Genomic DNA, 72,089 nt, shown 5'->3' on the forward strand with positions numbered 1-72,089 from the left:
TGTGGATAAGGACAGTTCAGAGAGATTTGTACCAACCAGATAAAACAGGGAAATAGCTAATGCAGACACAGACGCCGTGGACGTGCTAACGCAAAAGGATCGATTCCGTGCTCGGTAACTTGGAGTACTTGTGAGTGTTTTGAGTTGTAAAATAAGATAAATTTATGTTGAATTAAATAAAATTTCCGTAGCTTTGTCATTATATCGCTTGATTTCATGTAAAGAGATATTATAGGAATTTGGCATCAGGTTCGAGAATGACGTCTTTCTGTGTACTGGGCAAATGCAATAACCTGATAGCTACCACATTACAGACACGCTGAAACGCACGTCCGGCTGTGCTGATCCAAACATCCTAACGCTTTCCCGACACAAATGCATGGCTACTCGGTTCTGGCATAACAAACCAACGGCTGAAATACCTAAAAAGAAATCGAGTTCACTCGATCAACAATGTATTGATTGTGGTGGATTATTGTCACTGATTCCAATCCCAGAATATAACGCCGCTGCAAAAGACAGTGACTTGTGCCTTTGACAATTCCTTTCTATGTGACAGAAACAGAATATTCAACAGCCCAAAGCAGGAATGCATGGAGAGATATTGACACAGCAAATGGTCGACTGTTCACCTAGGGATGAAATCACTGCAGGCGAGTACTTTTAGCCCTGTCAGGAAATGATTTTACAGGTGGAAACGCCTTGCAGCAGACAGCGTGCTCCCCATTTTCCCCCTTGGCCTTTTTCACAGAATACGGCCGTGTGGCCTAATGGATAAGGTGTCTGACTTCGGTGCTTGAATGGTGGAAGTCATCAAAAGATTGCAAGTTCGAGTCCTGCCAGGGTCGTTTTGACAAACGGGCGGATTCTGTTCACTACCTACAGCATGGTTGTCCGCGTGGGGATGAATCGGAGTACTCCAGCCCCGGGGAAAACGTAATGCCTCGTCTTCTTTGTACGTAACATATAATATTATGTGTCTGGTCTGTGTAGTATTTCTGCAGACACTTTCATAAACAATTTGCTGGAGCTTCTCAGACCTTCAGGAGGAGCTGCTGCTGGGATGGTGGTTTATTTCACATTCAGCTCCGTCTCCGGGCAGATCTTATCGGCAAGAATTCACCACACAGCACTGAGTGTGATTTCTTCCGGTTCCAACCCTCCTCCTCTCGGACACAGCACGCTGGTTATCTGCCTGCTGTGGGATGTCTTCATCACTAATTCCCGAGCAGACATCAACCGCCTCAACATCAGGAATCTTCACCGCTTCTCGAACCTTACCCCCACTGAATTTACTGCCCTCCAATCTCTCAGCACCGGTCCCAAAGTTACCATCCAACCTGCTGACAAAGTGCTGCTGTTGTAGAGTGACGGACCGATCTCCACCTGGCTGAGACTAGGCGGTAACTTTCACACACATCATGATGCCTACACCTCGAGGAATCCCGACTCCGGATCATCAGAGAACTGCTTCTGGCATTATCACTGACATCATCAACTCCAGAGAACCTCCATTCACAGTGGATAACTAGTGTTTCCATTGCCCTGAACTGTCCGCTTCGACCTCCTACTCATTCATAAGCCTAAATGTCTGGTTAGGCCCGTTGTCTCTGCCAGTTCCTGCCCCACTATCCTGTGTTCTTACAGCTCCAGTCCAAACTATGCTCCATAATTCAACCCCTTCCCACCTACATTCACGAAGCTTCCTATGTTCTCGATCAACTCACAAACTTACGAATCCCTGGCCCCGACCGTCGCATTTTCTCCATGGATTTCCAGTCCCTCATCAAGAGGGCCTTAAAACTCTCCACATTTCTAAAGGAAACAACCAACCAGCTTCCCTCTATCATCACCACCCTCCGTCTGGCAGAACCGGTCCTCACCTCAACAGTTTCTCCTCCGGCTCCTCCCGCTTACTCCAAATTTAATGGGTAGCCATGGACACCCGCATGTGTCCGAGATATGTCTCACTTTTCGTTGCCTATGTAAATCAGTCTACCAAACCAATGTACCACACCTTCCCCGGTAACTCACCCCAGCGCTCCCTGCGCTACGTCGACCAATGTATTGCTGCCGCTTCCTGCATTCACACTGAGCTCGATAATGTCACCCACTTCGCCTCCAGCTTCCACCCCGCCCTTGAACGTCCCACTCAATGCAAGCAAAGCAAAGGGAGAAGAAACCAGAGGTCCACGAGCCAGTCCTCATCGGAGGATCAGTGAGGGTGAGCAACTTTAAATCCCCGGGAGTTCCTATTTCACAGGGTTCGCCCTGGACTCATCACAAGTGCAAATGCGAAGTAAGCTCGGCGGCGCCTCTGGTTTCGTCGGAGTTTGCGGAGATCGGCAGGACATCTGGAACGTTGACACATTTCTGTAAATGTGATACCGAGTGTATCGACTGGCTGCCTCATGGCTCGGTATGGGAACATCAATGTCAATGAACGTAAGTTCCTACAGAATGTGGTGGGTTCGGCCCAGTACATGTCCGGTAAAGCTCTCCCACCATTGAGCACATCTATCTTTAGGGACTTTGCCATTGCTTACATGGTGGGTGGTGGGCGCTGATGATTTTTGCTGAAACGTTGTGGGGGGGAGGGGCTATTGATACCTTTGTTGTTGCTTGTGCTGCTTTATTATTCCCCTCAACCCCCATTTTCCCGCCTTCTGCCTGTAACCTTTGACGCCCTGACTGATCAGAAACTTTTGCTATATAAAAAACCCAATTGTTCCGCCTTTACAGCCGTCCATAGCAATGAGTTCCCGAGATGGCAGAATTTTATCCTCATCTTTCTTCTAAAGGGGCGCCCTTGTATTCTGAGGCAGTGCCGTCTGGTCCTAAACTCCCTCCACTATGTGAATTATTCCCACCACATCCATACTCTCGCAGTCTTTCAATATTCTATAGTTGTCAATAATATGCACCCACATTTAATCAAACGCTTCTCACACGTAATCCCTTTAATTTCGGGATCACACCGTCCCCATTGCATCATCAATGGGGACAGGAGAGGTTCCGGAGGATTGGAGGGTTGCCAGATGTTCTTCCCTTATTCGGGAAAGGGAGTAGAAATAGCCCAGGAAATTGTAGACCAGTGAGGCTTACTTCAGTCGTTGGTAAGCTGATGGAAAAGATCCTGAGAGGCAGTATTTATTAACATTTGGAAAGGCATAATATGACTAGGAATAGTCAGCATGGCTTTGTGAAAGGCAGGTCGTGCCTTACAAGCCTGAATGATTTTTTTGAGGATGTGACTAAACACATTGATGAAGGTAGAGCAGTAGATGTAGAGTATATGGATTTCAGCAAGGCATTTGATAAGGTACACCGTGCACGGCTTATTGAGAAAGTAAGGAGGCATGGGATCCAAGGGGACATTATTTGTGGATCCAGAACTGGCTTGCCCACTGAAGACAAAGAGTGGTTGTAGATGGGTCATATTCTGCATGGAGGCCGGTGACCAGTGGAGTGCCTCAGGGATCTGTTCTGGGACCCCAAGTCTTTGTGATTTTTTTAAATGACCTGGATGAGGAAGTGGAGGGATGGGTTAGTAAATTTGATGATGACACAAAGGTTGGGTGTGCTGTGGATAGTGTGGGGGGCTGTCAGAGGGTACAATGGGACATTGATAGGATGCAAAACTGGGCTGAGAAGTGGCAAATGGAGTTCAACCCAGATAAGCGTGAGGGGATGTTGCCGGAAGGGCGCTCTGTGACGTTCAGCCGGTAAGGAGCTCCATTCCGGATCTGCTGTCCGTGCTACTCCCACAGCGTTCGTCTCTCCCGAGGCTGCCCATAGGGATCTGTACACGAGCACCAGGGCGCGTCCACGCACCGGTGGTCCTGCGAGCTACGTGTGCAGGAGCCAGACGTCCTCCCTGCCCTTTGTAGTTCAGCCTGCGTCCAAAAGTAATTCAGTTTGCCTGTGTCGCCAGCGAGTAGACACTACATGAGGCTTTCTGTCGGAGAGGCTGGGCGCTGGCAGGGAGAGAATTACACGTTCAGCTCTCCTTTTCTCCTCGCCGAAAGTGAGAGCCCCAAACACTACCCACTATACTATCACACTGGACGCATTACAACAACCATATTGACGCCTATCTGTGACCGTCGTGAATGTCACCGCTCGGCGTCCTATGCAGCAAGGAGAAATCTCTCAGCTTACACAAACTATCCTAATATAATAAACGAGTGTTCAAAGAAATATTCTCATGAAACTTTCCCGGTATGTTTCCAGTCTCATGGCATTCTTCCTGTGCCTTTTCTACGTGTATAACCGGTTTCTGCGAATATGCATCCTTCGGCTTAGATGATCCAATTCTGCAAAATTCCCAGTGTCCTGCCATTTACTATGCAAGAACTGCCCTGCCTTAACTTTACAAAGTGCTACATTTTGTCAAATTAAATTCCACCTGCCAATCCTTGGCCACTTTCTGATTGGTCTATCCACTTCATTGTCCAAGACACCACCGACACTGATGTCATTTACAAATTTAGGAACCACCTGATTACCTCAAATTAGCCTCTGCCTGTTTAAATGCTGACAGATCCCAACACCCGCTTCCCCTCCTGTCACTCTTCCACCAACGCTGTTAGACTCAATGGCCTGCATTTTATACACCGTTGTTCCATTTGCTGTACAGATCAAAGACAGATCGTATTTAACCATGATGTGCGAGGTGATACATTTTGTAGGCAAAAGTAAGAGAGGGATGTCTACATTATTGATAAGGTTTTAGCGATTTTGAGATTTAGCGATTTTGAGATTTGTTTATAAATCCAGAGATCCACGATGGCACTTGCGATACACGCGACGTATTGCCGACAGCTCGCAAAATGTCTGAATGTATTTCTTTTGAAACACTGTCGCTGCAATGTGAAGCCCCTAATTTCCCTTTAAGAAACGTACTGTTGAGCTGTCTAAATTAATCGGCAGTTTAACGAGCTGCTGAAGGACCAGGTGGACTTGACTCTCGGGAATGCAGGTGCAGCACCTTTTAGCGATCAGCGAAGTTCAGCCATTACCGTTGCCGGAACAGAGGTTGGTTCGGCAGACTCCAAGCCAGACTAAATCGCCGGGCTATGAAGCATCCTCTACCCGGCATCTTCTTAGCCAAAGGCCAATGACTTGAAAACAAGGTGCATTATGTAAGCACAACATTGCAGTCTCGGAGGGAAATGAGGGGCTGCTGTCTTCTCTGTTTCATGGAGACATGGCTCAGTTCTGTGTAACAGCCGGAAGGCTTCTCGATCCACCGTTCGGAGAAGATAAGACGGTATTGTGGTGCAGGGGGTGGGGGGGATGGTGGATGTTGAACAGCGGTGTTGTTTCATGATAAATTCTTCATGCTGTCCGTATATAGTGGTCTTGCCGCACCCTTGTTCTCCCAATCACAACATCCAATGATTGAGTTCTGTCGGTGCTGCTTACCGAGAGGTTCTCCTCATTGATCCGGACGGCACTTCACATACCGCCAGAGCAGATGTTAAGCAAGCATACCATGTACTGAGTGCCGCGACCAGCAAGCAAGGAACTGCCTAACCTGATGACTTTCAAATCATTGCGGGGGTTTCTATCAGGCTTATTTAAGGAATTGTCGGCTTATTTGTCATCAGCACGTCATCCACAGTACCAGGGGCTCCCGCACTCTCGACCACTGTTGGAGCACGATCAGGAAAGCCTACCATTCCACCCCCTGACCATATTTCGGGCATTCTGAACGTCTGATTTTCTTTCTCCTACCTCCATCCAGGCGGAGGGTGAGGAACAAGACACCAGATGTATCGGCAACAAAGTCGCGGGAATCAGAGGGCCGACTTCTGAATTGCTTCGAGGCGATAGACAGAAACAAAAATGACCCAGGACTCAGAAGAGAATCTGAATGTCACAATCTTTATAAAGACACTGGAGAACGAGTGTTTCCCACTGATTCATTCAGAGTCCAGAGTGTTCCTTAACCTGAAGCACTGGGTGAACAAGAGATCTGCAAAGTGCTGTGCAGTAGATTCGTGGCAATATTTATCACATTTATTCATTATGTAGTGTTCTCGCACAGGTGTAAAAGAACTCTGAACTAAACACCAAGCATAAACCAGTCAACGAGGCGGAGAGAGACTGGGATGAGGTAGGGAAGTGTGAGTCAGAGAATACGGTCCATAAATACACTGAGAGATTAGAGGACTTTCCTACCTGCGAGGCATTCTGGGATTAGAGAGCTTACATTCTATAGTCCCTCTGAAACAAGCAACCCGTGCCATCTCTCTGACCTCTCCCACTCCGCCTGTTTGACCCGAGTCCTTCCCACACCGAATCCGCGATCTCACTTTCTTCAACCGGTCTTCGCGATATTCATCCTCCGTCCCCGTCTCTGTGACCACAAAACACTGCTGTTGTAACGAAAGCGCAGTGTGGTATCATGAAACTCTCATACAGAGTCATGTTAGTAACGGAACACTCTGGGCAATTTCTAGCGTTGGAGGCAGGAACCGAACCCACCCGGGAAGAAAAATACGGAGACTCGAAAGCCGGCGCGGAGACAGCGCCTAGTACGTGCAAGAGGTCCAATCGACAATGGCGGTTCAACTCTGTTTTGCTTCAGGATTTAAATTTTGTTAATTTCATTAAAGAACCGATTGTATTTTTCTTTTCAACTAACTCAACGGAAGAAATTTCCGGTGGAACATTATGGGATACCTTTAAACTATATAGCCGTGGGCAAATTCTTTTCATACTCTGCAGGAAGAAAGCAGAGGGTGGTAGTGGAAGGAAAGTATTCTGCCTGGAGGTCGGTGACTAGTGGAGTGCCGCAAGGATCTGTCCTAGGATGACTGCTGTTTGTGATTATTATAAATGGCCTGGATGAAGAGGTGGAAGGAAGTTTGCAAATAACACGAAGATTGGAGGAGTTGTGGGTGGAGCTGTAGGTTATCGAAGGTTACAGGATGCAGAATTGGTTGAAAAGTGGCAGATGGAGATCAATCCGGGGAAGTGTGAGGTGATGTATTTTGGAAGGACAAACCAGAAGGCTGAGTGCAGGGTTATTGGTCGGTTACTTAAAAGTGTGGATGAACAGAGGGACTTTGGGGTTGAAATCCATATATTCCTCAATGTCGCTGCACAGGTTGATAGGATAGATAAGAAGGCCTATGGGATAATAGGGGGATTGAGTTCAAGGGTAGTGAGGACATGTTGCAAATCTACAAACCTCTGGCGAGAGCACACTTACAGTATTGTGTTCAGCTCTGGTCACCTCATTATAGGAATGACGTGGAAGCTATGGAGACAGTACAGAGAAGATTTACCAGGATGTTGTCTGGATTTGAAATCAAGTCTTATGAGACAAGGTTAGCAGAGCTGGGACTTTTCACTTTGGTGCGTAGAAGAATGAGAGGGGACTTGCTAGAGGTCTACAAGACTATGAGAGGTATAGATCAGATGGATAGTCAGTTCCTGTTCCCCAGGGCACGAATAGCAAACACCAGAGGTCATAGGTACAAGGTTAAGGGAGGGAAGCTTAGGGGAGACATCAGGGGTAAGTTTATTACACAGAGGTTTGTGAGTGCCTGGAATGATTTGCCAGGGATGTTGGCGGAGGCTAAAACATTAGGGGTATTTAAGAGCCCCTTGGACAGGCACATGAATGAAAGAAATATAGAAGGTTACGGGGTAGTGTGTGTTTAGTACATTTTTAAAGGAATATATGGGTCGGCACAACATCGAGGGCTGAAGGGCTTGTACTGTGCTGCAGTATTCGAGTGTCTAGTGTCTAGAAGTCCCACTCATAGCAGATAATTCAAAGGTTAATTTATTATCAAAGCATGTATCCATATACAACTCTGATTTTTTTCTCCACCAGACAGCCATGAAAAAAAGAAAGAACATGAACGCCGTTCAGAGAGAAACATAAAATCCCCCCCACACACACACACACACATGAATAGAATGGCAAGCCGTTCGTCAACCTCAAAAAACTCCTCTCCCCACACAAAACGCAACAAGAACATCAACACCCCCTCTCCCCCAAAATAAAACCTAACGCCGCACAAATGTGGAGTTGGTGTCACCAGTGTAGAGGAGGCTGCATCGAATTAGGAGACCACAGGGGGATTCGCAACTGAATTGTTGCCTCATCTGGAAGGATGTTTGGACAATGGAGAGATTTCAGCCGTCCGGCTCTTTCACTGTGACATCCCGAACTCAAAACTAAATCCATCCAACCAAGTCTGGGCGAGGTTTTATGACCAATAAACTTAATTCCTTTCTGCGCTCAGCTGTTCAAAAGATTCACTGACTCTGAGAGGAAGGGGTATCTATGGTCCACACTGTCAGGGTGTTGAGTTTACCAGGAGACAAAGACTGCAGGGACGAGAGGTTTTCTGTTGACTAATACACTGTGTGTGGACCCCGCTGCCAATTCTGGTGTTGTGACCCGAATCGAGACAAACACCACGCTGCCCACTCCACCAATAACACGGCACAACCGGACACATAACATGGGACTTTACATCCCACAACACTGGAATCAGTGATGATATCCGTGATTAATGTCGTTGTCCCACTGAAATCATAAGAATCGTCCATTCAGGTGTTTTTAAATACGAGCTCTCTCCCACAAGTGGCGTCACCCACACACTGCCGTCAACAGAGAATTCTAGAGCTGAGCTATCCCATTGGTGCGAAGTGATGTCAATCACTGGTTACACACAATAGCGCATGGAGATCATCCAAGAGGGCGGTAACCCCGCTCCCTCAGCGAGCACCCCGTCAAAGCCGAGCCAACCCCATAGGAAATGTCCCTCTTTTTGATTTATTTCCATTTCCCTCCGAGGGAATTTTCGGCGCTTCTGAAGTGTCTACTGCGGCCGGAGTCTGATGTATCGCTGAGAGTTTGAAGGAAACCGCTCGGCCTATCGGCTTGAATCAACTCCCGGGGGAGTTAGAGATCCCGGCAGAAGACGGAGTGGAGGGGGATTTTATTGAAAGGATACTGGTGGTGTGAGAAGGAGCAAACACGATATTTGTCCCGGTGGTTATAGGAGGGGTTCAGCTGTGGAAATGTCTGAAACCACGGTGGTGCTGAGTTGGAGGACAAACACCGAAAGACTGTTGACCTCCAAGTCGGGCCAATGGTCTGGAAAAAGTGGGGATAGGAGTGGTGTTGGGGGGCAATGATGGACTGGCCCGGGATCTTATTGAATGACAGTACAGGCTGGAAGTGCCGACTGACGTGCTCCTGTTCCTGTTGTCTCTGTGTTTAAGGAGATGGAATAACCAAATCCTTCCCGGGTCTGCAAGATGTTTCAGTGTGTGTTGTAAGGACCGGTGGTTGGAGCCCAGTTTTTCCCAAACTGTATCAGCAATCTGACCGAGGGACCAAATCCAACATTTCTAAATCTGTTGTAGACACGAAAGTATAGTTATATACTGATAATGACACAAATGTATATTAAGATATTGTTAAGGACATAGAACTTATATCTCTACATTGTTAATGAGATTTCTAAGTCTGTTATTGATACATTATATATATCATTGCATACAACCTGTATTTAAAAACATGAAACACATTTCGATATTGTTAATGACAGAGAATCGTATTATTTCTGTTCCGTGTGTTATCTGAATGTACTTGCCTGTGATGCTGCCACAAGTCAGTGTTTCTCTGTACCTGTACCTTCCCGTACTTGTGCACTTGGTAATAAATTCAACAGGACCCCACAAAATTCAGTGAGATTTGATTATCATCTTGTCATCTGAGTGCGAGAAATGTAAAGAGACAGTACACTGTTAAATACAAGAACCTGAACATTGTTGATGAGCAGAGGGATCCTGGAGTCCAAGTTCCCCGCTTCCTGAAAGAGACTACTCAGATGGACAGAGTGGTTAAGAATGCCAATGGTATGCTTACCTTTACAATCAAGGCGCTCATTTCAAATGTCAGGAAGTTATGTTAAAGCTCGAGTTAGGTCACATCTGAAGTATTTCACACAGTTCTAGTAACCTCATTCTCGGAAGAATGTCGAGGCTTTGGAGCGATTGCAGACGAGCTTTACCAGGAAATATCCTGGATTACAAGGCATGCATAATTTCAAAGGGCATACACCAAAGTTTACATTGGTTCGTTCTAGCTTTTTCACTTTAGGATCATTCATATCATAGTATATACTGTTAATTCAGTCTATTTCTGTAGGACCATCAGTGATTGTCCTTTATGTGTTCTTCCACCAAGTTCTATCTGCTCATTCCGTGCTCATATTGTACCTGTATCTTATCAATAATTATATATCAACAATCTTTCTCCTACTCTCACCTCATTGTGAAGTATTCTGCCTTACTGAGATATTTCCGCGCTCAGTGTTTGTTAGCTAGAACTAGAAGAGGATTTATTGAATGCAGCATGAGGTAGGGTAAAGGCAGCCATTTCAAATTTTTGTTTCAACGGTATGAAATGGCAGCTGTGTTAATTTTATATAAAGACACTTTACAGGACAATGTCAGGGTAGCAGACTGTCACCTGAAGTTTAACTGAAGTTGGTCAACGTAAAAAGACAATGGTCCGAAAGACTTGAGTAAATAAATAAGACAATAATTTCAAAAAAAAATTCAAGTTTTGGAATGGCCGAGCCAAAGCCCTAGCGTTAATCCCATAGGAATGTTGTGGAATGGCCTGAAGCAGCAGCTCAGGCAAGGAATCCCACCAACATCCCAGAGTTGAAGAGTGATGACTGTGTGTACTGAATGAAGAGAAAACTAATGATGATCCCTTTTCCATTCTGGTTCCATCTGCTCATTCCCCACACATCTTGTTTAAACTCTGTCCAGCCTGTAACCCACCATCCCAATGATATACATCAACCATCTTGTTTAACCTCTGTCCAGTCTGTGTCCCACCATCTCAATGATATATATCAACCATTTTGTTCAACCTCTGTCCAGTCTGTATCCCACCACCTCAATGATATATATCAACATTCTTCTTTAAAATCTGTCCGGCCTGTATCCCACCACATCAATAATATATATCAGCTATCATGTTCAACCTCTGTACAGCATTTATCCCACCACCTCAATGATATATATTAACCATCTTGTTCAACCCATGTCCAACCTGTATCCAACCACCTCAGTATGTATCAGCCATCTTGTTCAACCTCTGTCCAGTCTGTATGCCCTCACTTCAATGATATATATATCAAACTTCTTGTCAATTTCGGATCAGTCTTTATCGCATCAATAATTACAATTTTAGGTTCAACGTTACAAAATGGCGAAGTGTTAATCTTGACAGCATTTAAAGTGAGTCTGTTATTGCATTTTTTCGTCATTTTTGAAGACCCACATTCTCTGTTGCCAGGGTAACCGCCCATGTAACTTGCAGGAAGTGGTGCACATTTTTATCGCTCTCTGGTCACGGTCCCTCAATGAGAGACATGGGCCTCGGGAGCAGATGTGACAGACTGATAGTGGGGTGGGGAGGATTTTGTGAGTAGTGAATGTAACGACTGTATTAACTCTGTGTTGGAATGAAGACGAAACTAATGAATGTGGGCATTACATTTCTGCAACTTTGTTCTGGCCGTCACAAACATCCTGTAATCAGTCAATAATTGTGCATAATTTAAAGTAAAAGGAGAAAAAGCTGGAAACGTTCAGCAGATCGGGCAGCAACTTGGACAGTCTCAGTTCAGATACTGGGTCTTCCACAGTTTCTCTTTCCACAAATCTAATCTGATGAAACGAGTTTCCAGCACTATTATTTCAATTTTATACTGGGCAAGACATGATTTAACAAAAAGATCGTGATAAATTGAATCCGGTTTAGTTGCAGGGGACAATGTGAAACGTATCCCCGGTATCTGGTGACTCACGCCCAGGTTTTCCAGCCTGATCATTGGTCCAGTCAGATGACCATCAGGTTCCCATTCTGCCATAAGTTGACGCAGTGTTAGTTTTTGAAATCTGATTGGCCGAAACACTACATCATATTACCGGTAGCAAGGAGTCCTGGGAGAGTTGCTGTTTGGACTGTAATCATTGAAACTACTACTGTCTCCTCATTGTGAATTATTTTGCCTCACTATCGGTGTTTATTAACTGGAAATAGCAGAGGATTTATTAAATGCAGCCTGAGGTAAGGTAAAGGCAAACATTACAATTTTAGTTTCAACGTTATAAAATAGCTGTGTGTTAATTTTATATCAAGTCATTTTACGGGAGAATGTCAGCGTAGCACTCTGTCAACTGAAGTTTAATTGAAGTTGGATAACGCAACAAGACAATGATCCAGAAGACAAGAGTAAATAATAGAATAATTACAAAAGAAAATTAGAATGGCCGAGTCAAAGTCCTAACGTTAATCCCATAGGAAAGTTGCGGAATGGGCTGAAGCAGCAGTTCCGTCGAGGAATCCTACCTCGAAGCAGCAGTTCCGTCGAAGCAGTTTTGTAAGGCGGAATGACATAAAATTCTTCCAGGCCGATGTGCAGGAAGATCAGCAGTTAACGGAAGCATTTGCTTGAAGTTATTGCTGTACGGGGGATTGGGGGCGCGGCGGGGGGGGGGGGGGGGGGGGGGGCTTCACACCAATTAATGAAAGCCAAGGTTCACAGACTTATTTTGAACAAGTACATGCAATATTGAATGATGTTAATATTGTCATAACGAGACTCACAGCGTTTTAAATTGACTCTGTTGTTTACATTTTCGGTCACCTTTGGAGAGCCGCTTTCTGCATTGCCAGGATAACAGCCCATGTGACCGGTACGGAGTGGTAAACATTTTTATCGCGCTCTCGTCACCGTTGCTCAGTGAGAGTTAGTAGCGTCAGGAGCAGATGTAACAGACTGATAAAGGGGTGGGGATGATGCTGTGAGCATTGACTGTGTGTACTGAATAATTCCTGTGTTGGAATGAAGAGAAAACTAATGATGATCCCTTTTCCCATCTGGTTCCATCTGCTCATTCCCCGCGCATCTTGTTCAACCTCTCTCCGGCCTGTATCCCACCACCTCAATGACAATCTGTATCGCATCAATAATTACAATTTTATTTTCAACAGTACAAAATGGCAAAGTGTTAATCTTGACAACATTTAAAGTGAGTCTGTTATTTCATTTAATTTTTGTCATTTTTGGAGAGCCACTTTCTCTGTTGCCAGGGTAACAGCCCATGTGACTTGCAGGGAGTGGTGCACATTTTTATCGCTCTCTGGTCACGGTCCCTGAGTGAGAGACAGTGGCCTCGGGAGCAGATGTAACAGACTGATAGTGGGGTGGGGTAGATGTTATGAGCATTGACTCTACCGACAGATTTATCCCTGTGTTGGAATGAAGACGAAACTAATGAATGTGGGCATTACATTTGTGCAACTTTGTTCAGGCCGTCACAAACATCTTGTAATCAGTCAATAGTCGTGCATCATTTAAAGTAAAAAGAGAAAATGCTGGAAACGTTCAGCAGATCGGGCAGTAACTTGGACAATCCCAATTCAGATACTGGCTCTTCCACAGTTTCTCTTTCCACACATCCTATCTGATGAAACAAGTTTCCAGCAATACTATTTCAATTTTGTATCAAAAGCATTTTATTCCTGTTAGCCTACAGGAAATATGATGGCCAATTATGCTGGACAAGACCTCACTTAACCATAAAATAACGATAAATTGTGTTCAGTTTAGTTGCCAGAGACAATGTGAAACGTATCCCTTGTATCTGGTGACTCACGCCCAGGTTTTCCAGCCCGATCATTGGTCCAGTCAGATGATCATCAGCTTCCCGTTCTGCCATAGGTTGATTGAGTGTTAGTTTCTGAACTCTGATTGGCCGGAACACTGCAACATTTTATCGGTAGCAAGGAGTCCTAGAGTTGCGGTTTGGGCTGTAATCCTTAGTACTTATACAGATGGGACACGATGTTCCTCCTTCCAAATGAATCAGAAGTCTCGGGCATCTGGGCATTAGTTGTGGGTATATCCCTGAATACACCACTTGCTGTGAGATGTGTGGACGATGTGCGAGGCTTCTGGCGTCGGTAAGGGACAGGTTCAGCTGTGTGACCCTATGAGGCTGGGTCATGGGATATCATAGTTTTAGATCAAGTAAAATGGACCCGGGGGTCACCTTGCACAGGATTATGAGGTGTTGAGCGAGTATTTCTGGTCTGTGGGTTCATTGTTCAAACCGTGTAAACAAACCACAACTTTTCGCACTAAATTGTTCCTGTATCAATTTGCCTGTTGTTCCTGGGAAGCTGATCAGTGCAGTTGTTGCTAACAAGGTCCACATGAATAATCTCAAGAATGATCGGCTTTATGTATGAGGAGCATTTGATGGTTCTGGACCTGTGCTCAATGGAGTTCTGAGGGACGGTGGGGGTGGTGTGGGGATGTATGTTTACGTAAACCTACCGAATGCTGAAAAGCCTAGATACAGTGGACATGGAGATGATGTTTCCATTAGACAGAGAGTCTGTGATCTGAGAGCACCGTCTCAGAACAAAGACGCCTACTTTTAAAATTATGATGACAGACAGGCAGACAGACATACTTTATTGATCCAGAGGGCAACTGGGTTTCGTTACAGCCGCACTAACCAAGAATAGAGTAGAAATACAGCAAAATGAAACCAGAAATAATTAAATAATAATAAGTAACTTATGCCAGGGGAAATAAGTCCAGGACCAGCCTATTGGCTCAGAGTGTCTGACACTCCGAGGGAGGAGTTGTAAAGTTTGATGGCCACAGGCAGGAATGACTTCCTTTGACGCTCAGTGTTACATCTCGGTGGAACGAGTCTCTGGCTGAATGTACTCCTGTACCTAAACAGTACATTATGGAGTGGATGGGAGACATTGTCCAAGATGGCATGCAACTTGGACAGCATCCTCTTTTCAGACACCACCGTCAGAGAGTCCCCACAACATCACTGACCTTACGAATGAGTTTGTTAATTCTGTTAGTGTCTGCTACCCTCAACCTGCTGCCCCAGCACACAACAGCAAACATGATAGCACTGGCCACCACAGACTCGGAGAGCATCCTTAACATCGTCCGGCAGATGTTAAAAGACCTCAGTCTCCTCAGGAAGTAGAGACAGCTCTGACCCTTCTTGTAGACAGCCTCCGTGTTCTTTGACCAGTCCAGTTTATTGTCAATTCGTATCCCTAGGTACTTGTAATCCTCCATCATGTCCACACTGACCCTTTGGATGGAAACAGGGTTCACCGGTGCCTTAGACCTCCTCAGGTCCACCACCAGCTCCTTAGTCTTTTTCACATTAAGCTACAGATGATTCTGCTCATACCATGTGACAGAGTTTCCCACCGTAGCCCTGTACTCAGCGTCATCTCCCTTGCTGATGCATCCAACTATGGCAGATTCATCAGAAAACTTCTGAAGATGGCAATACTCTGTGTTGTAGTTGAAATCCGAGCTGTAGATGGTGAAGAGAAAGGGAGACAGGACAGTCCCCTGTGGAGCCCCGGTGCTGCTGATCACTCTGTCTGATACACAGTGTTGCAAGCGCTCATACTGTGGTCTGCCAGTCAGGTAATCAATAATCCATGACACGAGGGAAGCATCCACTTGCATCACTGTCAGATGCTCACCCAGCAGAGCAGGACGGATGGTGTTGAACGCACCGGAGAAGTCAAAAAACATGACCCTCACAGTACTCTCCGGCTTATCCAGGTGGGCGTAGACACGGTTCAGCAGGTAGCCGATGGCATCCTCAACTCCTAGTCGGGGCTGGTAGGCGAACTGGAGGGGGTCTAAGTGTGGCCTAACCATAGGCCGGAGCTGCTCCAGAACAATCCTGTCCAGCGTCTTCATGATGCGTGAGGTCAATGCCACCGGTCTGTAGTCATTGGAGCCACTGGGACGCGGCGTCCTCGGTACAGGGACGAGGCAGGACGTCTTCCATAGCCCAGGAACCCTCTGGAGACTCAGGCTCAGGTTGAAGACATGGTGAAGTACTCCACATAGCTGGGGGGCACAGGCTTTGAGCACCATGGGGCTGACACCATCCGGGCCTGCAGACTTGCTTGAGAAAAATCTCTTCAATTAAAGGACGGCTGCTGTGTGGAAACTGTTGCCGCAGATAGGGGTGGAGGCTGCCCTTTGCGTATATTTAAGGCAGATTTTAATATGTTCGTGATTGCTCAGTAGCTTCAGGGTTGCAGAATGAAGGCAGGAATATGGTGTTGGAATAAAAATCATGTTTGAATGGTGGAGCAGACTCGATGGACTGAATCATCTAATTCTCCACCTACATCTTGTGTCTGACCATAACTGAACGATGACTCCTTCGTATCCCATATCAGGCATTGGGAAGTGCGAGGGGAAATTTCAGATGTGTTCTTTGAAATCGCTATATTTGTCTTCAACATTTAAACTTCGATGAACGGAAATATTTGTTTTATCATTTGTATTGTTAATGTGCTTTATTATCTGTCTAGTTGAATTTGGAGCTTCGGTGAGAGATTTATTGGAAGAAAAACCCCAAATGGAAGCAAACCACGACTGAAGACGAGGGAACAGCAACAAGTGAACCAGCCCGAAGACTGAGAGCACCAACTGGAGAGAACCTTTCTGACTCAGGGTTTCCATTGATTCAGTCAGGAGAAAGTCTGGTGAGTCTCATTTACTCAAACACTGGTCCTTTAGACATTACATATCTATACAAAGGAAGGTAGGAAACAGTTGGAATGAGACTGAATGTGCCAGGTATGCCTCTGTCATACCCAGCTGCAATCACTTCAAGTCTGGTAATGTGTTGTCAGCAGCCCAGCTCTTTAAAGCCACTCACATTCCCTCAGTGTTTGCTCATTTCAAGCTTTTGCGTGTTTTGAAATAGCTTTTGGTCAGTTCTGAGTGGGGAGCGGGAATGAGAGGGGTTTGTTTATACTTACCTGCCTTTCAGAAATGTAATTGCTTGAATTTAATTTGTGCCGACTTACTAACTATATCCTATACATTCTCAACCAAATTATCGATATACACGACAAGTAGGAATGGGTGTAACCCCGGGAACATCACTAAGCACGGAACTCAAGTCCAAGAAGCAGCTTCTCACCGTCGGCTTTGCTTCCTAACAATCATCTGTTTTCAGACTCTGAGGCCCTGTAACAAACTCAATGTTAACAGCAAGATTAGATAGTAACTAATATAAAGAGGAACTTGCTGCTTCCTGAAAGGACGCGCATCATGTCTGATCCAAAGAGAAAGATCTTCCGTTGTTTACAACTTCATCCTTCCCGGTACGGTGCATCCGATAATCTGTAAGCCCCCAATCTCCCCCCACCCCGCCAATAGCCCCACATCCTTCCCATCGTTCACCCCACAATCGAACCCGTGGACAGAATCCCTTCACCCACATCCACACTCTCAACTTGGGTATCATAACAAACTGATCATACATTCCCGGCTCGGGCGGAAAACTGAAACCAGGCCTGCAGCACTGGCGACCCCGGACACCCTAGATGACTGGTTCAGTTCCGGCCCTTACGCACTGCAACCGACCTTCGATTTACACAAACCCGAGATCAGCCCCTTCCTCACCGCCGCCCGATCAGGAGAACCGCCGGCATCCGCTGGGTTCGGCACTGTGCTCTGATCTGTAGGAGGTCCCCGCAGCGCCACCTGTGGCAGGATGTCGGAGGGACAACACAGAGCGTTCGGGTGTGGGTTCATTCACTGTGACACCCTCCAAACTTCACATCAACTCCGTCCAACCGACTCTGGGAGAACTGTAACGACCAAGAGATATAATTCTTGTTAGCTATCAGCTGTCTGACTGATTCACTCACTGTCGTGGTGTTTAGATTGCCGGGAGGCAAGGACAGCAGGGACGAGAGGTTTTCTGTTAACTGAAATGAATCTGTGCTTCCTCTGCTGGCAATTCCTGTTTACAGCAGTAAAACTGTTTTTTATGAAAATACTAAACAACGAGACACGGCACGGACTGAGCCCTCTCAAATCAGATCACCCTGGAAACTCTTCCCCAGAAACATTCTGGGCTTTGTGTCCCAACTCGGGACAAGTACCACACCGCCCACTCTACGGACAACATGGCACAGCAGGACACCTGGCAAGGGACTTTACATCACACAGCATCGGATTCAGTGATGAAACCTCGTTCTTCCCCTGAAATCATTAAAACCTCCACTAACCAGCTTTTGAATATAAGCTCTCACCCACACGTGACGTCACTCTGGCGCCCCCAGATAAAAGCATAAAATACTGGAGCAGAATTAGGCCATTTGGCCCATCTGACCTCACGTGCCTGAAGGATGCGGTGATAGGCGAGGTGCTTAATGAATGCTTTGCTTCAGAGTTGCCAATGAGATGGACAGTGATTGTGATGTAGCATAGTAGCATGGCAGTGTTCAGAAAGAGGTGTTGTTGAAGCATCCAATATTTACCACTTTACGACAGGAAGTGAGGGAGGAGTTTACAAGGACATTGGCAATGATCTTTGTGTCCTCTCTGGCCACAGGCGTAGAAATCATTAGAGGATGGCATAACTTGTTCTGTAATTCTGTAAACGTATTATATATAATCCTGGGGATTATAGACCAGTGAGCGTCACATCGGTGCTGGGCAAACTCTTGGAATGGTTACTTGGGAAGAGGAATTTTGAGCATTTGGAGAAATATTATCTTACTAGGGGTTGCCACTTTGGCGTTTTGACGGTGAGTGGAGAAAAGTGTAGGGGAGGTGCCAGAAATAACTTTCCACAATAGATGACAGTCATGCACCGACATTTGGATCGGCAGAGTCTGATCAGGAGACACCATGGCATTGTCTATGTAAAATTGTGTTTAACAAGACTTCGTAAGTTTTTTGAAGATAAGTGTCAATATGGGTGCGGGAATGGATGTTGTACATTGAACTACAGTAAAGCCTTTGACAAGGTGCCACATGAAAGCTCTGTCTGGAAGATAAGTTCACATCTGGTCCAGTGAGAGAAAGTTAGATGGATTCAAGATTGCCTTGAAGGTAGTAAGCAAAGAGGGATGGTTGAAGGTTTTTCCTTGAAGAGGGACCACAAGGCTACAAGGTGGGACATTTGATATTCGTTATTTGATAGTAATGATTTGAGTACAAATGCACAAGGCTTGACCAGTAAGTTCACTGATGACACAAAATTAATAGATGGTGTTCATGATGAAGATTATCGTAGCTTATAGGGGATCTAATTGGATAAAGCAATGGTAAACAGATTGGAAAATCAACACGAGCAGCATCGGTTTCACGCAGAGTTTTGTGATGATGTGGAGGGACCTGTCAAAGGAAGTGGATGAGGCAACACAATTGTATAATTCCAGAAGCCGTTGGGATGTGAAGATGGAGTGAGGAGGCCAGTAGGGAAATGGGCTCAAAACAGGAAATTAGGACCATGTCTGTGGGCAATATGGTTAGCACTTTCTCATTGGGCTGAAGAGTCTGTATCTGTGCTCTGTTGCTGTGTGACTCTGTCAGAAGGATGCACCAGATATCACTGGACAGACATACAGACATGGTGTGGAAGTTGATGGAAAAGGGGAATGGTTGGTCCTTAAGCCAACTCCTGTTCTGATACAGGGGATGTAGGCTCTGTCATATTTATAAAGTAATCGTGTCTCTGACTCACTATCTGCTTGTGTGTCATTCAGACCATTTCCCGCAGGTGGAGCTTTTCTACACCGGGAACAAAGAGTAAACAAGAAAACAACAACCAGGATTCGTCAGTCGGAATCAAAATGGCTAAAGGTATGATAACAGGGATCTTTATAATTAAACTTCCGTCGTGTTTGTGCACAATAATTCAGATGAAGTAACTTACGCAGATGCTAAGGGGTACAGAAAAGTTTCATCGAACAGGGTAATTGAATCCCATGGAAAAGTGGTCTTGAATAATCGATCGATTTAACAGTTCCAGTGCAGGGACCTGTCACCGGTAATGGTAGAATTACTCAGGTCACCGTGCAAAGCTTCACCTGAGTGGAAGCAGCAGGGTTTCCTGAATCAGGTGGTTGAGAGTAAAACACCCACAAAAATGTGTTGTTTGTTACGTTAAAGTCCGGGTTCAGGGATTGTTGCACATCAGGGCCTGTTCGGAGGTGAAAGACATCTCCAACTTTCATTTATAAAATTCAGAGCGAGATGATTGGAGCATTTCCTGGATTTCAGGGACTGTGTGATAACACAACATTTCAGGTTTTGGTAGGGTAGCTGTCAACTTCCCCTTGGTTTTGTTGACGGCTGCGCAAAGGAGATGAAGGGAGTTTCCGATATCTGTTTTTTGTAGCCCAGCTGAGAACATTGCCAACGTTCAGAATTTCTGACGATCAGCAGACAGCTCATTGTAGGTAAATTTGTGGTGTGTTTCGGTGTTTTAACACCCCAGTGACTGTTTAGGCTGTGGACAAATGGTGAACGTCATTTTCTCAAAAGACGTAAAAGGAGCTTCAATGTTGATATGCTGAAATGATTTTCTCTGAGTCAGAAAATGTTCTCATCCGATTCAATCTTTTGTAAATAGAATATTCACTCTGCAATCTGTCAAGTACTAATACATCCTTCCTGTAGTATTGGTAACAGAACTGGTCCAAACAACAGATAATAACCTTGTCACAAGAGATCGCTGCGCCTGTATTCTGCTCTGCAGCTAATGATGGCAAGTCTGCTAAATGTCCACTCAGCACATTGTCTCCTGCAATCCGGTGGCTGATCTGTGTGTGACCCTGTGGAAAGAACAGTGTACGCCCCGTGGTAATGGTCAGTCTGTGACACTGTGAAAGGGACAGTGTGCGCCTCGAGGTAATGGTCAGTCTGTGACCCTGTGGAAGGGACAGTGTGCGCCCCGTGGTAATGGTCAGTCTGTGACCCTGTGGAAAGGACAGTGTGCGCCCCGTGGTAATGGTCAGTCTGTGACCCTGTGGAAGGGACAGTGTGCGTATCCTGGTAATGGTCAGTCTGTGACCCTGTGGAAAGGACAGTGTGCGCCCCGTGGTAATGGTCAGTCTGTGACCCTGTGGAAAGGACAGTGTGCGCCCCGTGATAATGGACAGTCTGTGACCCAGGGGACAGGACAGCATGCGCCTTGAGGTAATGGTCAGTCTGTGACCCTGTGGAAGGGACAGTGTGTGCATCTAGGTCATGGTCAGTCTGTGACCCAGGGGACAGGACAGCGTGCGCCTCGAGGTAATGGTCAGTCTGTTACCCAGGGGACAGGACAGCATGTGCCTCGAGGTAATGGTCAGTCTGTGTCCCAGGGGACAGGAGGCGTGCGCCTCGAGGTAATGGTCAGTCTGTGACCCTGTGGAAGGGACAGTGTGTGCATCTAGGTAATGGTCAGTCTGTGACCCAGGGGACAGGACAGCGTGCGCCTCGAGGTAATGGTCAGTCTGTTACCCAGGGGACAGGACAGCATGTGCCTCGAGGTAATGGTCAGTCTGTGTCCCAGGGGACAGGAGGCGTGGGCCTCGAGGTAATGGTCAGTCTGTGACCCTGTGGAAGGGACAGTGTGTGCATCTAGGTAATGGTCAGTCTTTGACCCAGGGGACAGGACAGCGTGCGCCTCGAGGTAATGGTCAGTCTGTGTCCCAGGGGATAGGAGGCGTGCGCCTCGAGGTAATGGTCAGTCTGTTACCCAGGGGACAGGACACTTTGACACAGCAGACGGAGAGTATGTGATTTAGGGGATCTGGCAGTGTGTAATCCGGAGGCTGATCTGTGTGTGACACTGGTGACTGAACAGTTTGTGATCCAGGGAGAATTTGCTTGTGGAAAATAATCCCAGTGATATTTCTCGGTATCAAGTGACACCATTCCATTAAGACCCCTGGTTATCAGTGTGTTCAAATACTTCATTGCCAGTGATCAGTAGTATTGTGTCCATCCTGTTCTGTATCTGGGAGTGGATGTGTCTGGTCACCGGCTTATTGCGATGGTCACCTGGCAGGAAGTGTGGATCACATTCACCAGCACAGTCCCACTCCAAATCGGGTCAGCGAGAGTCCAAGCTCCATTGTTAGATGACTCTGTGTCTGTTCTCGCTGGAATTTAGAAAGATGAGGGAGGGGAGATATCATTGAACCCTTTCGAATGTTGAGTTGCCCAGACAGAGTAGATGTTGAAAGATGTTTCCAATGGTGGGGAAGTCTAGTGTAAGAGGGCACAGCCTCAAGATAGAGGATCATCAATTTAAACAGAAACTTCTTTAGCCAGAAGGTGGCGAATTTGTGGAATTTGTTACCACAGGAAGCTGTTGGAGGCCGGGTCATTGAGTGTATTTAAGGCAAAGACCTGTAGGTTATTGATTGGAGACGGTATCAAATGTTACGGGAAGAAGGCCGAGAATTAGGGTTGAGGAAGGGAAAGAAAGGATCAGCCATGAATGAATGGCGGAGCAGATTCAATGAGCCAAATGGCCTACCTCTATACCTACGCCTTATGATCTTATTGTAGCCACACATTGTGAATCCTTGTTTTGATGAGCATTAAATCACTCTAGTACAACTTGTAATTCGTTATTTATTTCAGGTGGGAAATTAAATCGGGTACGGGAATTACTCAAGAGGTTTTCAGCAGGCAACTCACCGAGGGAAGATGATCGGCACCACGGAAACAATGCACCAAAGCAGGGTCAGATTGAGGGCAATGTACTAGTTGAATGCAGTCCGGCCGCAGAGGAGGAGGAGCAAAGTCAGCCCAGAGACAGTGACGTCAGAGACACCGATCAGGACCCTGGAACCAGCACAAGTGAGGCGACTGCCTGTCAGCTTGGAAGCTCATTAAAGACGGACCTGTCAAGTCCCCAACAAGGAGTTGGTAAGTGAAATATGAGGGTGATGTGTTCACAGAATGCGGCGGGGAGGAGGGTAAAAGTGATTCCTTGTTGGAGGGTTGCACAGAGAGGGAAAATACGTGAGTGTGGTACATGGTGTGTAGTGGGGCACCCGTTACCCAACTACAGGAAATGTACTACCTGCTCTAATTATTTCCAGGACGTGCATTGGAGGAACTGCAGCTGTCCAGATAAGAATTTCCGGGATAAGAAATAAGGGAAATGTGTTCCTCAGGATGGAGAGAGCATCTTTCGGAAGTGCCTCTTATTGACAGTCCCAATATTTATTCCCATCCTATATTGGAATAGGTGTGTCAGTGGGGTGGGCGGGGTTGCTTACTGGTAAAGTAATTTCAAGAGCATTGTTGGGTAGTTTTTGAGGCCACTCCTGGGGAAAGGGACATAAGTGTATACATGGCCGATGCCAGTGTGTTCCCCTATTGTACATCACTGGTCAAAGAACACCAGCCAGGTTGAACCACATTACCATCTGTCTGCTATAGGAATTCATCTGTCTATGAATCCAAAAGGCAATTCACCACACTTCCCAAGCATGTTAAGTTTCTGTATGAGCCTCCCATGTGGGACCTTGGCAAACACACGGCTAACACTCAAGTAGAAAATATCCATGTGTAACTTCATCCATCACATTTGTCACCACCTGGAAGAACATAATCAAGTTAACAGGGTCTCTCAAACATTCTCTCTTCTGATACTCCCATGGGGCAGAAGATATAAAAGGCTGAGTGTAAGTACCGCCGGCCAAAAGGACAGATTTAATACTGCATTTATAAGACTATTGATTGGCCACCATCTATGTTATTATTCGCTCTTAATAATAATGAGACAATTTTATGTTTAAAGTTACAACGTTGTGCATGTCATAGCTAATAACCACTCACTTAGACAACCTCAATATACTTACAGAACAGCAGAAAGAATGCTGTTGGGTATGAACGGATTTAAGGAACAACTGATAATACATTACGCAATTCTTTTAAGGCCGGGGGAAAGCAGAAATCTTCCAATGTTATATTGTCTATCAAAAACCATTTGATTCTGTCCCTCACTCGTGGCTAATAGAACTTCCTAATATATACACCTGATATACAACATCTGAAGCATTGGCAGACAGTAATCGCCCTATTACCCCAGCCACTCCCTGTTTGACACGCTGCCGGCCAGCAAAAGTTTCAGGATAATAAAAGCCAAGACAAATAGACTGAGGAACAGCTTCTACCCCAGAGCTGTGGTCTCCATCACACTATTCCCACAGAGCAATGACTGAAACTGTGAGCACACACATGCACACACAAGGACAAATACTTGCACTAACGGCACTTTATGCATTACTGTGATATTCTGGTGCTGCTGCAACTTATTTGCTGCGACTTATCTATTATATACTGTTTTTTATTCTATTACTGTCTTATTTTTACCTACTGCTTTGTTTGATTGCCTGAGAGGAAGTCAAACAGAGTTTCATTGTGCCTATGTATAAGGACAACAAAGATCATTCAATTCAATTCAGTCCTCTTCTTGCACTGTCTCTCAGTTTTTGAGAACAGCTCCTCTCGGCAGATTTACAGCTGTGCTATATTCTTTCCATTTATTGATCATTGACTTAACTGTACTTCAAGGGATATTCAGTAACTTGGAAATTATGCTGTATCAATATCCTGGCTTGTGCTTTTCAATAACACTTTAACAGAGGGTTCTCTGTTCTTAGACTCCTCCACCATACAAATCATCCTCTCCACATCCATTATGTCGAGGCCTTTCAAAATTCGACAGGTTTCAATGAGGTCATCCTCATTCTCCTGAATTCCTGTGTAGAGGGCCAGAGCCGTCAGACGCTCCTCATATGTCCCTCATATGGAAACTCATTCCCGTAAACATTCTCATGATCTTCCTTTGAAACCTCTCCAATGTCAGCACACCATTCTTTTTCGATAAGGAACCCAAAACCTCACATCACTCAAGGTGGGGCCTCACCAGTGCTTTATAAAGCCTCAATATTAAATACTTGCTTTTATATTTTAGTCCACTCGAAATAAATGCCAGTATTGCATTTGCCTTTCTCACCACCGACTCAAACTGCAAATGAAGAGAGGATAGACTCTCTACTTTCTCAAAACTACCTTCCCCTCCTCATATCTTCCGGAAATCTGGCCACTAAGCCTTCAATTCTGTTATCCAAATCATTGACTTATAATAGTCCCAACACAGATGTCTATGAAACACGACTAGTCACCAGTAGCCAACCAAAAAAGGAAACCCTTTTTCCCACTCTTTGCCTACTGCCGATCAGCCAATCCTTAATCCATGCTAGAACTTTTCCTGTAATGCCGTGGGCACTTAACATTTTCAGCAGCCTCTTGATTGGCAACTTGTCAAAGGCCTTCTGAAAATTTAAGCACACAATATCCACGGATTCTCCTTTGTCTATCCTGTTTGTTATTTCTACACAGATTTCCGACAGATTTGTCAGTCACAATTTTTCCTTGAGGAATCCATGCTGACCACGGCGTATTTTTATCATGTGCCTCCAAGTACTCGAAATCAACTACCCTTGGTACCCTTAAGGGTATTAAGTACCCTTAACAATCGACATCTATACCTTTGCAACCAGTGAGTTCAGACTAACAGGCCTATAATTTCATTTCTTCTGACTCAGTCCGTTATTGAAGAGTGTAGCGAGATTTGCAATTTGCCATTCCTCACGAGCCTTGCCAGAATCAATGAATTTCTGAAAGATCAATGCTGGCACTTCTACATATGCAGTAAAAAAAAAGCTTAGCTGGAGAATACAGAAATATCTTGAACAGTTTCTGCTGCTGTGGCTCAGAAGAGAACAGAGATGCAGTGATGATGGAAGATTCCTTAGTCGGAGGAACAGAGACGCGATTTTGTGGGCACGATAGAGAGTCCCGTATGTTACATTGCCTCCCAGGTGCCAAGGATGACTCGATTCGGGTCCACGGTGTTTAAAAAGGAGGGGGGAGTGAGCAGTACAGGTAGTAAAGGGTGAGGTGGTTCTGGTAAGAGATCTGAGGGAGCTAGGTAGAAAACGGGACAACCAGGGTAGTAATTTCAGGATTACTGTCATGCCGCCCAGCATGGGGGTAAATATAGGATGACTTGGCAGATGAATGCATAGCTAAGGAACTGATGCGGGGGAAGGTTCAGATTTATGGATAATTAGACTTCGTAGCCATCACAGCTTAAATGCCATCCATAAATTTGCCAACAACAGAGGCGACTGTACTTCCTAAGAAGGTTGGCGTCATTCAATGTCTGTGGTGAGATGCTGAAGATGTTCTATAGGTCAGTTGTAGAGAGCGCCCTCTTCTTTGTGGTGGCGTGTTGGGGAGGAAGCATTAAGAAGAGGGACGCCTCACGTCTTAATAAGCTGGTAAGGAAGGCGGGCTCTGTCGTGGGCAAAGTACTGGGGAGTTTAACATCGGTAGCTGAGCGAAGGGCGCTGAGTAGGCTACGGTCAATTATGGATAACTCTGAACATCCTCTACATAGCACCATCCAGAGACAGAGAAGCAGTTTCAGCGACAGGTTACTATCGATGCAATGCTCCTCAGACAGGATGAAGAGGTCAATACTCCCCAATGCCATTAGGCTTTACAATTCTACCGCCAGGACTTAAGAACTTTTTAAAAGCTATTATTAATGCTTTTGAGATAGTGATTTAGATGCATATCATATTTTTTTACTGAGTTAAGTATTGTATGTAATTAGTTTTGCTACAACAAGTGTATGGGACATTGGAAAAAAGTTGGAATTTCCCCATGGGGATGAATAAAGTATCTATCTATCTATCTATCTATCTATCTATCTATCTATCTATCTATCTATCTATCTATCTATCTATCTATCAATAAAACCATTGTTGCCAGAATTTCAGATGGTGACGGGGGGTGAACGGGTGCGAGATACATCACCTAGTGATGGAGCTGCAACCTTCAAATAAAACCAGAGAACTTCAGAAAGGGTAGAACGAGGGAACACACACAAGTCCTCAAAGAGAGATCAGAAGTGGAGAGAGTGAGCAATTTCAAGTTCCTGGGTGTCACTATGTCTGAGGGCTTAACTTGGACCCAAAATATCGATGCAGCTATTAAGAAGGCTATATTTCATCACGAGTTTGAGGAGATTTGGCATATCACCAAAATAAGTATTGTGCAAATTTCTGGACGTACCATGCAGGGTATTCTAACTGGCTGCATCTTTGGCACGCTAGCTGTATATATGTCCCCAACACTTTTGCGTAACTCTGTAGCAATTTTATGTAACTGCAGCTGCAAAACAAAAAGAAGTGACGTGTGAGTGATAATAAATCTGACTCTGATATGGGTCTTTATTGTGGACTGAAAGTTGGAAGGGGGCAGAGCGAGGGGAATCATCGTTTGGAAACGAGTAGGGAAAGAACACCAGAGAGACATTCTGTAATGATCAATAAGCCAGTTGTTTGGAATCAGATGACCTTGTCTCAGGGCTGGATGTGTCCATGCTCTCACTGCACCCCACCCCAGGCACTCCTTTCCTGCTACCTGTCCCATTCCCCTCCCACCTCCTCTGCAACTTGTCCCACACTCCTCACATCATCTGTGCCACGGGTTCGACACCCTTCCTGCGGCGCATGCTCCTTAATCACTTTTTCCAACATAATTTGCTCCCCATCATGTTTACCAACTCGCTCTCCACTCCACGTTGCAGAGTACTGCATTTTTATATTTCTATTCCCAGATTCCAAATCTACGATCTCAGATCTCCTGACACAGTGTGAAGATTATCAGCTGCTCCACCTGACTACTTTCTACCAAGAGAGACTGAAACCTGCGATTGAAGAACGGGTAGACGGACTCAGCTGGACGTTGAGACAGGAGGGACAATTCAGTGAACGGGAACACGAGGTGATTGGGAGTAACAGTTGGGATACCGTTCATTTTAGTGAAAGGAGGGATGAGAGACAACAGTCAGGCTGGCTCATCCTCTTGTCTCTGTACACTGCAGTGATGATATTGATCACTGAACAATTTGTGACCAAAACCTTTGCACCAGGGTTAAAATCAGTGAATTAGAAAAATCCGAACTGCAGATTCAAACTTTATTCATCAGTCCAAATAGGCTGAGCTCAACACAGTGGTGAGAGAAATGTGATTCAATGAATCAGCATTAGAAATGAAAACCTGATCAAAATACCCATCAAGGCCTTTGGTCACATTGAGATGAATCTCATTTCTCCTCATGGACGATGCAAATGTCCGGTTCTCTGCTGCCGTGTGTGGAAGGACACCTGGCTACCACATCGAAGTGGTCACATTACTCCCGAACACAGCCAGGTACCTGGAATTTCGCCAATTGTCGTGACCCTAGAATTAGAATCACACAACAGGAAAATGGGCCATATCACCCTAAAGCTTTCCTACCACCTGTTTCTCGAATTATCTTCGGCATTTCATAGTTTCAAACAACACTTATAATCGAAATATGTATACAGTATACAACCCTGTGATTCACTTTCATACAGAAATTGAAGAAACACAATAGAACCCATTTAAAAAATAAAAACTCACATAACAAAGGCCGCCAAACACCCAATGTTTGAAAAACAGAACAGATTGTCCGAACACTAAAAGTAAGTAATTAACTCTGAGAATATGAACCGCAGAGACCACCAACGTGGAAAGTGAGTCCACGGCCACCGAGCCAGATTCACTACTGAAGCCGGTCCTTGAGCCCAGACCAGTAGCGCAGATGTGAGTAAACTTCGCCAATCAGTGAACTAAACTAATGCAGCTGCGGCATCAAAACCTTTTTGATTTGGTCTAGCACTGATATCGACCAAACATTGGCTGATTACTTACTTTCGGGCCCGTTCCCTGCCACTTTGATCTGGCCCCAAGTTCTCATTAGCAATGACAGTGGCGGAAGTGTACACTCGAGACTGCAGCTTGCCGAATTTCCCCACAGCACCACAAACACACCAGGTCGGTTCAAAAATAACAACTTGCAAATGAAAAATGTGTCAATAATTGTAGTACAGAAATGTGTTATTGAATGAGTATTCAGAGTTTTCTTTGCTGCCAGTAAAGCTTCGCTGTGTCTCACCAGCTCTATTGTTCCAGGACAGTATGAATGTACTCATGATGTAGAATCTGATAACTAACTCAGGGGATTCACTTTAGATGAGGCCACATCAGCCCGGGTCAGCCGGGAGGATCCTTTAGGACAGTCAATATCATGAACAGGAATTTGCTGTTGTCCCAGAGACCAGTCAAGACACAATCCAATATAATCGAACATAGTCAACTTTTCCAACGTGTGGTATCGGCCAATAGAGGTCATCAGCCCAAGTGTTTGTGGGTAGGAAATGTTCTCACTGAGCATATCGATGTCACTGCCATCACACTGAAAGAGACAGACCCAGACCAGACAACAGCGAGAGAGAGAGCTCTTTGTCCATGGGATAATGCATTGTGCAGGAAGAGTAGAGTTGTAATGAGCCATAATCCACTGTTTAATGGCCAATGCCTACCTCACATTGCCCTCACCAACAAAAACATGTAACAGCTCTACAAGCGTTACGAAGAAATGTGGCACTCATTTGTCACTCTGCGACAATAATACCGACTTGTAATTGTCTTCAGTTCGTGTTTCGGTTCCATTTCCTGACCCCATAGATTTACAGAATGGACCAGGAGACAGACCAGTGGTTGTCCCAGTGCTCTTGGGCAATGAGACTAGTTGAATATCCCATCAATGAGCATATTTTCCTCATTGTTCTGTGTCTGTTCGTTCGATCTTCACTGTTGTTCTTCACAGGAAGTCAAGAAGCTTGCGGAGTGGGGAAACTGGACAGAGAGTTCCAAACTCTTCCTCAGCCTGGTGATGGAGAAAGGCGCCCAGGCCCGGAGGGTGATGTGGAAATCCTTTGTGGAAGTGAGGAAGGAGTTACCAAAGTTGGAAAAGATACTGAAGGAAATCCAGGAACTTGGTACCGTGAAATAACGCACTCTGCCCTAAATTAGATTGAAACTTTCCAGATTTAACAATGCATGTTGGATTCAATTTCATGGAAGTATTTCGATGTCAACAGGTCCTGATCCATATGAACATATGAATGTCAGCCGAGGCTTTTGTGAGTTATCCTCGCAACTGAAGGGTGAGTGATGAAATAAACGATTCAAACTGATTACTTGACAGAAATGATGTTGAAAAGCGATTGTTCACAAATTGCTGAAATAGGAGTCCAGCTGTCATAGTTTGTGGAAAGGGATGGTCTTGACTGGAAATCACTATCAGTGAATTTGTATCTGAGTTGAAACACATCAGACCATTTCTGACATTTTGTGCAAATATCTCTGTTCAGTATTTCGGCTGTTCAGCCATAAGAGTCACTCAGGCATATACACCCAGCAAGGTCGTGTTACCCAAGAAACACCCAGACGTTGCTGGCAGTCTGCCGATGTGTTGTGAATTCCAACAATGCTGGTTGTTGATACAGCAGCAAATCCCAGATTGTCTGAGAGCGGAAAAATCAGGAATTTCTTCCACGGTTAGGACGACATTCTAGAGTTGCTGTTAGAGTGCTTCTTTTCAGCATCAGTGATCTCGGTTCAGTTCCCGCTGCAGACTGTAAGGAGCTTGTACTGTCTCTCCGTGACTGTGCGGGTTTCTTCTGGATTTAAAGATTTCTTCCCACATTCTAAAGATGGAGTCATAGATAAGTACAACACAGAAACAGGCCCATTAGCCCATCTATTCCTTGCTGAACCACTTAATCTGCCTACTCCAACTGACCTCCATCCATGTACCTATCCAAACTTCTTAAATATTGAAATTGAGGTTGAATGCTTCACTTTTGCTGGCAATGTGTTTCACACTCTGACAAACATCTGAGTGAAGAGGTTTCCCCATATATTCCCCTTAAAAAGTTAACCATGGCCTCTAGTTGTGGACCCACATATTGTCAACGGAAAAACTTGCTTAAAATTTTCCTATTTATACCCCCCATAATTTTGTATACCTCTATCAATTCTCCTCTCGATTTTCTGCGTTCCAAGGTTTACAGACCTAATCTAATCAAACTTTTGTTATAACTCAGGTCTTCCAGACCTGGCACCGTCCGTGCAATATGTTCACTGAACTCGTTGACCCGTATTTCCATCTTTCCTGCAGGTCACCGAAACTTCACACGATACTCCAACCTCAGCATTGCCTTATACAACTTCAACATAGCATCCCATCTCCTGTACTCAGTACATTGATTTATGAAGGCCGATGTGCCAAAAGCTTTCTTTATGACCCTGTCTACCTGTGACGCCACTTTCAATTAATTATGTACCTGTATTCCCAGATCTTTTTGTTCTATCACATGCCGCACCATTAACTGTATAGACCATAGTTGGCCATATCAAAGTGCAACATCACGCATTTGTCTGCATTAATTTGTATCTGCCATGTTCAACCATTTCCCCTAACGTTTCAGATCCCACTACAAGTCATGATGGACTTTCTAGCTCTCCACTACACCCCTAATATTGATGTCGTCGGAAATGTGCTGATCTAGTTAGCTACATTATAATCCAGATCTTTGATATAGATGACAAACAACAACAGAACAAACACCAATTCCTGCAGTACACCTCACCTGTCTTGAGTCAGAGAGGCAACTCTCTGGCTTATCCCTCAAAGCCAATGTCTAGTCCAATTTACCACCTCATCTTGAATGCCGAGCAACTGAAACCTCTTGATCAATCTCCCATGCGAGACCTTGTCAACTGCCTCACCAAACTCCACGTAGACAACATCCACTGTCTGGCCTTTATCAACATTACTGGTAACTTCCTCGAAGAACTCTGTAAGTTTGGTTAGACATGACCTATCACACATGAAACCATGCATACTATCCTCAGTCGGTCCATGTCCAGATGTACAGGTCAGTAGGTTAATTGGTCACATCGTTGTAATTGGGCCGTGTGGGCGCATGGACTGGAAGGGTCTGTCACTGTGCTGTATCCCTAAAATTAACGAAGCAGCTCCATCAGCCCGAGTCCCACTCAGCACAATTCGCACGAATGTTAAACTATACTTCATTTATTCCACATTATGACCATGGACTGAACAGCTTGTTGATGCACTGTAAAACTGCAGACAGCCCTGGCTGGATCTAAACATACTGTGAAGCAACATGCACTTCCTGGAGTTTCCCGATACATGGTCGATCCCTGAATACACCCCTGGAGGTTTCCTCATACACTGTACTCCAGAGTACTCTTGGCAGTGTCCTGATACACTGAACCTCTCTTGTCTGTAATATATTCACAAAGTGCTTTTGCATTAACATCATAATGTCATGTCCCAGCTGGTCTCATAATTTATTTTAAGTACCTCTACCCTACTCTTCGCAGAACATTTTCTTTGTTTATATATATATATATTAATCCGAGAACAGCACCTTTTATCAGTAAAACCATTGATATACCTTGATTTTCAATGTTCCTTACAATTTACTCTTTTCTTGCGCACATTGACACCAAACTCCCACTATTCACTTTCGAATGGCTCCAGCCCACTGGGTGAAGAATCACCTTCAATCAGTGCTGTGGTATACAATCGAAATCATCCCTCCCCAACCTCAGGATATCTATGTCCAATCCATCTGTTCTCCTTTCCATGACTGCTATGAAGCTTAGCTTCATATTCCATATTTAAATGGTTTATCGACATGAAAGAACAGGATCTCTCCTCAACACACTTTAAAACTTATTTCCTCTTCAAGCCCTTAATAAAGGTAATCTAGATTCCTTTTTAGGGAAGTCGGAATCCACGTCTACGATGGCACTTTCATTCATAACAGCTCTGTGTGATTTATCTACTCCTGTATCTCCTGATAACTGTTCAGCGGTGTGCGGTATGTCTGAATCGAAGTGGTTACACTCTTTCTGCAAGGAAGGGACTGAGTTTGTTTATGTTCGCTTTCACTTCGCGGTTAAAGAGATATTCTATTCAAAATGTAGGTGTTTTGATTGAGATTTTATCTCAGATTTGTTACTTCAACAGATTTATTGTTTATTACGTTTATGGACAAGAGTTGGGAATCTAACTTCAATGCAGCTTGATGACCTTTGTCTGGTCAGGGAGAATGAGGAGCTGATAGAAAGGAGGTATAGGCAGGTAGTTACACTGTGGCCTTGGGAGATAGATAAGTGTGTAATAGTCAGTAGAGGGAAGGGCAAGAGTCAGATACTAGAAAGTACCCCATTGGCTGTCCCTGTTAAAAATAAGTACTCCTGCTTGAGTACTGCTGGAGGGTGGGACCTACCTGGGAGAGGCACAGAGTCTGGCCCTGTGGCTCAGAAGGGAAGAGAAAGGAAGAGAATGGCAGCAGTGATCGGGAACTCTATAGTTACGAGGTTAGACAGAGGATGCAGGAAAGAAACGCATTTTAGTTTGTCTCCCAGGTGCCAGAGTCCGGGATGATTCTGATCGTGTCCACAATATCCTGAAGTGGGAAGGAGAACAGCCAGAGGTCGTGGTACATATTGATAGCAATGACATAGGCAGGGGAAGGAGGAGGTCCTGAAAAAAGGCTACAGGGTGTGAGGAAAGAATTTGAGAAGCAGGACTTCAAAGATAGTAATCTCGGAATTACTGCCTGTTCCACGAGACAGTGAGTATAGGAATAGAATGAGGTAGAGGATAAATGTGTGGCTGAGGGATTGGAGCAGGGGGCGGAGATTCAGATTTCTGGATCATTGGGAACTCTTTTAGGGCAGGAGTGACCTGTACAAAAAGGACGGGTTGCATTTGAATCCCAGGGGGACAATTATCCTGGCAGGGAGGTTTGCTAAGGCTATTGGGGAGAGTTTGAATTAGAATTGCTGGGGGGTGGGAATCGAACTGATGTGATGGAGGAAAGGGAGGTTGGCTCAGAAATGGAGAAAGCTTGGAGACAGTGCGAAAAGGGAGGATAGACAGGTGATAGAGAAGGAACGAGCTCCAATCGATGGTTTGTGTTGAGTCTATTTTAATTCAAGGAGTATTATGAACAAAGCGGATGAGCTTACAGCCTGGATCATTACTCGGAGCTATGATGTTATGGCCATTACACAGACTTGGATGGCTCAGCGGCAGGAATTATTACTCTGAGTGCCAGGCTTCAGAAACGAAAGGGAAGGAGGCAAAAGAGGTGTGGGCCGTGACACTCTTAATCAGAGATAGTGCCACGGCTGCTAAAGAAGGAATTCATGGAGGGGTTGTCTATGGAGTCTCTGTGGGTGGAAGTTAGGAATAGGAAGGGGTCAATAACACTACTGGGTGTTTTGTTATTAACCATACAATAGTAACAGGGACGTCAAGGAGCAGATAGGGAGACAGATTCTGGGAAGGTGTAATAATAACAGGGTTGTCTTGATGGGAGACTTTAATTACCCAAATATCAATTGGCATCTCCTTAGAGTGAAGGGTTCAGATGGAGTAGAGTTTGGTAGGTGTGTTCAGGAAGGCTTCTTGACACAATATGTAGATAAACCTACAAGAGGAGAGGCGGTCCTTGATCTGTTATTGGGAAATGACCCTGGCCAGATGTCAGGTTTCTCAGTGGGAGAGCATTTTGGCGATGGTGATCACGATTTTATCTATTTTACCATAGCATTGGAGAGGGATGGGAACAGACAAGTTAGGAAAACATTTAATTGGGGTAAGGGGAAATATGAGTCAATCAGGCAGGAACTTGAAAACATAAATTGGGAACAGATGTTAGGAAAATGTACGGCAGAAATATGGCAAATGTTCAGGGGATATTTACCTGGAGCTCTGCATAGGTACATTCTAGTGAGACAGGGTACACGAACCGTGGTGTACAAAGGTTGCTATAAGTCCAGTCAAGAAGAAAAGAAAAGCTTACCAAAGGTTCAAAAAAGTAGGTAATGATAGAGATCTAGAAGATTATAAGGCTAGCAGGAAGCAGCTTAAGGAAATTAGGAGTCAGAAGGGGCCATGATATAGCCATAGTGAACAGGATTAAAGAAAACCCCAAGGCATTCTACGAGTATGTGAAGAGCGAGAGAATAAGATATCAAATAATAGGACCAATCAAGTGCGACAGTGGAAAACTGTGTATTGAACCGGAATTGATAGCAGAGGTACTTAATGAATACTTTGCTTCAATATTCACTACGGAGAAGGATCTTGGCAATTGCAGGGATAATTTACAGCGGACTGAAAAGCTTGAGCGTTTATATATTAAGAAAGAGGATGTGCTGGAGCTTTTGAAAAGCATCAAGTTGGATAAGTCACCGGGACCAGACGAGATGTTCCGCAGGCTACAGTAGGAGGCGAGGGAGGAGATTGCTGAGCCTTTGGTAATAATCTTTCCATCATCAATGGGGATGGGAGAGATACCGGAGGACTGTAGGGTTGCGGTGTTGTCCTCTTATTCAAGAAATGGAGCAGAAAAACCCAGGAAATTATAGACGAATGAGTCTTACTTCAGTGGTTCGTATGTTGGTGGATAAGATCCTGTGAGGCAGGATTTATGAACAATTGGAGAGGCATAATATGATTAGGAATAGTCAGCAAGGCTTTGTGAAAGGCAGATAACAAAGATTTACGAGCCTGACTGAATTTTTTGAGGATGTGACTAAACACATTGATGAAGGTAGAACAGTAGATGTAGCGTATATGGATTTCAGCAAGGCATTTGATAAGGTTCACCATGCAAGGCTTATTGAGTAAGTACTTACATATGTGATCGAAGGGGACATTGCTTTGTGGATCCTGAATTGGCTTGCCCACAAAAGACAAAGAGTGGTTGTAGATGGGTCAAATTCTGCATCGAGGTCGGTGACCAATGGTGTGCCTCAGGGATCAGTGCTGGGACGCATACTCTTCATGAATGTTATAAATGACCTGGATGAGGAAGTGGAAGAATGGGTTAGTAAATTGGCCGATGACACAAAGGTTGGGGGTATTGTGGATGGTGTGGAGGGTTGTCAAGGGTTACAACGAGGCATTGATAGGATGTCTGGGCTGAGAAGTGACAGATGGAGTTCAACATAGATGTGTGAGCTGGTTCATTTTCGTAGGTAAAATATGATGGCAGAATATAGTATTATTAGTAAGATTCTTGGTAGCGTGGAGGATGAGAGGGATCTTGGGGTTCGAGTCCATAGGGGACTCAAACCTGCTGCGCAGGTTGACTCTGTGGTTAAGAAAGCATTTGGTGCATTGACTTTCATCAATTGTGGTATTGAGTTGAGGAGCCGAGAGGTAATGTTGTAGCTATATAGGACTCTGGTCAGACCCCACTTAGTAGTACTATGCTCAGTTCTGGTCGCCTCACTACCGGAAGGATGCGGAAAACATAGAAAGGGTGCAGAGGAGATTTACAAGGATGTTGCCTGGATTGTGGAGCATGCCTTAAGAGAATAGGTTGAGGAAACTTGGCCTTTTCTCCTTTGAGCAACAGAGGATGGAAGGTGACGTGATAGTTTATACGATCATGAGAGGCATTGATCGTGTGGCTAGTCAGAGGCTTTTTTCCCTGGCTGAAATTGCTAACATGTGAGGGCGCAGTTTATGATGCTTGGAGGTAGGTACAGAGGAGATGTCAGTCGTGTGTTTTTTTACGAAGAGTGTGGCGAGTGCGTGGAATGGGCTGCCGGCGACGGTGCTGGAGGTGGATACGATAGGGTTGTTCAAGAGACTGCTGGATAGATACATGCTTAGGAAAATCGAAGGTTAAATGCAACCCTAGGTAAATTGGAAGGTAAGGACATGTATGGCACAGCTTTGTGGGCAGAAAGGTCTGTATTGTGCTGTAGGCTTTCAATGATTCTAACTGGTCGTTGGTTAATATATTAAAACTGATATTATGGATCCAGTCGTAGTTTCAGAGACAGAAATCAGAAGGGGAATAAGAACGTGCCATGGTCCAATGAAATCAGTGTCCAAGTGAAAAAATACAATTCAATATTCGCCAGTCTCAGACTCCAGTATCCATGAAAGTGCACTCACTTCCCAACAACTCCATTGTTTATTACATTCCATTTATCAACCCTATCATGGTTGACCACAGTCCTGTTAACCTAATTGACAGGGGGACATACATGCTTATGATCTCCTCTTGCTACATAGTTTCAACTGCCTCCAAAATATTTTTTTTCAATCTGTAAGACGGTTTCTTTTCCTGTTTATAATTTTCTATTTATAACATTGCAATACATCCGTCTACAGTTGCAGTGCAACAAGAACCTTTGCCAGTGAACTAGTGAGCGTAGTTGCCCGGGATATTCAATAGGTATTTTCTCAGGGAATCTATGCCATATTTTTCATATTCTGTCCCAATTTATGCGTGCAATACCCCGGATAACAATTTCAACAATGAAGGGAATGGATATTATATTTCAGATCCAGGGGTATCAGTGGAGATTTGGAGAGTGTGAAGAGGCAGAATGGCTGAACTGCAGGAGCAGAGGTTACATGTGGGCTTTTGCGTTTGGGCAGGTTAGAGTACCGGGAGATAACGATGAGCAGTGCGAACTTTCACCTTCAGTGATCGCTGAATACCAGATTGCACAAGTCTTATACTTTCTTGGTCTCTGCACCAGGTTTTATTGTCCACACCGTCAGCCGTAGGAACGTTGAATTCTTGCAATATCAGCCCAGTGATCCGGTTGCAGTTTTCAAGTTGTGTCTTTGACAAGTGTAATTTGGTGATCATTTTATTTATTTTGCCATTTAAGATGTTCAACAGAAACACAAGGAGACTCTGCGGGCACAAACTGAAACACTGAGAGTGAGCACGATCCTGATGAGGGAGAAGGTGAAGGTTTTCCAGCTGGTTGATCGATACGCTGAGCTCACGGTCATTTCTACTGTTCGAGATCGGACACTGGTGGAACATGAACTACTGGCAAGAGGAAGAACCCATGAGAAATGGAGAAAAGAACATCTACATGCAGAACTGGAAAAAATCAGGACTGATCAGTTGTTCCAGAGCAGCTTTTCCCGGAGTAAAACCAAATCTGGGAGGTCGGCAGCAGTGGCCGGAGTTCCAGGGATCGGGAAAACAACAATGGTACAAAAGATTGTTTATGACTGGGCCACAGGGAAAATATATCAACAGTTCCAATTTGTCTTCAGTTTCAAATTCCGGGAATTAAACTCCATTAACTGCAGGATAAACCTGAGGGAACTGATTCTGGATCAATATCCTTACTTTGGGAATATCCTGAGAGAGGTCTGGAAGAACCCAGAGGGATTGCTGTTTATATTCGATGGTCTGGATGAATTCAAACACAAAATCGATTTTGCTGACAGCCGGAGAGATACAGAACCCAGGCACCAGTGCCCAGATCCCGAGTGGTGGTGTGAAGTTTCTGACATTGTGTACAGTTTAATCCAGGGCAAGCTGCTCCCAGGGTGTTCAGTGCTGGTGACCACCCGCCCCACTGCGTTACATTTATTGGAAAAGGGTGAGATCAGTGTCTGGGCTGAAATCCTGGGATTTGTTGGTGAGGAACGGAAGGAATATTTCATCAGGCATTTCGAAGATCGGACGGTAGCAGCATCTGTTTTCAAACACGTGGAGGAGAACGAGATCCTGTACACAATGAGCTACAACCCCTCCTACTGCTGGATCCTCGCTCTGGCACTGAGCCCCTTCTTCACACAAACAGTCACGGACCCGCAGCGAATTCCCAAGACCATCACCCAACTGTACTCCTACTATATTTACAACATCCTGAAAAACCACGGCCGTGAGATTGAGAACCCCCGTGATGTGTTACTCAGGGTTGGTCAGATGGCCTTCAGAGGAGTGTCCGAGAAGAAGATAGTGTTTACAGATGGAGATTTGATTAACTACAATCTGCAGCCTTCCCAGTTCCTATCCGGGTTCCTGATGGAGCTTTTGGAGAGAGGGGATTCTGCCCGGAGCGTGGTGTACACATTCCCACATCTCACCATCCAAGAGTTTGTAGCTGCGGTCGCACAATTCTTGAATCCACACCCCGGGGGTATCATGAAATTCCTCACTGAAGTACAGTGCACGACAGATGGGCGATTTGAGGTATTTCTCCGTTTTGTTGCTGGTCTGTCCTCCCCAATGACAGCTCGGGGCCTGGAGGAGTTTCTGGGTCCATTTCCTCATCAAACAACCTGCCGGGTGATTAACTGGGTGAAGGAGGGGATTAAACGCCAGAGTAGAAAAACATGGAGTGAAGCTGGTAAAAGGAGCCTCCTGAACACATTGCACTATCTGTTTGAGTCTCAGAATCGTGGACTGGCTCAGGCCGCACTGGGATCTGTGGAAACACTTTCATTCAGTAGAATGACACTGACCCCGATTGACTGCGCGGTCCTGTCTCATGTCATCGGATTCTGTGATACAATAAAACACCTCGACCTGCAGGGCTGCCACCTTCAGTGTGAAGGAATCCAGCGGCTGGCATCCGGGCTGCACAAGTGCCAGTATTTGGGGTAATTCGCTTTGTCTCTCATTCTGAACTGTGAAACTATTCCATTGTGTTGTTTCAATGTAAAGGGATTTGTGTAAAACTGTAGTAAATCAGATTGTGTTGAATTGTGACAACTGTCCAGGGGATCATTCAGTAACTCCCCGAGGACGGGAGGGTTCTGTCGTTCCTTGTGAAGGGATGTTGGAGACTTCATCAGATCAGTGAACAACGGCCATTGGTTTAATGGTAGAAAATCACAGGAATGACTGTGTTTCTCACTGCCTGTGACACGTCCATTGACAATGTTCCTTCTTACTGACACCCAGACTGACACTGACTGCAGCAGGTGGGTCAGAGATTCACACCCCATTCCCGGTGAGGGACAGAAGACGGTCAGCAGACGGTCACAGCTTTACACCTGTGTGAATGTGCTCACCAAGAGATACCCAGACTCTATGGTGGCACCTCCTCTCCCGATGGTGGTACTCAGTTGAGACCAGCCCTTCCCGTGTAATCTATTTCTGCATCCTCTCGTCTTGTGGGATTATGATTTCCCACTTTTATCGTCTTTGGGGTCTCTCTTCCGCATCCCCCTTACTCCTGTTCGATCTCACATCCCAATTTCCCGTCCTCCTGTTCGATCTCACATCCCAATTTCCCATCCTCCTGTGGGATCTCTCTTCCCCATCCTCATTCCTCCTGATGGATCTTTCTTTCCCATCTCCCTTCCTCCTGTGGGATCTCTCTTCCCAATCCCCTTCCTCCTGTGGAATATCTCATCCAGATCCCTCTTCCTCCTGTGGGATCTTACTTCCCCATCCCCTTCCTTCTGTTGGATCTCTCATCCCCATACCCCTTCCTCCTCTGGGATCTCTCTTCTCTATCCCCCTTGCTCCGGTGGGTTCTCTCTTCTCTATCCCCTTTCCTCTTGTTGGATCTTTCTTCCCCATCCCGTCTACCTACTGCCGGATTTCTACTTCTCCATTCCCTTTCCTCCTGCAGATTCTGTCTTCCCTATCCCCCTGCCTCCTGCAGGATATTTCTTCCTATCCCTTCACTTCAGTTGGAGTCTCTTTCACCGTTTCCCATCGGCACTTTCCCATTCACTAATCTTTCTCTCCGTGGGATATTCCCCCACCCTTCAGAAAATTCTTTCAACTTTTTCCAGCCAGCGGCAAATGAGTCAGAATATGTGGAGTTTACAGGATCGTAACGACAAAATAAGTTACTGACTTTCGGTAAATACCCTGGAGCTGGTCAGTGAGGCACATTGACAGTGATGGGAACTCCGATCAGTGATTTACTGAAGGAGTTAATGTTTCCTGAAATATCCTAGTGAGAGAAATTCACTCAGACCCACGGTTTGAATCACTTTGTTCATCAATTTGTCTGTTTGTGTTTAGACTTGGGGAGAATAATCTGGGAGATTCAGGAGTGAAACTGGTGTCTGCGGCTTTGAGGAACCCGGAGTGTAAAATACAGAAACTGTGGTAAGTACCAGACTGTGGGAGATTGTCTTTACAGTTATTGGGTGTATAACACTGAACATTAATGTAATCTACAATTGTGTTGCTGATAAACACTGGGGATTTTTACCGTCTCCTGTGTCTCTGTGTCCTTCACCCTCACTCTCTCTCATCTCCAGGCTGAGCCGTGTCGGTCTCACAGATACTGGTGCCGGGGATCTCACCTCTGCTCTCAGTACAAACACATCTGTGACGGAGCTGAACCTGAGTTATAATAAACTGGGAGATTCTGGAGTGAAACTGGTGTCTGCGGCTCTGTGGAAACCAAAGTTTAAGGTGCAGACACTGTGGTAAGTACGAGACTGTGGGAGATTGTGTACAGTCGCTGGGTGTCTGACGCTGAACATTAATGAGATTAGTAATTGTGTTCTGATAAACACTGGGGATTTGTATCGTCTCTTGTCTGTGTTCTTCACCATCACTCCATCTCACCTCCAGGCTGCGGGAAGTCGGTCTCACAGATTGTGGTGCCCAGGAACTTGTTTCTGCTCTCAGTACAAACCCATCACTGTCTGATCTGATCCTGGGATCAAACTCTCTCACGGACCAATCTGTCCCCGCTCTCCGCCGCCTCATACTGACCCACCCGAGTCTGAAATGGATCCTGTGAGTGTTTGTGTTAATGTTCAATGTGATAAAATATCAGCGGATCCGTGGGTTTTCTGGTGATATTTGTCTGTGATTGTTGTTGAAACATTAACCTCAGTCCCCTGCTACTGACACTGTTGTGTAATCTGTTTATTTCATCTTTATTCTTCCATCTGTTTCAGGCTGTGGGGGAATCGGTTCAGTGAAACCGGGAGGAAGGAACTGAGATCTCTGCAGGAACCCAAACCCGGACTGAGAATGTTCGTGGGAACATCTGAATATGTGAACATCCCCGCCCACGGGATGGGGACATTTAGCCCGAATCCACGCCCTCCCCTTTAACTTTTGCTCTTTAATGGCCGCGCGCCAGGTTTAATTTTTAACCGTACTTTTTTTGGTGATTTATTTTTTTATTGAAGTTCATCATCAAACAAACATTTCCATAATACTGTACATATATATGTCATATAATCATATTTGTCACAAATCTCCACATAATATTAATATTAATATTAATCTAATATCCACATATAGAAAGGAGAGGAGAACAATCGAAAGAGGAAAACTATGTACAATGCAGGGAGTGATCTTTTTACAACATATTCATTGACTTGTGAGAATAAAATCAGCCCTATGAGGTGTTATCTAGTTAAACCATTTTCCCCAGTATGAATCAAATTGTTCCAGCATATGATTAACAGATGCTTTTTTCTTCGCCATTTTGAAAATGTCCATTACAATTTCCATCCATACATTTAAAGTTGGGCCTCCTGTGATATCCATTTCCTGGTAAGAGTCTTTTTACCAGCCACCAACAGTACATTAATTAAATATCTAACTCTTTTCAACCATTCTTGAGTTATATACCCAAAATATATGGTCTTACTTTCTAAGGATATTTCACATATAAAGATGTCTTGTAGCCCACTCCAACAGTCTTTGATAGCGGGGCATTCCAAGAAAATATGATAATTGTTTGCATTTTGATTTCCACAATCTGTCCAGCAAACAGGGAGTTTTCTATCATAATGGGATTTCTGAGAGGGTGTAATAAAATATCTTATCAAGTTTTTCCACCCGAACTCCCCCCATTTCTTTGAACTGGTACACTTCCACTGATACCTCCATATTATTATCTATTCTACCTCAGATAATATTATCCCTCCTTCCTTCTTCCATTTTGTTTTAATGTATAAAGTCGAATATGTTTTAAGATTTGATAAACCCTTATACACGCTTGAAATGATTCTACTACTGTTGTCTGATTTATATGCTTTTCTAAATAGCTCTATCAAACGTACTTGCCTTTGGGTACATTTTAACCGTCCTATTAACATACTGTTGCATCTGTAAATACTGAGAAAAGTCTTTTTTTTTTTTGCTAATGTGTTTCTCTTTGAACATTTCAAAACTGAACAGTGTTCCGGCTTTCATTATATTGCAAATAGCTGTTATTCCTTTAGATGTCCAGTCCTTAAGTCTAGTATCCAGTTTATTCGGCATAAAATCCAAGTCATGTGCACACCATTGAAGAATTGCAATTTCTCTCTCTAGTTTATATTTTTAATAATATTTTTCCATATTTTAAGAGTCCATTTCACCCACGGGTTTTCAATAGTATTTATGTAACTTTGTAGGTTGTTATCAGCCAAAATTGCCTGTATGGGGATAGAAAATATCTTCTCCTCAATGTTTTTCCATTGAGCGTCATACGATGAGTTGCACCAGCATATCACAACTCTCAACTGTGCTGCAAAATAATAATCTCAAAGAGAAGGTAGGCCCCATCCCCCCTTTTCCTTGGCTAAATGCAAAGTTTTGAGACGAACTCTAGGACTTTTACCTTGCCATATATATCTTGATAGCATCTTGTTCCATTCATTGAATTGGTTTTGGTTAATCTCTATTGGTAGGGTCTGAAAGAGATATAGTAGTCTGGACAGTATATTCACTTTTATAGATTCATCCTTGAACTGAGACCAAAAAAGGAATTAGGTTCCATCTTCTTATATCTTCCTTAATTTTTATATATAAGCTGATAATTGCATTCTGATTATTTTGTCAAATCTTTTGGCATAATAATGCCCAAATATTTGACAGACTCTGTTTGTCATGCCCAAGGATCTCTACTTCCAATTTCTCTTGGTGGGCTATGGATATCTGAAAGTATATGGGGTTTAAAGTATGGTTGATCTTGTATCCTGATAATTGGCCATACTTTTCAAAGGATTGCATCAATTTAGGTAAAGAGTATGTTGGTTGCCCGAGACAGATCAAAATGTCATCCGTGTAACAGGCCAATTTATGCTGTGTCCCTTTTAATAGTAATTCCCCTGATATCTTCATTTTGTCTGATATATTGAGCTAATGGTTCCAGATATAATGCAAAAAGTAGCGGTGACCATGGACAACCCTATCTCGTGCCACTTTCTAGGGTAAACCTATTAGATAAATCCCCATTGATTTTATTTCCAGCAGTATGATTATCATATAGTGCCTGTATATTTTTAATAATTGTTTTATGTAGTCCAAATCTATGTAAAACTCTGTGAAGAAAATTCCACTTAACCGAATCAGGTGCCTTTTCAGCGTCCACGCTTATCACTATTGGTTCAATTTTTTATTCTGTATATGATCCATAATGTGAAGTGGCCTTTGTATATAGTCTTGTGTTTGGCGTTGTCGTATAAAACCTGTCGGATCGTAATGTATCAGTATGGGTAGAAACCCATCTAATCGTTTGGCCATGATAGAGGTAAACAATCTATAATCTACATTAAGAACGGATATTGGTCTAAATGACCCGCCTTCCATTTTATTCCTGCCTTCTTTCGGTATAGCTGAGATTATCGCTTCCTTCCAACTGGGTGGCATTTGTGCCTTTTTTAGAGCCCAGTTCAATGTGGGGAGTTAAACAGGAATTAACTCATTTTTAAATTCTTTGCACCACTCTGTCATATACCCATCTGATCCTAGTGACTTGCTTAATTTAAGCCTATTAATTGCAGTTTTTAATTCAGCTTCAGTTACGTCAGCAGTCATCGTTCTATTTTGTTCTTTGCTTAAAGTGGGTAACTCTAAAGAATTCAGGAAGGTGTCAATTTGTGCTATGCTTCCCCCTAGAACGTTGGAATAGAGTTTTGTAAAACATTTCAAAAACGTCTTGAATTTCATTCAGCTTATTTTTTATCACTTTTGTTCTTGGATCCGTAATTCTATTAATTGTATTTTCTGCTGTTTTTTTTAGTTTCCACACCAGCATTTTCATAGATTTAGATCCACTTTCATAGTGTCTCTGTTTCAGAAACACTATTTTTTTCTAATTCCTTGTTAGAAAAACTATTAATTTCATTCCTTTCTTTTTAAAAATTTCCTCTGGTGTATCCTGTGCCAAACTCAACTTATGCTTTTTTTTCTAGTTCCTTGAGCTTATTTTGTAATTCCTCTCATGGTTTATCAGATTTATACTATATTGATTTATATTTTTAATTTATGTTTTTATATATATATGATTTATATTTCTTTCTTATATGAACATTTCACTATAATTTTCCCTCTTAAGACAGCCTTCAGAGTATCTCTCTGAGCCTCTCCATTATCATTGAATTCTAACTAAAGACCAACTTCGCTTTTAATTTGTTCCTTACAATAGGGATCATTGAGAAGTCTTGAATTTAGTTTCCAAAATAGTATTCTTTGTTTGTAGGCCAAAATCAACAGAAAATATACAGGCGCATGGTCAATTACATCTATCGTCCCAATTCCACAGGTGTTTATTTTGTCATTATTTTTTCCAAATGTTATGACATAGTCTTTTCTTGTATATATGGAATGGGGGGGGGGGGCAGAATAATAAGTGTGATCCCTTCTGTCGGGGAAAAGATCGCTCAATATATCGATTAGACGATCACCATCAAAAAGAGTGCTAGCTTTCTTATGTAAGGAATTTGTTTCACAGGTTTTTTTTTTCTGTTTGAAGAGTCGAACTTTGGTTGTAATTGTAAATTTAAGCTTCCCCCACATATCAAGTGTCATTTTGTATCCATTACCATATCAGTAATTTTCTGGAAGAAACTAATATCACTTCCGGGGCGGGGGGGCTGCGTATATACTCAATAGAGTAACTGATTTTCCATCTATATTCCCCCTTAACAGAATATATCTGACCTCCTTATCTCCCATTTCAAATATCTATTCAAAATTTAGCTTTCTTAAGATGAGAATAGAAACTCCTCTCCTATGCCCTGATTTACATGAGGAGAAAAACAAATTAGTGAAGCCCATTCTCTTTAGTTTTCCATGCTCATTATCACTTAAGTGAGTTTCCTGTAAATATACTATATGGGCTTTTTTCTTCTTCATTTTTTGATAGAATTTTACTGCAATTGATTGGATTTAACAGCATATTGACATTAAAAGAAATGAATTTTACTTCGTCCTTAGCCATTTGTATTTACCTGTCAGTATATCATTGAAATTAGCAAAATATAACTCAATCGATCTACTCCCTGAGCAAAGAAGAACCAAGAAACGCGAATGAAAAAAAAAGGTACCGAAGGTGTGGTTCCAAGGCTGAGGTCTTTAGTAGTCGACCCTGGGTTGAGCTAGAGGAAACGTCTAGCCGGGGGGGGGGGGATAGCCGCTAGTATTTGTGTGTTGAGGGCCCCCACTGCAATACGCAGAAATGTAAGTGAAAAAATCTATGTCCATTACACTGAGAAGACTTCCCTGTGTATTCTTCTCATGTATGTATTCTCATCTAGGTGGGGAAAAAAGAGTGAACGAATGAATTAAAAATAAAATAATTGTGTAATATCAAATCCACATTGAAATATGTACTTCTTGAGATAAGTATAGCACCGTCTATTTTTCTTCCGTTTAGCTTCTCAACACTTTTAAAGTAAGCCAAACCGTATGGCTCTTCCGGAGGGGGTGAGGGCTTTCTTCGGAAAAGTCACAGGCTCTTCCTGATATACTTCTCTCGCCCTCCTTCCGTCCCCTGCTTTCTCGAATGTCGCACTGTTTTCCAATCAGAGCGGGATAGATGCTCAGCCTCGATTTGATCACGCTGACGGGCAACCCTCCGGCCATTATGTCTGTAATCGACTCTTCCACTGTCTGATACAGTTGGATTCCATCGTTATAAGACACTCGGAGTTTAGCAGTGTACGGAGTTTGACAGCTAATCCTTCTTTGCTTTAATATTTGCTTTACTTCAGAGTATTCTTTACGTCTCTGCAGGACAGCTGGTGGGTAATCTTGATCGAAATATACCAATTTCACGTCCAAAAACACCCTTTTCTTACCCCAGGCCCTTCATAGAATCTCCGCCTTGGTATTGTATCGAAAGAATCTAATAACTATTGAGCGTGGCTTATCTTCTCTGTCTCCGGTAGACTGCGGGGCGAGCACACGATGCGCCCTCTCAATTTCAATCAGCATCGTCGAGCGAAGCTCTAGCGCGTCCCACAGCAACTTTCGTACAAACTCCGTCATAGACAAACCCTCCGCTCCTTCGGGAACGTTGTGTATCCTGATATTTTTTCCGTCGTGATCTTCCCTCCAGGTCAAGCATTACACTTTCTTGTTGATTTAATATTTTTATCGTCTTACTTAGTATCCGTTCCACGTTTTGCACGCGATCTTTCACCTTCTCAATTCGAGTCTCTGCTATTTTTTGATTGAAGCTGGCGAGCTCTGACTTGATATCATTGCGTTGTTGTTTTATATCTTTTTGGAATCCTCGTATTTCTTCCAGAATTTGCATCGTATTTGCCGCATCGCCTGAGCTATTGTCAGTCTCGCTGGCACGCGGTAGGGTAGCAGAGCTGTTCGCTGAAACCCTCTCGGCCACAGGCTTCGCAATCATGCTCTTTTAATCTCCATTCTCTTTCCCGATTCTTGCCCCTCTATCAGTTCGAATATTATCGAAAGATCTGAAATATGATGGATTAACGGGGAAAATATACGTTTTTCCGGAGGAGCTATTAGCTTAAGCAGCCGTTCTGGACGATGACGTCACCGGAACCTATACTGGGTGCTTTTTATAGGCCGTCCAATAGTAACAGGGATATCGACGTGCAGATAGGGAAACAGATTTTGGAAAGGTGGAAAAATAACAGAATTGTCGTGATGGGACATTTTAATTTCCCAAAAATCGACTGGTATCTCCATAGAGCAAGAGGTTTAGATGGGGTGGAGTTTGTTAGGTGTGTTCAGGAAGGATTTCTGACACAATATGTAGATAAGCTTACACGAGGAAAGGCTGTACTTGATCTGGAATTGGGAAATGAACCTGGCCAGGTGTCAGATCTCACAGTGGGAGAGTATTTTGGAGATAGTGATCACCGTTCTAACTCCTTTACAATAGCATTGCGGAAAGATAGGAACAGACAAGTTAGGGAAGCGTTTAATTAGAGTAAGGAGAATTACGAGGTTATCAGGCAGGAAGTTGAAAGATTAAATCGGAAACAGATGTTCTCAGAGAAAGGTAAGGAAGAATTGTGGTAAATATTCAGGCGATATTTGTGTGTTCCACTGAGACAGGGAAGTTATGATAAGGTACTGGAAACGTGTTGTAAAAAGGCTGTAATAAATCTTGTCAAACAGAAAAGAAAAGCTTACAAAAGGTTCAGAGAGCTGGGTAATGTTAGAGATCCAGAAGATTATAAGGCTAACACGAAGGAGCTTAAGAATGAAATTAGAAGAGCCAGAAGGGGCCATGAGAAGGCCTTGGCCGGCATTTTGTATGGACCATCCAATAGTGACAGGGACATCGAGGAGCAAATGGGGAGATATATTCAGTAAAGGAGTAATAATAACAGGGTTGTTGAAGTGTGCGATTTGAATTTCGCAAATATCGATGTGAATCTCTCTAGAGTGAGGGATCTAGATGGGGTGGAGTTTGTTAGGTCTGTTCAGGAAGGTTTCGTGACACAATATCTCGATAAGCCTACAAGAGGAGATGCTGTACTTGATCTGGTATTGGGAAATGAACCTGGTCAGGTGTCAGGTCTCTCAGTGGGTGTGCATTTTGGAGATAGTGATCACAATTCTATCTCTTTTACCGTAGCATTAGAGAGGGATAGGAACAGGCAAGTTAGGTAATCGTTCCAATGAGACATGGAAAGGACGATAAGGTACAAGATCCGTGGTGCACAAATGCTGTTGTAAATCTAGTCAGGAAGAAAAGAAAAGCTTACGAAAGGTTAACAAAAAAAACTAGGTAATGATATGAATCTGGAAGATTATAAGGCAAACAGGAAGGAACTTAAGAATGAAATTAGGAGAGTTAGAAGGGGCCATGAGAAGGCCTTGGTGGACAGGATTAAGGAAAACCCCGAGGCATTCTGCAAGTATGTGAAGAGTAAGAGGATAAGATGTGAAAGTATAGGATCTATCAAGTGTAACAGTGGGAAAGAGTTTATGGGACCGGAGAAAATAGCAGAGGTACTTAATGAACACTTCACTTCAGTATTCACTATGGAAATCGATCCTGATGATTGCAGTGATGACTTGCTGGGGACCGAAAAATTTGAGCATGTAGATATTACGAAAGAGGATGTGCCCGAGCTTTTGGAAAGCATCAAGTTGGATAAGTCGCCGGGACCGGATGAGATGTACCCCAGGCTGCTGTGGGAGGCGATGGAGGAGATTTCTGAGCCTCTGGCGATGATATTTGCAGTATCAATGGGAACACGTGAGTTTCCGGAGGATTGGAGGGTTGTACATGTTGCTCCCTTATTCAAGAAAGTGAGTAGACATAGCCCAGGAAATTATGGACCAGTGAGTCTTACTTCAGTGGTTGATGTTGATAGAGAAGATCTTGAGATGTAGGATTTATGAACATTTGGAGAGATATAACATGATTAGGAATAGTCAGCATGGCTTTGTCAAGCGCAGGTCGTGCCTTACGATCCTGATTGGATTGTTTGAGGTAGTGACTAAACACATTGATTAAGGAAGAGCAGTAGATGTTGGTTATATGGATATCAGCAAGGCATTTGATAAGGTAGCCCATGCAGGGCTTATTAAGAAAGTAAGAAGGGATCCAGAAATGGCTTACCCACAGAAGGCAAAGAGTGGTTGTAGATGGTCACATTCTGCATGGAGTTCGGTGACCAGTGGTGTGCCTCAGGGATCTGTTCTCTGACCCTTGTTCTTCGTGATTTTTATAAATGACCTAGATGCGGAAGTGGAGAGATGTTTTAGTGAGTTTGCTGATAATAGAAAGGTTGGGAGTTTCGTCAATAGTGTAGAGGGCTATCAGAGGTTGCAGCGGGACATTGACAAGATGCAAAACAGGGCTGAGAAGTGGCAGATGGAGCTCAACCCTGATAAATGTGAAGTGGTTCATTTTGGTAGGGCAAATATGATGGCAGAATGTAGTATTAATGGTAAGACTCTTTCAGTGTACAGAATGAAAGGGATCTTGCTCAGACCCCACTTGGAGTACTGTGCTCTTTCTGGTCGCCTCACTACAGGATGTGGAAGCCATAGAAAGAGTGAAGAGGAGATTTACAAGGATGTCTCTTGGTTTGGTGAGCATGCCTTAAGAGAATAGGTTGAGTGAACTCGGCCTTTTCTCGTTGGAGCGACGGAGGATGAGAGGTGACCTGATAGAGGTGTATAAGATGAGGAGAGGCATTGATCGTGTGAATAATCAGAGACTTTTTCCTTGGGCTGAAATAGTTGCCATAAGAGGACACAGGTTTAAGGTGCTTGGGAGTAGGTACAGAGGAGATGTCAGAGGTAAATTTTTACTCAGAGTGTGGTGAGTGCCTGGAATGGGCTGCGGGCAACGTTGGAGGAGCGGGAACCATAGGGTCTTCTAAGAGAATTTTGCGTTGGTACATGGAGCTTAGAGAAATGGAGGGCTATACGTAAGCCTAGTAACTTCTAAGGAAGGGAAATGTTCGGCTCAACTTTGTGGGCCGAAGGGCCTGAATTGTGCAGTAGGTTTTCATTGTTTCTATGTTTATTCCTATTTTTCCTTCTCTGTTTTTAACTGTGATGAAACCATTATATTCCCATGGGGATTGTACTGTCTATAAAGCACTTGGAATGCGTTGACTGAATAATTCATTGCAAGAGGCTGCTTGCATCATTAGAGGGAAGGTTCACTTCAAGTGGAACATGCGGACAGTGTATCTCGGTGTGGAGAACATTTTGTCCGTGGTCATCACCGTCACTGGAGTTCCTGGTGAGTGAGCGCAGCAGTCCAGATGTGTGAAACTTTGTCTGAATTAGTAATGGCAAAAAATAAAAGACAAAATAATTAAACAACAACAACACAATCATTAAAATGCTGGAACGGGTAAAGTGAAAGCAGTTGCATCGACGGGAGCTGGATAAAATGTACTTAGAATGTGTAATGCTGTCGTGTGGACATTGTTTGAGATTTCTGTCATCTTCGCAAAGACTCGGAAGTTTTTAATAGCAAAACTTTTCAAATATATCAAGTGTTCGTGAACACAGCGCACTGAAAGAAATTGTCAAGGGCAAACTAAACTGTCTAGTCCACCAGCAATAACAGGAACGATTCTCCAAACCCCTATAAAGTATGAAATAATAAGCACTATCTCGGATAAATTCCCCCGTGGAAAAGACGGTGATGTGCGAGTTTGCGTTGAGCAATCGTTGTCAGACAAAAAATACAGACATGTGTAATAAATTATTCCTTTTTTTATTGTAGCAGGCAATTACATGTGTGGTAACGCACAGAATGGAACCCCGTCTGTCATGATGTAGACTATATCGATTATGTCAATTAGGTCGGGACCGGGCGTTTTATTTATATTTTTTTCTGGCGTTCCCGGCGAGGTGAAGTTGGGCGATGTGGAGAGTTATGAGGACGCGTTTTATTGTTCCCGCACAATAAAGCTGGTTGATGTGACAGACGGGTTTTATTTTTTTCTGGCGTTCCCGGCAAGGTGAACTGAGGCTATGTGGGGAATTATGAGGAAGAGCTATATTTATTTAGCTTTCCCGGAGAGGTGAAATTGGGCATTGTGGGGATTTATGAGGACGGAATATCGTTCTTTGTTTGTTTTTTCCTGACATTCCCGGCGAGGTGAAATTGGGTGATCTGGAAAATTATGAGGATGCCGAGATGATCCAGTGCAAATTAGTGAATCTCGATGTTTGCGAAAATTCATGGCAATTAAAAAATGACGTAGATAAATATAATGTATGGGGAAAATTGAAAGCGAAGTGCTACCATAATAGCGATTTGCATAATATATTGGAAATTTCTCGTGTGCCAATTCTCAGGTCACCTGGAACACTGTTCACCGTTCACTTGTAAATAGGGCAAACAGTTAGATTCAGAGATGGTCAGTTGATATTCTCAGCAAGTAACATTTATCCCCCTGTCAGAGTCATGTTTTCCTACTCCAACTTCGTCTCGACATTATGAGGCAAATGTTGTTGTATCGCGTGCAACTTGTGCTCCTTGCTTAAGAAATATCTACTCGCAATAGAGGAATGTTCACCATCTTGGCTTCTGACGCGGCTGTACTGTGACGGGGATTGGATCACGTGGACTGGACGCTCCGTCACGAAGCTGCTTCTTTCAAACAATGACCTGTGCATTCATTCACACTGAGCAAGATGAATGATTTTCAAATATTGCAGATAAACTCTATCTGAGTTTACATGGACGGCACAACATTGTGGGCCGAAGGGCCTGTAATGCGCTGTAGATTTCTATGATTCCATCACTTGATAGTCTGGGTGCAGGGAATATGTATCCTGTACCGTGCCGTCGAATTTCAGAAGAATAAATACACTGTTCACGACGGATATCAGATGAAATTCTTTAATGATCGTGAGTGGCGAATCATTGGAATCTGAGGTTAATAGTAACTCAACCTTACCCGTGATAGACAGTGGAGGGTGATGAAGTTGGGGGTGCCTGATTGCGAATCATATTTTTTAAATGTCATTCCATTCTCCTTCTCCAGTGAATTTACTGGCGATTGTCATCCTGTCCCGGGGAAAGTGCGGCCTCTCCTTCTGCACCACGCGGTACCTGGTGGATCTACAGGTCATTATCACTGAGGTCGTTTTGTATCAACTCAATTATCATCATTTTCCCGTTTGTTTCCTGAACGTCACCTCTGTGTGCACTGTTCTCCGTGTCCTGCCCCGCATTGCCGTGAACTGTTCCGTCTGGTTCACCGTCACTTTCACCTTCGATCGGTTTGTTGCCATTTGCTGTCAGAAACTGAAAACAAAGTACTGCACGGGGAGAACGGCGGCCGTGGTTCTAGCGCCATCTAGCGGTCCGTTCTGTCTGAAAAACGGCCCACTCTACTTCACTTACAGAGAGATCATTAACAATGTACCATGGTTCTGTTATCCGAAGCCAAGTTACTTCACTGAACCGGCGTGGGTGACGTATGACTGGTTTGACAACGTGTTGACTCCGTTCCTCCCATTCGGCGTAATTCTGCTGTTCAACGCTCTGACAGTCAGGCACAATTTAGTGGCCAGTCGGGTCCCTAGGGGGCAGAGGGGTCAGAACAAGGGGGGAAACAGCAGTGACCCGGAGATGGAGAGCCGGAAGAGGTCTGTGGTTTTGCTCTTCATCCTCTGCGGCAGCTTCATATTCCTGTGGCTGAAGAATGTTGCAGAATTTATCAACCATCACATCACCGGGATAGGAACACAGGGGAATGACTCGGAAATTATTTCCGCCTATGCCGGATATTTGCTAAGGAATTTCAGCTGCTGCACGAACACATTCATTTACGCCGCCACGCAGTCCAGATTCCGAGAGCAGGTGAAATATCCGTTCATTTCAGTACTCCGGTTCATTAACAGAGTGTTGGGGTTAATTCGAGACTGCCATTACAGGTCAGGAGTGGCTCACGTAATACACATAATGTTAGGAGGCCGGAATGCGAGGGAGGGGGGAGCGAAACTGGGGACCCCGCTACATCGAAACTACTAGTGTCACGCGATTCAGTAAACAAAAGAAACAGGTTACTCGTGAGCATATGGCTGCGGGCCAATAAGATGGACACAAGTGCCCGATATTACCTAATATGTAGCGGGGGTGTGCTGGGGGGAAAAGGGGTATAAATAAGAGCAGATTGTAAGGGGAAAACAGAACGCCTTCTCCAGCGACTCCGTGGATTCGCTGTGCCAGTTACGAATTCTGCAATAAACCCAAGTTTTGTAATATTCCGGTGTTAGTTGTCTCTCTTCCTAAACGAACACAGGGCAGAATTTCAAGCCCAGCATTTGGTGACCCCGACGTGGGGAGGGAGAGACAACACAGGCTGGCGGGTCCGACGGCAGACAACTTGCGGCCGCAAGCTCGACTAAGGTCAGGAAGTGCCTGTTATATCGAAGACTTCCACTAGATAGTTAAATCACTGAGTTAGATCTTGTCTGCTGACGGATCCTCACCAACCCCAAATTACCCTGGGAGAGATCATTCCCGGTGCAGAATCGTGACTGGTAAGTACTAACTCATATCTGTTTTTAGGAAGATTCTCCGCCCGTGGAAAAGTCTTCTGAGTGAGGGTACCCGCCGCCCACGATGGGCATAAAAGTCTCAGGAGTGAGGAGAAAAGTCGCGGCACACCGTAGTACACAGGGATACTGACGGCGCCTACCTTAGACTGGTTGTTAAGAGGAGAAATCTCCCACGCGAAGGTCAGGTTTTGAAAGGCGACCGTTCCACATTTGATCCTCTCTGTGTACTAGGGAGCCATGGAGCACTTCAATTTCGAGTTACCAAAACTCAGACATTTGTGTGTTGAGTAACAGAGTATATGAGAGTTTTTAGAAATATGGTAAAATTGATAACTGTGCGAGTTCAATAATCTAACAGTGAGCAGTCACAGGGGTCGGACACCATCAAGGTAGGAGTGGAAGTGTTCCTCCGAGGCCCGGAGAAGCTCACCTGGAACGGAAAACGGTGGCATGGTCCATACCCTGTCGCCGAGGTCTCCAACAGGGCATTAAAAGGTAAGAAGGGAGGGGGACAATAACTGGCATCATTTTCTACTGGCTAAATAAGACCTCTGGCAAGTGGGGAGCGTTTCTGGGACAGTCGGCTCTAGGACTGTCTATTTCAATTGCTATCTTTATCACGTGTGGTTGTTGTTGCATACCCTGTATTAGGACCCTAGTCATCCGGACTATAGATCGAGCCTTGACTGGAAAGAATGGACCTCCACCGGCGTACCAGGCACCCTTGTTCCCGGTGGAAGGGGAGGACACGGCCCTCCCGGAAAGCGGACGCGCTATGGGAGGACACGGACTGAAATGGACCATGGCAAGGGGGGATTGTGAATTTGTTATTGAATAAGTTTTCTGAAATGTTGCATGCTACTTGTAAAAATTGCGGATGTTTAGGGAACTCCTACCCATATTTTGTGACCCTAGGTCGGACAAATCAAGATAAGCAAATAGGGAGGACACGCCAAAGAGTGCCGGGGGACGCTCACCTCCCTGCCTGATCCCGGCAGCCGCGGAAAATATTGTAAGGGATGTGGGGATGTGGCCTCTGGGAGGCCAAGGGAGGGAGTGTTGGGGTTAATTCGAGACTGCCATTACAGGTCAGGAGTGGCTCACGTAATACACATAATGTTAGGAGGCCGGAATGCGAGGGAGGGGGGAGCGAAACTGGGGACCACGCTACATCGAAACTACTAGTGTCACGCGATTCAGCAAACAAAAGAAACAGGTAACTCGTGAGCATATGGCTGCGGGCCAATAAGATGGACACAAGTGCCCGATATTACCTAATATGTAGCGGGGGTCTGCTGGGGGGAAAAGGGGTATAAATAAGAGCAGATTGTAAGGGGAAAACAGAACGCCTTCTCCAGCGACTCCGTGGATTCGCTGTGCCAGTTACGAATTCTGCAATAAACCCAAGTTTTGTAATATTCCGGTGTTAGTTGTCTCTCTTCCTAAACGAACACAGGCCGCCACTCAGTCCAGATTCCGAGAGCAGGTGAAATATCCGTTCATTTCAGTACTCCGGTTCATTAACAGAGCAACCCCCTAACGAAGCACAAACCTGCTCACAGTCAGCCCCGCTGCTCCCGACTTCTACCCTCTCTTCCCTAAGGTGGCGCAGCTGGCTGAATATCGACGGACCGTAGAGCTACGACGTCCATACAATAAGCGTTGTCACTCTCCTTCGATCGAACGTCTGGGAACGTGACGCTGTATATCCATCTCCCATCGGTGACGGAATTCTTATTCCCCAGGTAAATGTGTCGGGTGAGTGACATCATCCTGCAATCTCCGGGAACAGTGACCCTCCCCCCATACTGCCCTCTGTCGGAGATCCCGTCCTCACAGTGACGATCGGGTGGTTCCACTTTCTCCTCAGTTCCCAGATACAGTTACTCTGCGCCCACAATTGAAAACAATAGAATCAGAATCAGAATCAGAATCAGGTTTATTATCACCGGCATGTGACGTGAAATTTATTAGCTTAGCAGCAGCAGTTCAACACAATAACATAATTTACCAGAGAGAGAAAAGATAATAATAATGCATGAAAAAGCATAGTAAATAAACAAGTATATCAATAACATATAGAATAGATTTTTAAGTGTGCAGAAGCAGAAATACTGTATATTAAAAAAGCGAGGTCTTGTCCAAAGCTTCGATGTCCACTTAGGAATCAGGTAGCAGAGGGGCAGATTGCTGTTGCTGAATCGCTGTGTGTGCCTTCAGGCTTCTGTAACCCCTACCTAATGGTAACAGTGAGAATAGGGCATTCCCTGGGTGCTGGAGGTCCTTAAAAATGGATTCTTCCATTCTGAGACACAACTGCCTAAAGATATCAGATATCCTGGTTATTTTGTAGGCTCGTGCCCAAGATGGAGCTGACTAGATTTATTACCTTTTGCAGCTTCTTTCGGTCCTGTGCAGTTGCAACACCCCCCCCCCCATACCAGACAGAGTTGTAGCCTGTCAGAATGCACTCCACGGTATCATTATAGAAGTTTATGAGTGTATTTATGGACGTGCCAAATCTCTTCAAACTCCTGAAAAAAAAGTATATTACCAAGCAGTGTTACAAATTACAGCAATACTCTGATACCTAATATATCTGAAGGTGGTGCCCTCCATCCATTTTTCCCGTTAAGTATGGCCAACCAACCCTTGTACCAGGTGGTTGACCCTCATCTATTGTAGGGGTGACCATTACCCGTCCATTGCATTAGCGCAGAACATCCATTCATTGTTCCCGGTGGTAGTCAATCCTCAGCCATTGACCCGTGTGGTGTTGAACCTCCAATCATTGTTCCCGGTGGTAGTGGAACCTCAGCCATTAACCCGTGTGGTGTTGAACCTCCATTCATTGTTCCCCGGTGGTAGTGAAGCCTCAGACATTGTCCCGTGTGGTGTTGACCCTCTATCCAATGTTCCTTGTGTAAGTGACCCGCAATCCATTGATCACGCCGGGCTGACCAACCGTCAACTGTACCCGCTGGGGATGACCCAACGTCTTTGATCCCTGAGGAGGGGTGGAGTGACCGGACATCTATTGTTGCCGATGAAAGTTACACCTCCATCCATTGAACACGGTGGGGGTAACGAGCCATCCTTGTCTCCCGGTTGTGTATCCCTAACTCCATTGTTCTTGGAGGATTTGACCCGTCATCAACTGTTCCCGGTGGACGTGACTCTCCATTCACTCCTCCCTATGGATGACACGCTTGATATACTGTTACTGATAGTGACTTGTCTTTGTTCATTTAATCTGATATCAACTCGTAATGTCTGTCGCCTTTGAGACGATGCCCGCAGAATCGACCGTCACTAACACTTAGCCCAATATACATCACTTTTCCTGCCGTCTGACTCTGTTACTTTGGTCGAAAGAGCAGCTTACAAGCCTTAAAAATAAATTGTCAAATATACCAGTAATGGTATTAATCCCACTATGGTCACCACTGTTTCGTTGAAACGTCGCCCCGACTGCTCAGACACCTCCCATTTCCGCAGGTTCCAGCGCTGGACTCTGACTGCTCAGACAAACGCAGATGATAGAACATACATCCAACCTAAAGGGGAAATCACAAATGAGGTATCAGTTGCTCGATATTACTGGTTTACTAAGCTACTCTCTATGTAGAAATGTGACATGATGCATCTCGCAAATGATCACAACTGAGAAAGGCATAAAGGATGCCTTAATCGCGCGAAAGGATGTAAAGAATAAACTGTAGTAGATTCCTTAATTCTAAATCATGTCCGGCGGAAAATCAGAAAACTTTGCTGTTGCTATATTGACTCCCATAAGGCATTTGACTTGTCCTGCACTCATGGTGAATAGACGCTCTTAAAATATATAAATTGCACCCGTTTCTTGTGAAATTTCTTCAACATGTGATGAAGCATTAGAGTAGTGTAATTACTGTATCTAACAAACAAATAGAACAACTACCGTTATCAAAATAAACCGAGGTTTTTTTTCCCCCCAAAGCAAATGTGTAAATCCACTAAGGAGCTGTCAACTTATGCATCCGCAATCTAATTTACTGAATCGGACGAAAATGGACATCAATTCAGAAACAATGAAATCGATTATATTTTAACACCCCTTCTATACATGTTTAATTTGAAATTATTTGCCCCTTCAGCAGTGAAGCGAAAAGAATTAATTCAAATACCAGAACTATTTTCGAAAGTTATACATATGAATTTGGACTGGATGAGTGTCGAGAATTTAACATAAAGGAAGGTGCAACAGAGCTAATAGATATAAGACAGAGCAGCGGGATACAATACAACCGATGGAAGAATATGACATGTAACTATCTGGCATATCAACAATCAAATGAAAATACATCATAGAATAATAAAGGAAAGCCTTTTGAAAGAATTTGCTTGAAGGCTTCAGAAAATCTGTTAAACGCAGCTCAACAGTAAACATACAACAAAGGCAATGTACGTTCACTGCACCCATGTTAACGCATTATTGTGTCATAATTACTTGATCCGCCACCGATCTGGAAAGTTTAAAAAAAGTAAAATTTGAATTGGCAAATTTTAGGTGAAAATGTATATTCGAACTCGCTTAGATTAACAGTATCTAGTATAGAAGGAGGACGAAGAATAACAGACATTAAACATTTACTGAAGACACATCTAGTCAGATAAAACTTCCGACAATATATTTTCATCAGTGAAAACAGTATTCAGCATTCGACGCGAGCACAGGCAATTGTGATAAGAAGTACAAACCACTGAACAATATGAGAGCACAATTCAGAAGAAAAGAAGTAATGATGACCATTGAAGAAAAAGATGTCTAATAGTCCCACGATGGAAGAATCCTATGATCTGAGCAGACTAGATTTACACAGGGAACCGTTGGACGCCTAGGTAACAGTTGGAGACCTCCCAGAAACAAAGGGGTTCTTGTGGCAATGCAGGACAAGTGGTACACACACACACACACACACACACACACACACACACACACACACACACACAAAAACACACACACACACACACACACACACACACACACACACACACACACACACACAAACATTCGTATATTCGTATAATAGATCAACACATTCAAGATGATAAACTAAAAAATTCAGAGACAACGAGAGAGAGAGAGAGAGATTTAATTATAACATTCAATGTGATTGGAAATGGAAACAGGGAGTCGCAGCGTGCGTGTAGATATCAGACAATAGTTTCAGATGTTAATGTCGATATTACCCGGGTATCATGTTGACGTAACCATACACGGTGGTTCCTAATTGCATTCCATTTTGTTCAAAAATTCAAGAAAATACGTGTGTCACTCAAGGTTGTTTCGTTCGTGTCCGAAAAAACAGGTTGTCATTCGGGTTCCAATCAAATATTGTCAACTTCCGAGTAATTATAGTCTCTCTGGTCGGACGAACTGTTACTGGGACCTTGCGGTCATGTGACATAGTAGCCACGTGATCTTGTGTAGCGCTTCCAACGTTGTGGGGTGCAGTGCGCTTGATGTTAATCTTTATCCAGTCTAGAATCATACACTATTTACATTATTCTGCTGCATGTCAAACGGCACCAGTTCGGGCTGAGAATTTTGATCTGAGTTGATTGCCCTCTCACTATACATAGCCAGTGCTCGTCAACCTTGGCTTATGTTTTCTTGTCCAAGTCCGCCTAGCAATATATCATCAATTCAGACAAAAATTGGAAGCCCAGGTAAGAAATTGCACTCTGCCGATTGTCCGGTGAATGTGTCATAAAATCCAGTCGGCCTTTGAAAATGCTCTTGAAATGTCCTATGATTGGCAAAACCCACTTCGTACCCATCTGAGAGCACATACATCTTAGACCATAAGACCATAAAGACTTAGGAGCAGAATTAAGCCATTTGCCATCAACTCATCTCCACCATTTAATCAAGATTGAGAACAAAGAACTTCCATCTCTTTCTGAAATCAATTGGATCGAGGTCGCAATGTATACCACAGACAGACAGATATACTTTATTGATGCCGAGGGAAAATGGATTTAGTTACAGTCGCACCAACCAAGTGTAGAAATATAGCAATATAAAACCATAAATATTTAAATAATAATAAGTAAATTATGCCAAGTGGAAATAAGTCCAGGACCAGCCTATTGGCTCAGGGTGTCTGACACTCCGAGGGAGGAGTTGTAAAGTTTGATGGCCACGGGCAGGAATGACTTCCTATGGACGCTTAATGTTACATCTCGGTGGAATGAGTCTCTGGCGGAATGTACTCCTGTGCGTAACCAGTACATTATGGAGCGGATGGGAGTCATTGTCCAAGATGGCATGCAACTTGGACAGCATCCTCTTTTCAGACACCACCGTCAGAGAGTTCCAGTTCCACCCCCACAACATCACTGGCCTTACGAATGAGTTTGTTGATTCTGTTGGTGTCTGCACCCTCAGCCTGCTGCCCCAGCACACAACAGCAAACATGATAGCACTGGCCACCACAGACTCATAGAGCATCCTCAGCATCGTCCGGCAGATGTTAAAGAACCTCAGTCTCCTCAGGAAATAGAGACGGCTCTGACCCTTCTTGTAGACAGCCTCAGTGTTCTTTGACCAGTTCAGTTTATTGTCAATTTGTATCCCCAGGTATTTGTAATCCTCCACCATGTCCACACTGACCCCTTGGATGGAAACAGGCGTCACCGGTGCCTTAGCCCTCCTCAGGTCCACCCCCATCTCCTTAGTCTTTTTCACACAGCAGCAGGTGGGAGACAGGCAGACGGACAGACATATGGATACCCCTGTCCACAGGAACTGTAACCGGTAAGTGGACATAAACAAAGAAAAAGTCCTTGGTCTGACATATCGTCGCAGGGATGGATGTTTCCATTTTGAGACTGTGCTTGTAGTCTCCATTTAGTGAATTGGTTGTTGATCGGAGCAGAGCAACTAAACGTGGGCATCATGCGGTTTTTAAATGTGTGCTGATAATTTTCTAATTCTGAGACCTTATTCCGATAAAACCGCTGCACATTCTGTTGAATAGCAGGGTTATAGAAGGAGAATCATGTGATCTGGTCACCTGGATCAGGTGTTTGGCTAGCTTCCAGTCTGGTCTGAACTAGTCTGAGTTGGAGAGTAAAACAATAACTTACCTGGACCTCAGGTATGAGGGAAAGAGCCAATTGACAATACTGTTTGTACCATTGGGTCAGATCCAGTGAGAAGCTGACAAACGGTCAGTCAGATTAGATTGTGTCAATGGAAGCAGAACATAACAGATTGCTCTGACAAGCAAAAGGATCGGAATAGAAGGTGTCAGGTGTACTGGCAGCGACAACTCTGTGGAGAACAACCAGCGTAGAAGTGGTTGACCGCAATTCGGAAGGGGATGTCAGGCTCCTTTTACTGTTGTTACCTTTCCTATTTCTTTCTTTTTTCTTCTCTCTCTCTCCCTCTCTCTCTCTCTCATCCTCTCTCTCTCTCTCTCTCTCTCTCTCTCTCTCACTCTCTCTCTCTCTCTCTCTCTCTCATCTCCCCTCTCTCTCTCTCTCTCTCTCTCTCTCTCTCTCTCTCTCTCTCTCTCTCTCTCTCTCTCTTTCTCTCTCTCTCTCTCTCTCTCTCTCTCTCTCTCCAGCTCTGGCCAAATGAATGGTTTCAATACTGAACACATGTATGCTGCTCATATATATATTTTTAACTTCTTTGTGAGAAACTCTTTCTCCTCCGCCTCAGGGCAGATTCGCTGCGGCTATCTGAAATGTTCTGTCTTCGACAGCTTCTACACTGATGCCCTTTGGATCGGCTCCAATCTGATCACAGTCTATACCCAAAGATGGCCGGGAGGTTAAGAGGCTCTGATTCAGACCAATATGAAATATTACTGTATCATGACTTCCCCTCAGTAAAGGTGGACAATGTAGAAAACAACATTATGAATCCGCATCCCCACTTGAACTGATGTTGAACTTTCGGTTCCTTGTCCGTCACTCGTCGCCCAGCCCTACTCTTGGAAGGTCGTCACCACGTACTTTAAAATTAACCCCTGTCTGCCCTTTACTGCCCACCTAATGAATGCAATCCCATAACCGACATCCCATTGGCTTATTTCTGAAACCAGCACCTGGACAGTGAAAGTTAATGAATGCAGATGCTCTGTAGTTTAAGCATTTGCACCAATCCGACGGTCATGTGCACGGTGATTGAGTTATTTCGCTTCATACCGGTGTGAACCTTGACGGGAACTGGTTTACTAGGTGAGGGGCTTCATCGCTTTGATCACATAATAGATGTTAGAGGAATTCAGCAGCTCTGGCAGAATCTGCCAAAATGAATAATGAGTCAGCGTTTCGAACCGCGACCCAGTTTTCAGGTGGAATGAAAGGGGGAAGATATCGGGAGTAAGAAGGTTGCGAGAAGGGGAACAGGACAAGCTGTAAGGTGATGGGTAAAGCAGGGTGTGGATTGGGGGGCGGGCGAAACAAGTGGCGGTGGGTGATAACCGAAAAAGTCAAAGGGCTGAAGAAAAAGGAATCTGATAGGAGAGGGGAGTGAGCGGATTGGATCATAGAAGGATGGGAAAGAGGGGGCAGTGGTGTTGACAGACAAACGAGGAGAAGAGTAAGAGCAAGCAGAAAAGGGAAAAGGGAGCGGTATATACCGCTACCTAAAGATATCCGCGTCCTTGCCATAATATTAGAGGTTACAGAGACGGACAGCAAGGTGTTAATCCTCCAGCCTGAGACTGGCCTAATGTTGTCAGAAGGGGAGGCCATGGACAGATATTCCGGAACAGGACTGAGGATATTAGTGGCAATGGTTGGCCACTGGGAAATTCGGCTTTTTCTCGATGTAGTTGAGGTTCCTGACGAAGCGTTAATTAATATGAAGAAGGGTCTTGTCCGAAAGTGTCTACTGTTTATTCGTTTCCATGTACAATGCGTGAACTGACCAGGTCTCCTAGCATTTTGCGTCTATTGCAATTAATTTGATTCACGGTTTTCATGTGTTCAGCAACTTCGTAAAGCTGGGTGACATTTAGCTTAAGGTTTTTTACTGGGTTACGCAAATGTACTAACAAATATTATTTTATATGTATATTTATATTCCGAGACAATACGCAGTCCGGTGACGTTACAGCATTAGTTTATGATGATAAAGTCCATGGACGCTATAAACGGACAATAACAATCATGAAACCGAGAGATGAGCCTGAGAGGGTCTCACAACAACATTCACTGACTTCTCCAATCGTCATTTCTTCATCTTCGAGATTTTGCAACTTCGTGTCAAGCTATTCATACCTCATCACAATTGGGATTTTACTTGAATGACATTATGCTTATTTTACCCCACCTGTTGGAAGACACGTCAGCCTTGTGTAGCATTGAATATTCAGCGTGCTGGAGCGAGTATAAATGAATGACCGTGGAGATTCATCAGCTCAGAGTTCCTTCAGCGAGATCGCAGACAGCTGGAAGACAGGCTGAATCTCACACAGGATGCTCGAAACATTCTACCGCGTGAGAAAGACATATTACTTGATCATTGCCGTTATCGGTGTTCCCGGTAAGAGCATGGGCGAACTAACATTTGCAGTTCAGTGTGCGCGGTCTTTGGAGTCATGCCATTACGGACAGCGTTGTGATGCCGGTGTATCAGTGACTGCGGTGTAGACATTGTGACAAAACTCTTTGTGTTCGTTCAGAGTTCCCTTGCAGTTTAATTGGCTGAAAGTAAACCGGCAGTTGAAACAGACGGAGAGTGTAAGCTCAGAGAGATAGATTCATCGTGTGAATTCATGGCAGAGTGTTTTGATTTATCAATGCAAAGACGCTGCCAAAGTCAACTCCGATAATCCAGCGCGCTCGGCACCTCTACGGTCTACTTGGTGTAATTCCGCATCGATAACGCAACAGGCGATTAATTCAGATTTAAAGGTATTGCACTATGTTTTCAGAAATTGCTGCAAGCTTGAAGGGAAGGAGGGAAGCGAAACCACGATGAGATTCAGGGGATAGAAATCTCTCGCGAGTTAGACTCCGAACCATCGTGAGTTCCGAGAAATTGAAATACGCGGCTGTGTGCGTTTTAGTGCACCAGGGTTTGTTTCCACGCCCTGTGTAGTGAAGTGAAGAGGGAGCCCAGTGTCGTGCGCAGAAGGTCAGAAGGGGTACAGGCGATACTCCTCTCTGGAACAATCGCATCAAACATTCAGTCATCTGCAGCAACCTGAAAGGAGGCAGATGTTTTGATCTACCTACGTTGTTTGTGATGATCTGAACACCAACGTGCAAAATATCCGAAAAGTTCAGCGGGTCAGGCAGAATCATTAAAGCGAAATTTGGAGCTGTCTTATCGGGTATCTTGGTACAGTGGGGAAAACAACCCAAACAAGAGCAGGTGCAAAATTTCAAAGCGGCGAACGATGCGGGCCCCGGTGGGCTAGTGACAAACGGGCAATCCAGGTGGAGGCAAAGACTGGCGAACGGCGGAATTTAAATTTGCCTTGGACTTTCTAATGGAATCAGGGTGAGGGAACACGGCTTCGCTGTATAGGGAGAATTGCCCAACATAGGTGACGGGAACGTGGCAATTACGTCACTGAGAACGTTGCCGAGTTATCCAGGCTTTAAACATTTGTCGAAAACCTTGTGGTTGGAGATATGTATTTAATTAGCTAAAGCGCCCTCGGCGACATATTGACAATGCCTACTTCACAAATTCTGCTTCTCTTCACATACCGAGTACCGTACCGATTCACCCACCATGCACTGGTTTAAGGCACTTGTCTGCGACTCCGGCTTTACCCCTTTTAATCATCCAGAACTGAGTTGTCTGCAAAGTTTGTTCTCAATTTCCAGCTTATCTCGGCCCTGTCGCCCAGTGATCGGTGAAACAATAATTAACCCATGCTTTTTGCCTTGTCCACAGTGAATTTAGTGGCGATTGTGATCCTGTCCCGGGGAAAGTGCGGCCTCTCCACCTGCACCACTCGCTACCTGGTGGTCATGGCAACGGCGGATCTACTAACCATCATCGTTGAGGTCATACTGTGGCTAATCAGTTATTATTACTTCCCCGGGACTTTTCTGGACATCACCCCCGTATGCAGTGTGATCTCTGCACTGGGAGTTGCAGCCATGGACTGTTCTGTCTGGTTCACCGTCACATTCACCTTTGATCGGTTTGTCGCCATCTGTTGTCAGAAGCGGAAAGCAAAGTATTGCACCGGAAAAACTGCGGCTGCGGTTCTGACAGCAACCGGCGTTCTGTTCTGTTTCAAAAATGTGCCCTATTTCTTCAGATATGGTCCTGCGAAAGTGATCGACAATATACCCTGGGACTGTATTCGTAAGCCGAGTTACTATACGGATCCCGGATGGGTGGGATATAAAATGTGTTCTACCGTTCTTGTGCCATTACTCCCGTTCGTGTTAATACTGCTGCTCAACGCTCTGACAGTCAGACACATTTTAGTGACGAGTCGCGTCCGTAAGGGGCTGAGGGGTCTGAACAAGGCGGAGAACCACAGTGACCCGGAGATGGAGAGCAGGAGGAGGTCTGTGATCTTACTCCTCACCATCTCCGGAAGCTTCATCGCCCTGTGGTCGGTAACTGTTGCCGAATTCCTTTACAACACCATTGCTCGATTGGATCAAAATAATTACAATGATACGGAATACATAGTTGAACACTCCGGATACATGCTGATGATATTAAGTTGCTGCACAAACACGTTTATTTACGGGGTTACTCAGTCCAAATTCAGAGAGCAGTTCATCAGCGCAGCGAAATATCCGCTCACGTCAATTATTCAACTAATTAATGAACAAAATATCTAAGTTCTTATCAGTGGTGGTAGGAGCTTTTCTGTTTCACCTTGACAGTGCAAAAATTCGCGGTCATTGGAGAGCGTGGCAGCGGGGAGAACAAAACCGGTTTGTAGCCCGAGGGAGACACACCATGAGAACAGACCCCTCGGCGCCCGCACCCTGCGACCTTCACCTCCGACCAGTGATTAAATTCATCCTGCATCTTATCTTTAATTTTGACCATAACCCCACTGTCATCATCGCCGAACCACGTTCAATAATAAATCCCTCCCTACAGTGTAAATACTCATCGCTCAAGTGACGGACAAAGCCGGTGCTTCTCGCTGACGGGGAGGAAACGGAGCAGCTGCTGGAAATATGACCGTCAGAGGGAGAGCGGACGGAATTCACAGTGGGCATCCCGACGGTCAGATCGGGACTGGTCCGAGCTCGCAGTGAGTGGTCAGCACCCCAATGAGATTTAACTGTTTGCACCCAACATCGGATCCGTCAACACGCGATGAGCAGACAACATCCATCTGTACACAGACCCGAATTGTAACCGTCGAGTTTGGCAGTGTCCAGTGCGTTTTTGTAACAACTCAGTGATACGTACACTAGCGCAGGGAATGACTCCACAAGGTCCAGTTATCATCTGCAGAAAGTCTATTTCTAAAGGTGGCTTGCATTACTTTGTGAGAAAGGCACGATTCCTCCCCAATTCCCCAGCTGTTTGGGGGTTTGGGTGGGTAACAAATACTTTCAATGACTCTGTAATGACTTCTAATGACTTCTCAATGACAACAAAGCCGTTCCGACAATTCGAGTCGTGTTTAAGTATTGTGGTCTGTTGTTCAACACTACTGAACTGTTCCATTATTTTTTATAATTGTTCAAATTTCAATGGAAAACCGCAATGTCTACCCTGCTTCAAGAAAGGAATATCATCTCACCTCCCGATTTCTGATAAATTTCCATCCGAGCAAACTGCATGTTCAATCTCCTCTGCATTCACTCCAATACAAACGCATGTCTATTAATATTTTTCTTTTTTTTTGTCAGCTAAAACTCGTTTTTCAATTACTGGGAACTTTCCTACTATTCTAGTGATGTTTATTATTGTAGTTTTCTGGAGATTCACATAAATATATCTGTGTAGGTATAATTGTTGTTGTGCAGTGACTTAGGGCTGAAACCATACGTAGATATTACAATTGGGGCAATACCCTATACCCTGTTCATGTACCATAGTCTTTCAATTTTATTTTTCAAGTCAGCATATTTCTGTTGTTTTTCACGTACTGATTTCTGTATATCATGTGCTTTTGGAATGACACACACACATCTGCAGATTTATCTCTTATTTGTGATTGGTTGACTATTAAGTTAATTGTTTTTGCTGCTTTATCCTGTGATATTATATCTGGATGTGTATCATGTATTGCTCTATCTCTAGGTCATAATAAAATTCCCGGACTCTAACTCTAAAGCTCCCTCAGGATTCTATTTGTAGTACTGGATCGTCTCTTTCATGAGTTTGCAATTTAAAGCATGATTTTGGCGAATGATGCTTGCCAACGGATTGTGCCCGTGTAAGTAATCACCTTGAGTTAAACTGTTTCAATATCCTGTAATGTGTTGGATAATTTCTGGTTTCTCTTACTTTCTGCCTTCATCGTCCCGAATTTGTTCGTCTTTTGTTGCGTATTTTCGATATTTTCGTGTTACCCACCCGGTCCTATATTGCCACAGAAGGAATGGAACTCCCCCAACAACGTGTCTGAATGTGAGCAGCTCCCCGAGCGTCTTCCTCCCTCGCCTCTCCACGGCACAATCTACTGCTTCGTCCCTCCCTTCTTCCTCACCCTCACCATTCTATCACCCCTCTCTAATTGTTCAGCACACCCCCTCTCCCTCAGCCTCTTTCCTCCATCCTCACTTTCTCCTTTCCCCTGTCTTACTCCTCTCGCCCCACTGTCCTTCACTCTCACTTTTCTTCTATACATAGTGGCGTGCAAAAGTTTGGACACCCGTAGTCAAAATTTCTTTCACTGTGAATATCTAAGTGAGTAAAGCGACCTGATTTCCAAAAGGCATAACGTTAAATATTACACATGTCTTTAATATTTTAAGAAGGATTACATTTTATTTTCATCTTTTACAGTTTCAAAATAACAAAAAAAGGAAAAGGGCCCGAAGCAAAGGTTTAGTTACCCTGCATGGCAGTACTTAGTCACACCCCCTTTGGCAAGTATCACAGCTTGTAGACGCTTTCCGCAGACAGATAATAGTCGTTCAGTTCTTGGTTGATGGAATTTCGCCCATTCTTCCTTGCAAAAGGCTTCTAGTTCTGTGAGATTCTTGGGCCGCGTTGCTCTTTTGAAGTCTAGCCACAGATGTTCGATGATGTTTAGGTCGGGGGACTGTCAGGTCCACGGGAAAACCTTCCGCTTGCGCCTCTTGAGGTAGTCCATTGTGGATTCTGAAGTGTGCATAGGATCATTATCCTGTTGCAGAAGCCGTCCTCTTCTCACATTCAGAGTTTTTTACAGAGGGTGTAATGTTTGCTTCCAGAATTTGTTGGTATTTAATTGAATTCGTTCTTCCCTCCACCAGGGAAATGTTTCCCGTCCCACTTGCCTACAACACAAGCCTAATGCATGATCGATCCACCCCCGTGCTCATGAAATTCTGCCGCCTTTTTTCTCCAAACATACCTTTGCTCATTGAGGCCAAAAAATCTACTTTAACGTCATCAGTCCACGGGACTTGTTTCCAAAATGCTTCAGGCTTGTTTAGATGTTCCTTTGCAAACTTCCGACGCTGACTTTTGTGGTGAGGACGCAGGAAAGGTTTTCATCTGACGACTCCTCCATGAAGGTCATATTTGTGCAGGTGTCGCTGCACAGTGGAACAACGCACCACCACGCCAGAGTCTGCTAAATACAGGAGGGGGAGGGACACTCTCCCACCTCCAGTCCGCCACAATCGTAGCTGGTGGGGTTTCGCTCCCCTGAGAGTGAGGTGCTGCTGCTCGCTTGCGAGGCGTTTCGAGTCGATAGGGTCTTCAGACCGAAGGGCCTGTGGAATGGTGGGTGAAAGTTGGGGACTTTCCTCGTCTCCGTGGGTTTGATCCATGGGGGCGCGGCGACCCGGTAGGTGGAAGCTCCGTAGTCCTGGCACTGGTGGATTTGTTCGTGCTCCTAGGCTCGGGGATTCCATGGTCCTGAGGTCAAAGGAAGGGTGTTGTGAGAGCACAGAAATACCGGGTTAGGCCATTAGTGGGAGCTCTTAGATGTTTTTAATTTACTGTAGTTCCGTACATCAATTTAACTACTTATGCAGTAATAAAAAAAGAAGTCTTTAGAAAATATAATAAAACTAATATTTCATCGTGCTTCACTCTGAAATGAATTGAAATTTCCTTGATTTCTTATATCCTTCACATACATGAGGAGTAAAAATCTTCACGTCACGTCTCTATCTAAATGTGCAATCATAGTAATTTATAATAATTTATAGTAAATAGAACAGTCAATGTAGTATAGAGTACAAACAAATCAGCGTGAGTTAATCAGCCTCATGTCCTGGTGGAAGCTGTGCCGGAGCCTGTTGGTCCTGGATTTTATGCTGCGGTACCGCTTCCCGGATGGTAGCAGCTGGACTAGATAGTGGTTGTGCTGACCAGGGTCTCCAGTGAACCTTCTGGCCCTTTTTACACACCTGTCCCTGCAAATGTCCTGAATCATGGGAAGTTCACATCTACAGATGCGCTGGCCTGTCCGCACAACTCACTGTAAAGTACTGCGATTGAGGGAGGTACAGTCCCCATACCAGGCAGTGATGCCGCCAGGCATGATGCTCTCAATTGTGCCACTGCAGAAAAATCTCAGGATTTCTGAGCCATACCAATCTTCCTCAACCGTCGGAGGTGAAAGAGGCGCTGTTGTGCATTTTTCACTTCAAAGCTGGCCTGTACAGGTCAAGTGAGGTCCTCGGTGATGTGGATGGCAGGAACCTAAAGCTGTTTACCCTCTCAACCGCAGATCCATTGATGTCAATAGGGGTTAGCCCGTCTCCATTCCTCCTGTAATCAACAGCCAGATCATTGTTTTTGCGACATTGAGGGAAAGGTTTTTATTTTGCCACCACTGTGTCAGAGAGATAACTTCTTCCTTGTAGGCCACTTCGTTATTTTTTGATATTAGGCCAATAAATGTAGTATCGTCGGCAAATGTAATTAACAGATTGGAGCTGTGGGTGGCAATACAGTCATGGGTATACAGGGAGTAAGGGACGGTTCTCAGTACATGGCCTTGAGGGGCTCCTGTGATGAAAGTCGGAGGTGTGGAGGTGAGGGAGCCCACTCTGACAACCTGCTGGCGATCTGAGAATCAGGTTCAAGCACGAGATCTCTGAGCTTCCTGTCGAGCCTGGAGGGGATTATGATGTTGGAGTCCAAGAACAGCACTCCTACATAACCACAATTCTTCTCCAGATGTGTAAGGACGGTGTGCAGAGCAGTGGATATTGCAATGTCTGTGGATCGGTTGTGTCGGAAGGCAAATCATAAGGGGTCCAGAACCCTCCTTTCGTAAAAGGGTTACATATACTAATCAGACAGGCCCGGGTCAGTCACCAAGTAATCTCAATGCCCCGCTTTGTCCCCACAACCTCGTGTCATTCCCCAAACCCATCCCATTGCCTCACTCTCTGCCCACTGCCCCTTGTCAGGGTTCAAGTTAATCACTCTACACGCTCTCGTCCTACGGCTCTGTGTCATTTCCCGAAGTAATTAACTGTGTAAGTGGAATTATGAAGATATTCGGCTGGAACATCAAAACATAAATCAGGAACAGATATGTCCTGGGAAATACACAACGGAAATGTGAATATATTTTAGGCTGCACTTACATGGGGTTCTGGACAGGTTTGCTTCATTCAGACAGGGGAAGGACTGCAGGGTGAAGGAACCATGGTTGGCAAGAGATGTGAAACATCTGGCCAAGAGGAAGAGAGAAGCTTCAGGAAGCTGACCTCAGGATTAGAAAGCAAGGATCAGGCATGACTGTAGATTTACAAAGTAGCCGGGGACAAGCTGAAGAATGAAATTAGGATAACTGGAAACGTCTACAGAAGGTCTACAGTGGCTTTAAGAAAAACTCCAAGCCATTCGAGATGTATGCGAAGAAGAAGATTACCGGAAATGAGTGTAGGACGGGTCGAGGATAGAAGATGAAACAAGCCCCTGAGGTCGGAGGAAGAAGGGCAGGTCTTGAATGAAGACTTCAGTTCAGTATTCACCAGTCGGAGGGACATTTGTGAGAAAAGCGTTAAACGGGCCGATGTGCGACAAGGTACCAAGATTAAGGATGTACAAGGATGTACCGTACGTTTGAAAAAAAAAAAAAATCAGTATTGATAAGTTCTCTTGTGTGGTCGAGAGAATCCCTGGGTGACTGAGGGAAGCGGTGAGTCCTACTTCAGTGACGGGCTAATTATTGGAGAACATTCTTATAAACAGGATTTACGAGAATTTCCAGAAGCTGTGTCTGATTTGGGAGAATCAGTGTGGCTTTGTGAGGGGCAGATCATCTCTCACAACCCAGGTTCAATTCTGTGAGGATGTGACGGTCATCCTTCGGTTAACCATGGTAAGGCCTTTCAGAACGTTAGAAAACGTTGTGTCCTGGAAAAGTTCGCTTATGGATTCAGGACTGACGCCCAAGAAGGCAGAGAATAGTTGTGGATGGAACGTTTTCCCTTTGGATTCCGGTGCCAGTGGTGTCCTGCAGAAATTTGTTCTGAGACCCCCGGATTTTTGTCCTTTAAAAATGATGTGAATAAGGAAGTGGAATGGTGAGTTATTGTATTTGCAATGATGTGGAAGTTGGTGGGATTATGGATAGTATAAAAGGTAGTCAGAGTTACAACAGGACAGTGACAGGACGCAGAGCAGCGCTGAGAAGTTACAGATGGAGTTCAACCCTGTGAGGATGTGACGGTTATACTGATGGTTAACCATGGTAGGACCTTTAAGAAGGCTTGGTATCCTGGGAAAGTTGGCTTGTGGATTCAGGAATGACGCCCCAGGAGGCAGAGGATAGTTGTCGATGGAGCGTTTTCTCCCCGGATGCTGGTGCCAGTGGTGTCCTGCAGAGATCTGTTCTGAGACCCCAGGATATTTGTGCTTTAAAAATAACGTGAATAAGGAAGTGGAACGGTGAGTTATTGTATCTGCAATGATGTGGAAGTTGGAGGAATTATGTATAGTATAGAAGGTAATAAGAGTTTACAAGAGGACAGTGACAGGACGCAGAGCAGCGCTGAGAAGTTACAGATCGTGCTGAACCCGGATGTCATGAGGGGACATGGAATGGACCCAAATGCA

General features: G+C 44.5%; 1 protein-coding gene across 3 annotated transcripts; it reads left to right on the forward strand.

The window, feature by feature from the left end:
• The first annotated feature begins 12,021 nt into the window (after window positions 1–12,021).
• Window positions 12,022–46,239, forward strand: LOC140724327 (NACHT, LRR and PYD domains-containing protein 3-like). Of its 3 annotated transcripts, none has more exons than XM_073038779.1 (12): window positions 12,022–12,127; window positions 16,451–16,624; window positions 19,649–19,745; window positions 22,521–22,808; window positions 27,586–27,752; window positions 29,665–29,836; window positions 29,939–30,004; window positions 37,590–39,327; window positions 40,709–40,795; window positions 40,951–41,121; window positions 41,270–41,437; window positions 41,602–46,239. In XM_073038779.1, the coding sequence occupies exons 3-12, from the start codon at window positions 19,736–19,738 to the stop codon at window positions 41,759–41,761; spliced, it is 3,027 nt and encodes a 1,008-aa protein (XP_072894880.1). In that variant the 5' UTR covers window positions 12,022–12,127; window positions 16,451–16,624; window positions 19,649–19,735; the 3' UTR covers window positions 41,762–46,239. The 3 variants fall into 3 exon arrangements, with proteins under 3 accessions (XP_072894880.1, XP_072894882.1, XP_072894881.1); XM_073038780.1 differs by lacking the exon at window positions 12,022–12,127 and adding an exon at window positions 13,989–14,026; XM_073038781.1 differs by lacking the exon at window positions 41,270–41,437.
• Window positions 46,240–72,089: the final 25,850 nt, after the last annotated feature.

Source organism: Hemitrygon akajei, unplaced genomic scaffold (genome assembly GCF_048418815.1).
Source record: "Hemitrygon akajei unplaced genomic scaffold, sHemAka1.3 Scf000188, whole genome shotgun sequence".
Classification (NCBI taxonomy): domain Eukaryota; kingdom Metazoa; phylum Chordata; class Chondrichthyes; order Myliobatiformes; family Dasyatidae; genus Hemitrygon; species Hemitrygon akajei.

Excerpts from the sequence above, each read along its gene's own strand:
- LOC140724327 (XM_073038779.1), top strand. Across the intron at positions 22,809-27,585 it reads AAGTCCCCAACAAGGAGTTG|ATTCCAAATCTACGATCTCA; the intron begins GTAAGTGAAATA and ends TTCTATTCCCAG. Across the intron at positions 41,122-41,269 it reads TTTAAGGTGCAGACACTGTG|GCTGCGGGAAGTCGGTCTCA; the intron begins GTAAGTACGAGA and ends TCTCACCTCCAG.